Below are 71,325 nucleotides of genomic sequence, written 5' to 3'. Positions count from 1 at the left end.
CGGTTCACACCAAACAAATGGCATGACCTCAGAGCGAGAATCCACACCTGAAAAACATCCCCGGCCTTCCTCACAACCTTCCACGGAGACCACGTCCATATCCTCTACCACAATACAACTGGAAACAAACAACTCCCGTCAGCTCAAACTGATTTCATCCTTCATTGCCCCCAGCCTTCAGGTGACAGCAGAATGCTATTGCACACTCCAACCCATCAGATGGCTCGACCGGTTCCTTGCATATCTTTTGCGTTACGGTATCCGCTTTCTCCTTCATAGTGTAGTACTCCCTGCCGCCGTAACGCAATTCTTAAATAAATCCTTATCCTCACAAGATGAACCGAACAACATCGATCCTACCATATGTGAACCGTCCATAGAAGCAAAAAAGGACATCAATTCCAAAATAACATTCAATGCCCAACAAAAACAAAACATCATTACAACCATCAATCATCCCATTAAAGAATATCATCCCATGTCATACGAACAATTCATTCACACCGTTCCCATTCAAGATACCACAAATCTCATTCAACTGGCTGGCACTAGCATGCAATCTTATGTACGGTTACTCATCAAACAGAACAACACAAAACAAAAAATGAACTTGAGACAAAAACACGACGACATGATAATCGAACACTGGACCGAAAATATCAACACTGACAATTTGATTTGGGTGGAGATGTTCGTTAAGGAGAACAATGTGGATGCTGCGTTATTCTACTCAAATTTCATCAAAATACAAAGCTGTATGCTAAAAAAAGGTCAATGGCTTTGTAATAGAAAGACCAACCAACACAGGAAAGTCCATGATTACCAGGCTGTTGACCACCATTCTAGATCCTACTCTATTATGTCATTAACGTGACCGGACAGGCTTTAATTTTGATTAGTTTTATAGTTTCACTTTGGTATTATTCGAATAACCATTAATCGATAATACCAACGTAGGAATGTGGAAACTGTTGCTCGAAGGTATGGAAGTCACGACTGATATGAAACATTCAATAAGGAAATTATCAGGCGACTCCCCACCTTCGTAACCACTAACAGTCCACTACGGAATTGGTGCGAAAGTGCGGAACGGTCTCCATTACAGATGAGAATCCTACTTCACAAACTACAAAGGCAAATTTCGCATCAAATTTTAACTCCTACAGACACACAGCTTCCACAACCGCCTAATGTGCTGATGCAACAGAATGTTTTCCACCATATTGCTATGTTATTTGACGAAGTAAACGAACATTTAAAGAACACACCACAAAACACTGTTTCGATCGACTTTGAAATGCCTACTCCTCAAGCTATTCGTACCATAATCCAATATTGTCAAAAAGTGTGTGCCATATTTTCCCTAAAATATCCTATTTCCTTCCCACCGACATGTCCGACAGTGACTAGACTGACTTGGTTGCTGCAAAATGCCTGGGAGAGGGGCTCACAAATTCACTCCAAAAACTCCAAAAAAGCGAACCTAAGTCAGCAATGACAACGTCGAAGGAGTTACAGGAGGAGATGGTATGAGACAAACAAACCACGGAGTTCAAGATGGTTTCGGTCACCACATGGCAGTAACCACCGTCTCCAACTATTGGCCAAGAAAACAATTTGTCCTCCATGGCATCTTCCCAAATGACTTATTGGATGGACGCTACTTCAGATCCCATACCGCAACTTAGGTTTCTGGACTGTCAAAAAAAACTGGACAGGTAAAAACTGCCAAAATTATTGAAAGACTTCCTTCACCATCCTGAACAATTCACATGGATTCATCATTTGAGACATGAAAATGGCCATCACCCATCAGCAACCAAGCTACATTAAGACAACGCCTTCTAACACAAGGACAAACATCAACAACTAAATGGGATTTTGAATCCAGTCAAAACCTCGTTATTGGAATTGTGGATAGATTGCACTCTGAAGAAGGTATCCATAGACTTCATGCCAGATTACAGTGAACAAGATTTGCTAACATAAGAAGAACTAGGCATCCGCCACACAAAATACTTTCATTTTCATACACAAATTTCTAATACCTGGATGCATATTACCAAAATCTTTTGTCTGGAACTTTTTTTAACTGCAAATTTTAGCACGAAGAGTGGATAAATTTGTTTAAGGGAAATTAGACCCTACCATCATGGATTTTTCCACTTTTGCAATAATTATAATTTTGAACTATTTATCCCAATTTATTTGGCATTTTAAGACATTAATTATACCTCTCAGATCATATTTTCTAACAGGCTCTAATTATACACACATCAGTTCACAAGTGTTGGCTTTAACAAGTAGCCAAAACTAAGTCCTATGCCATGTTGAGTCAAAAAATATAGCACGGAAGCTTTATTGGAAGCGGTATTAAATATACATTGCAATGTGGCGTTGCCTATTCCCCCTTAAATTTATCCACCCTTCATGCTAAAATTTGCAGTTACAAAAAAAATTTCCAGACGTAAGATTTTGGTAATATTTATAGGTTTTATGATTACCTAGTTTGAATGAACTGAATATTGCCTATAGTATGGAAGTAATGCATTTTTTTTTCAGCTTCATTTTGTTCAGCCTTGTTGTAAGTGGTTGTATAAAAATTTGTTTCAAAAAGTATTTGCAGATGATAAAATGTTTTTTTCAATAACTAAATGGATTTGATATTGTGCCTACTAATTTTTTGTCCTTCAACCGCTTCTTTTTTTCCCCCACCATTTGAGCTAATGGTTGGTGTAATAAAAAAAACTTTGAAACAAAAATTTTTAGAACTCTTAGTAGGTGAAATAACATCAAGTGGATGCAATATTCTTCGTATTAATGATTTTTTTTTAGATTTTCAAAAAAACATTCCCCATTTATGCCTTCATGTTCTGATTTTTCCCTTTAAATATATTAACCAAAATTTTCCATCTCAATATTTTATAAGTCAGCCTGGAAGTAATTTGTGAGCAGTTATGTCAATAAAATAAGTAACACACATACAGAATATTCATAAATTTTTGGGCCTAAATTTAATGGGCAGCAGGGAAAACATGCAATTTGTTTTAAGGAACATGTACCTCTGGAAATGCAACCCTGGAAAGTTACAGGCATGGATAGTAGCACGCACGATACATCACTCTACTGGCTGAGAGGATGCGTGATCGCAGTTCCGTGATGTTCAAATGTTCCAGGAAGAAAACGACAAGCCAGGCGCAGACGTTGAGAGTTAGCGCAGTAGCAGAGCACACTTCGTGGTCTGAAACACCTCGTTTCAGGCAGACGCTGGTTAAACTATACAAGTCAATTGTGCCCTTGGTAAATGCTGCAATCCCTCTCGCATCCCTGTACACCACTAACATACCTGTCATCCCAGCAGAAGTCTGCCGTGCTATTGCTGTTTGTTAAATCTGTAATTGCAGCAATCGTACTCACTAAACTGTCCTAAGCCAAACGAGTAAATATACTACAACCATCCAAACAACCACTTAGCTGTACACCAGACTATTGGTACCTTGTAGAATAATTTTATGGATAAGATGTTCTTTATAATCCAAAAAATATTTCTGTGTCAAAACTTAGCATAACATAGCAGATAGAGATAACAGAAAATTTTTCAGCCATCACCATTCACAAGTACCTTTAAGAATAATGAAATGAGAAGTACAAAATCATTAAATTGGAACTCCAGTTAATATTAAAAGTCGACTATAGTCTGTTTATTTTTAAATGCTTAAAATGTACCTTACTACAAAATAGATACAAGCATGTTTATAAAAGCATAAGTTATATATATTAAAATCAATTGACCAAATGGCATGTATACACGACAGGCAAGACAATTTACATTGGTAAGTAAAAAAAATTTAACAATAAGTTGATAATGCCAATAATTCAAGTAATTATTTCATCTTAAAATTACATGATTGCATCACAAAAAGTATATCACAACCTGCTCCTAAGTTCATTTCAGCTAATGCTCCACATATTGCATGAACAGTCTGTTCAAATATGAAAATGTTCTTAATTTAACACCATTCATAATTGCATACAGAAAATGTTCTTATCGTTAAACAGTTAATGTACGTCTATTTAGTATACATATAAAAATTTGAAGCTAGTATGTACACATCAAATGTCAATAAATATTTGACAGTCGCACTCCAAAAACACATGTTCGATGTCACTATTATTTTCAGAGCTGCATCGTACATTTATTTCTTCAAAATTCATCAGCAAAAAAAAACTGACACAAATTTTACATGAATAATAGGGGAAAAAAATTTCAAAACATGTTGCTAAATTTGTACAGTAAAAACATATCTAGCAATTGGTAATATATGTGTAACAGTTGTGGTTGAAAGCCAAAGGTATGATAACTTTGATGCGAGAACCTTTGACTGTCAGTAGAGCATGGAGTCTAGGAAAGGGAGGTAATCAATTGAGATGGAACGTCACAACAGTGGCACGAAATCAAAGCCTGGACACAGCTTATTTCACCGCTATTTCTTCTCAGGCTGATACCGGATGAACGTGAGTGGTTTATGAACTATCAGCACCATAAATTAACACCCAGTTGCCAACAGCTAAGATGACTTTACTACATTTTGAACACATATACACTCCAAATAAATTGGCCTGAATAGTTAGTACACATGCAAACGTTCTACACCTAACTATAAACACAAGATGATAATTTTAAACTTAAGAACAGTACTACTATCTAAACATTGTTTCCAAGGCAGTCATCAGCAAATCAGGTACAACTGGACAACATGAAAACATTGTTCATTCATTTTTTTGTGAAAAAGTAATGGGTTACATTTGCGAATGAAATGTGTTAGGAATCTTTCGGTGAAATTCAAGGTCAAAGTATCAAATAACCAGTGTTTACCATTTACAAAATCCGAAGATAATTTTCAAATTGCTTCATTCTTATTATCTACTCATAAAAATGATTCAACAAGCATTGAGACAGTTACAAAAAAAAAACTAGCACTCTTTGAGCATAACTTTAAACTCTGAAACACCCTTGATGCTCACAGCTAGTGTCAGCAACTCTTATTAGCATCACTACAGTTTGTGCAAAATGACCAAGTCAGTAGCATACTAGCTATAACTTCATACACAAGACAGTACAAAGTAAACACTACGTTCATTAAACTGAACCACTCCGCAATTATCAAGAAATGCAAAAAAAAAACTTATTTAAGATTAAGTTGGATCTAACTTGATAATTTAAAAATCAGTGAATTAAAGTAGTTTCAGTATCATGTGAAAATGATCTAGGGCAGTCATGTCAGACTATGCATTTCCTTACAGGTCCTATCATGTTCTGGTCATAGTTACCTGACATTTTTTTTTATTACTGTCACGAGAACATTGTAACACGTTCAGAAAATTGTGTTAAGAGCTGAACTACCAAACATCAATCTATATTTTAATACCCAAAAGTTATATAAGGGTTGTCTGAAAAGTTTCAAACCTCAACATGAAGATGGTAGCACTCGTTAAGAAAAGATTAGGGAATGTGTGCGCGCATGCTTTGGAACGTGCTCTCTAAAATTTCAGCCATTTTGGATGCGCAGTTGTTTTTTTAACAATTGTTTGCGTGAGTCTCTGCCTCATTCAACACAAATCTGTCCTCAGAGTGAAACTTTAAGCCTAGGAAACAAAGAAAAGTCAATCAGGTTGATATCAGGGCAGTAAGGAGGGTGGTCAAGCAGTTGAAACCGCAATTTGTATATTATCGTCGTGGCAACCGCTGAGGTGTGCCTTGGTGAAACAAAAAATTTTTGTTTCTTTAAATGTGACCTTTATCTGCATAATGGTGGTATGTTGGTATTATGGTGGTTTGGTATTATAATTACGGTGGTAAGATGATGGTTTGATATGATGGTGGTAGAGTGATGCTATGGTAGTGGTATGTTGTTATAAATGTGTTATTGTGGTATGGTGGTGGAATAATGTTGGTCAATTAATGATGCATAGTATGCTCCTGACACTTTTTCCTTTTTCAAATCATCACCACGCCACTTTCCCGGCCAAACAGTAATTTTTGAAGCTGATTCCCCCTTTGCAGTGTTCAGTGCAGCAAACATTCCTCGGCACCCAAGCTGGTATGGCCATGTTTGGATTTAGCTGCCCAAAATATCCTTGTGATAAACGGTGGTGCAGCGTCCCAGTACAAAAAAACATGCGCACAGTCTTAAACAAACGATTCTTAAAAAACAAATGCACATCCAAAATGGCTGAAATTTCAGAGAATTCATTCCAAAGCATCCGCAAACACATACCCCAAGTTTTGTTGACAAGTGCTGCCAACTTCGTGCCGAGGTCGGAAACTTTTCAGACAATCCTCGTGGTAGCCGTGGGATAGCCAAATACAAATTTCCTAAACTTTACTCTGTTAAGTCTGGATGAACAGGTGAGCTACTGTGTATCTACGATTATTCAGCAATGCATCTCCTCTCATAATTTGGTTTTTTAATTATGTCAAATATTTGAACAGCAATTTGATAACTCATTTATTTTAATTGACCTTCCACTACTGCAGACCAGTAAACCAGATAGGGTAGCTGTTAAAATGATGAGGCAACTACAACCAATCAACAGAGAACACGAAGTCCCAAGTTACTCTTCACAGTGAAATATCCACAGCGCAGTGATGAAGCCCACAATATACAGCACACCGCTGCCTGGTTGCTGACCTCACAACTACAACTTTTGGAACTACTAACTTTCTGCATTAAGTCCAACACTTACATTCTGCATACTCCCTCCAAACCTCATTGCACAAAATAAATTTATCTTAAATACAATTCATATTTCTAAAAAACCTCAATATAATTTAATAAAAAAAATTATCTTAAACCCAATACAAATTTCAGCAAACCTCAATATAATTTGTGAAAATTGAAATAAAAGTAATTATTTTCCCTCTAGTAAATATTGTATTTGGGAAGTTTTGCTAACTAGGTAAATGCTATATTAACAATTTTGAACTCTGTGGTATGTTGTTTATTACATAATTCTCAGAAGATTTTAAATGTATCTAATAAGACCACTGACATTCTTTATGCCCAAGTCATTTAATGTGATAAATGATTCACTTGTTTAATATCTAATCACAAAGGAGATACGTACCCTACTTAAATTTGTGACATGCCTTCACATAAATTCTTAAGCAAACGTTCCTTACACAAGTAAGGTTAATGTCTGTACTACTTCCACGGAAGAAATGGCCGAGCAAGTTGAGTGACGGGGCCACCAAAATTATCGACAGTCTGCACCAGAATGCTAATTTATTAAATTATATAAAAGAACTAAACATTTTTTCAAGTAATTATTCTGACAAGAAAATTTAACTGTTCACAGAAATCAATAAACATCAAAATATGATTGAAAATGATCCATAGTGCCTATGTTTTTCTTTAATGATGTGGTTCTCAAAAAAAAATTGTTAACCGAAAATATGTACTGCCAGAGATCCATCGGCTTAAATGAATGATTTGTGATGATTTTTTACAACTACATATTTTGTTATATGAACTGAAACTTGAGCATAAGTTTAAATTTACATACTAAGGTATTATTAGATGTAAAGTGCTTAGTCAAATGACACAAGTGTATTGTAGGTACGGCCATGTAAATATATTAAATATCTCTGTACATAAGGCTCAAGATTATTGAATTATGTGTCAAACAATTCGAAAACCAAATTTTAAAACTCTATACTACTTGTTTTAGAATGGTATTCACAGATAAAAATGACCAACTTTGATGAAATACTGATTAAAAGCCTTTGAAAATGGTTATTCAATAATTGCTCAAACGTTAAGTATTGATTACATCCGATGATGGAAATTTTGTGTCTGAGATGTGCATTCCAAACATTGATAGCAACATTGGTATCCATTTTTTTCTCCCAACTAGGGTCATGTTTGATCCCAGCTGAAACAAAGTCAGTTTTTTGTGTGTCTGTAGGTTTATACGTATATATGTCTAAAACATGCTGAAAAAACCAAAATGACACAGGCCTATTGTTTTTTTTTTACTGGCATGGATTTCTAATCTTATTCATTCCATATCTGTTGTAAGTCCATCTGGCCTACCTGCTTTTCTAGTCCATTTTCATGTTCAATCTAGCCAATTTTATGATGGGTTGATTAGGTACGTAGTATATGTAATGTTACCGGTGCCACAAAATGACAAACAGTCTTACGTACTTACTGAAATAGCCTACGGGCTTGCTCGAGCCAAATCTGTTTTCTCTTAAATTGCGAGAACTGAAAATCATTTTAAATTTTCTTGAAATTAACTATGTAGCATTATCAGAAAGTTGTCAAAATGACATAAAGCAAACTCATTCAGCTTTTGTTGTAGGGTTCTCTCTTTAGCAAGCTTTCAAGTTCGGATGCTCCGAAAAGCAGAGGGTGAAAACTTCTCTCGAGACTCTATCTCACAAGCCAAGTTGGTTGTTTCAGTCTTGCCATGGCTATTCCTGTCTATTTATCACAATATCTCTCTTGTATTTGTTTTTTTGGTCACAAATTTTGTAATTACGAACACGGATGTCACTTTCAATCGCTATTTTAAATACATAAATGCCATTAAGTAATAGCAATGGCAAGAAAATTAAACCACGGGTGCAATGTTAATTATCACCGGTTCTTTACACAAATACATGAAAACAGCAAGCAGCCAGCAGAGAGTATAAGAATGTGATGTTTTAACTGCTAAACACAGTACCGCCAGTGATGTTCGGTTTACTAAACCTACATTCAGTCTTGAACACACACAGCCCCACAGCTCTTGGATCTACACTTCATATCATACACACACTTTGACTGAGCAATATTAGGCACTGCCATTGTGAACATCACAAACAGCCAATCTCAGATTAACTCAAAAGAAAGTTAACATTACAAAAATGTATGACTTATCTGAATAATTATAAATTTAATATATCTTGCTTGCAAACAACTTTTTTTTTGTGACTGCATATTTGAGGGTTTCACAAGTACTTGGACAATTTGATACGGAACACAAAATAACTTTATAGTATACAATGACCACATCCATACAATACTTGAAAAACAACTTAGTCCAATGTTGTAAAACCTAATAAACCCAAAGTCAAAACCAACATTTTTTAAACAAGAGGTTTAACCCTCAAAAGTATTGCAATCTTAATAAGACCAAAATTATTTTTAGCCATTTTTTTTTCTAATCAAACACATTAAGTAGGGACCTATTTACATTATCTTCACTTGCACATAGTGACATAGATACACAATGAGAAAACTTTGAAAAACCGGTGTAACAATTATTTTTATGTGCAATTCTACATTTTGTGGGACTGTGAAAATAATTTAATAATATTTTTGTGTGTGACATTTTGTAGTATTCTTAAACATTACTATCATACATTTTAAGGTCTAAGTGGTAACAAGGATAATTTCTGCGGTACAACTCAGAATTTGATCAGGTTGCAGCCTCACTGGTAAGAAGTCAATCACTACAACTAATAATTGTCATCACTTTCCGTGAAAACCAAGGGATTTAACACAACATCCCATGCAACTTCTTGTTTAGTCAACCTTTCAATGACTAAGAAGTCAATATTCAGATGAGGCTAACTGACTCCTGAACAAATAAAAATACTTGAAGATTTTCAAGAGTTTTACTACATCAACTACAAACAGCCAAAAGTGAGTCTGAACTAGAGCAACAAAGTTTCCATGCCATTTGCTCTAGGCTTGTGAACTATTTGAGATGAAAGTACTCTTAGTATTTTCTGTCCAAACAAACATCCAACACACTCATGGCAAGAATTTCGTAACAGCAGTTATCTTCGATTTTCAGTTATAGCCTTAGCTAAAACTGTACAAAAATTGACATCTTCAATGACCTTTAACATTTTTAAACTTCACCCAAAAAAAAATACAGTTGAGTTCAACTTAATGGATTCTACCTAAAAAAATATTTTCCAAAATATTTATATTGATTTTTTTTTTTAAGTTGGATGATTTGTGAAAAATTAAACTTTAAATTTTATTCCAAATTAGGTTCTGTATTGGACACCACACAGTTTATTTAAATTTGTGACATTACTTTGGTTTAAGGGTTATTCTTGTCAATATTATTATTATTTTAATTTGTTTGTTTATTTATATATTTATTTTTTTGATTATTTATTTACAATTTGTCTCATGTCCACCAACAGTCGAGGGATTTTTAAGGTGGGCACAACATATTGACAAACAAAAAAATTAAGGGGTTGTCTGTAAAGTCGGTTTACGGACAATAATTTTACGTAATGTCATAAGAAAACATTGATGAAAAATTTCATACTTTTTTCACTGAATACTAAATAAAAGCAGTTGACATTTTATACGATAGTTTATATAAGATAATAATTTTTTAGTCAACATTGTAACATAATCTATCATTACTGCACTCCCCGACCGGTGCTACTTTTTTTTTAATAATCAAAGAACAAATATATGAGATTATATCGCTAATCAAATTCTTAAAATGCAAGAATTAATTACCTTTTTTGCCGCAATTGTTGTTGTAATAAACAATGGAAACCACATTAACTTTTCACTTTACTTTATAAACAGTTGACAAAACAGTTCATGTGTAGGTTGTGTGCTGCCGCTGTCTCTCTTCTACTCGGACGCATCGGCCGGTGGAGTGGAAGAGAGATAGATGCGTCACAAGCCGAATGCTTATGCCGATCGTGCATCTCTATCGCTTGTTCCGCGCTCTCGCTTGCACGCTCGTTTCAGGCGGAACGTGACAATGAGTCATGCTTTTTCGTGCGTGCAGCCGGCGTTCATCGATTTATAAGACGTTATCACGTCAAAAAAAAAATACATAGGCAAAACAATATATAAAGGACAAACAGGCAGGCACTGCAAGTTATAGGCGCCCACTGGAGACTCACTGCGAGCGGGTATGCAGGCGGGAACCACAAACCTGCAGGCACTGCCAACAGAACAAATACCAAACAATAATAAACACAGTAAACACATATTATGCATTTGTTGTTTGGTTGAAAGTTGTGGCCCCAGATATTTACTTAACATTATTTGCAAGCTGCAAAATGTTACACAAGTATTCACAACAATGTTCATTTGCGTGACTCTTTTACTGCTATTAGAAACTACATACTTAGTAAACATCTGATGCAAAAAAAAAACATGAGATACCAAAGATCTGGTGTGATGAATTAACAAAAAATAGGCATTGAATAACATTAATTAATTAATGAAATTGTTAACATGGACCATGAGATACATACACAAGGGCTGTTAAGTCTGTGGCAGACGAAGGCGAACAGAAGTTTTCTATTAAATCCAGGGTACAGAGCTCTCCATAAGAGCTTCACACTTGCAACTGATTGTCTTCACGTCACTTGACATTCTCAATGACAACTGGATGGTTTCAGTGTATAACATTACTAGCACTTGGGAATAACTGCACAGTTACAAATAGTATTATATTTCATGTCACTGAAGAAAAGATACTAATTTTTTATATTTTTTTTACGTTTATATAATTAGCTTATAAAGTTAAGAGAGTAATTTTTTTTTTTTTACACCATTTGTCTTTTACATTTCTCATTAATGTAAAACACATGATACTACATGCACATCTAAAGATGCTTTACAAACTAAAAGAAGTTATGCAAATGATCATAAAAATGAAAACTTTTGTGACAATTTTTTATAGCTTTTAGATCATATTTCAAACATAACTGCTGAGAAAAATTTGAGCAGAACATAAAATGCTAATAATATATCACAACAAAATAACAGGGGAAAAAAAATCAAAAAATAGTAATGAAAATAAAATTAAATAAAAAAATGGTGAGAGAGACTGAGCCAAAAGTTTTGACTTTAACATTTAACTCATTTCACATGTTTAACAACACTACTCGAACTTCGTCACATTTTTTATCACGTTTCTCATCCAGACATCATTCATTGTCATTAATTCTTTATTTTGTAGTACATATTTCTTTACGAGACAAAATGATTCCTCACATTTTCATTTGACAAATGTACATTATGTAATTTTCAATTAACGACACTGTGAAGTGTTTAATGCCTGGCATTGGCGGCTAAGTTTCAAGGTGGCTCTTTTCACTACACATTGAACCACATGTACACGTAACAAATTACAAAGAGTCTTTAGTTACTCTTGCAGTTCCCTGTATCATCAGAGCCCTAATCAAAATTGCAAGCCTGGACTGCCTGTGACTGCCGCTAGTTCCAACACGCAGCATGGAACACCCTTGTTTGAGTCGACCCTCAATGCTACACGCAATGCTACTGTTCAGATGAGGTGGTTCGTAGGCCTGTGCGAATACTAGTTTTTTGATGGCAAGCCAATATCAAATTGAATGTTTAAAATGTTCGCAAAGTTGAATCTAACTGAGAATACTGTTCATTGGCAAAGCTGTACAACAATCCTTTTATAATTTACAATGTTTTAACCGTTAAGTGATTAACCATTTGGACCTTCTGTACAATATAATTCAATAAAATTTATAAAATAACCATGCATAATATTAATATTGATCATTCATTAAGCTAACTGAGTGCTACCTTTTGATTTTTTGAAGTAATCAACTTTATTTAAGTAAAACATATACCAACAAAAAAAATTTTATGATGAATCTTAGGTTTTCTGTTTTAAAGCTTTGCAACAAATGTGAAGCTTCACATCAGACATAAGCTTTGCATCAAAACCGACGCATCAAATAAAACGAATAGCATAATTCCTGGCAAAGTCAAATTGAATATAAAAAAGAGCTTTGATTGATTCGCTTAGTCGAAGCTTTGCACAATGCCTAGTGGTTTGTATAGGGGACTACTAAAGCCAGTTTGAGCTCAGCCGAACACTTCTGACTAAACCTTCGAAAATTATTAGAGCCTGACAGGGAATGAAACATGCTTACTAAGGCACAAGCACAACCAAACTAGCAGCGTTTCAAGAGACTTAACTTAAATTGTACTTATTACAAGAAATTAAGTCAAGAAACTTGTAACGTTGCAAGACCCCTGCCCTCCTAGCTAAATAATACTATTTTCATGAATGTAAATATTTCTAAAAAAAGGTCTTTTCAAGGATATTTTACCGTTTTTATGTATGTTAGAGTTGATATTTTTCACTTGCTGAATGTTTTAAGAATGTACCTTGTATTTTAAGAGACATTTACAATCAGTACTATTTTTTATGTAATTATTCACAAAGAAGTCGCTGTACTAGATTTTTGCTGGTTTAGGCCTACTTTTTCAGGTTATTTCTAAATGATTTTAATTTTGTAAAGTAATTTGTATTATAATTGCTGTTTGTAGTGTTCATTTAACGTGTGGAATGATTCTAGAACAAGGGACTGTGTCTGGTGTGATGGTTAGAAAGAGAGGCATGAGAGGCCTGTAAGTGAAAGTGAGAAAGAAACAGTGCTTCCCCGCCAACCGAGATAAAGACGGGAATTTCCCCACTGCGTGGGAACTGTCATAACTGCTGTCTCACGGTGTGGGAGAGAGAACGAGAATGGGAGTCCCTGATTTCGATGTAAAATTGAAAAGAGACAGATCAAGGGAAGCCCCTAGTTCTATATGTACAGGGTTTTTCATGTATTGAAATTTGTTCTCTGATTGGCTTGTATCGGTAAGCGTGAATGAAGCGTGCGTGTGATTGGTCGGTGAGGTCATGTGACGTCTACTCCCTGCGTGGAGGAGACCGTGGCAGGATTTCACCAGTCGTCCGTCGATAGCTGCACCAGTAGGTCGTGTTCGGTGGCTCTCGCCAAATTATGAAGTAATTTGCTAATAGATAATTTAACGTTGGTGGTCAGAGCCAGGCCGAGTATTAAGTCAACCTAATTTGTTTTATTTTCTTTCGAACAGTACTAAATTAGAAATTGCGGCCACTTTCGTCGGCGTTCGACTTGTAGCGAAATTCTTTTTCGCTGGGTGCGGTCATGTTTAAGGCCGCACTGACTTCGTGTACTTGCAGTAAAACATTACTGAAGGACGCTATTTTTTTTGTTAATTCTCATCACGCGAACTGCAGGCATTTTTTGACGGGCAGATGTATGTGGAATGAGTGAGCAACCTCTTTTGGAAGTGTTTGGAATCGTCTGTGCAACATTCTATTTGAAAAAAATTAAAACAACAAAATTACAATCGGCGTTGAACATCTGTTTATTTTTGTATATAACGAATCGTTATAAACTAATATTTATGTTTTTTTTAACTTGCGGCTGCTTAAGTTTATACATTTATTTTTATATCTACCTTTGTACAATAGAATAGTTTTAAGTGTGTTGGCAATAGTGTTCTTAAATCTCCCTCAACGCAACAGTTTCGCCTTGCATGGCCCATGCCTACAGTTCGCTAGGCTCGCACAAAGCAGTGGAATGCTGAATAGCAGCCATACATAGCTAAGCGCTATGAGACGCTGTTGGTCAATTTATTTGCAACACTTCCCTATGACCGGCTTAACTGATGATCGCACAACCCCCCACAAAAACTGGCGATGTCTGTCTGCTCCTTAGGAGTCCATTCAGAAAACAAGGCTTCACTCTGATTGGCTATTTGGATTTCCAGTTTGTTCGCTGTGGATACATTTGAAATAGATAATACTTTCAAAGCACAGTACAGTTGGAAACAGCTAAAGGCTGGAGCACAGAAGTAAACCTAAAACCAAAACAAGAAAGAGATTCATATCTGTCTACAAGTACACTTTATTAAACAAATATAGCCACAGAAAGATAACTTTAAGAGGAAGTTGGAATCGTGCACGAATACTGAGAAGGATGGCTGCAATTTCATGGAGTGCGCCAGCGAGAGCCAACCTTCCGCTTCACGCGACAGATCTTGGAATGTGTCCGCGACCATGAGATCGCAAGCACACTTTTCATTGCAACAATCTAAAGAGGAGTTGTGTCATTTCAGTTTTTAAAGTTTAAGACTTACTCTTTCCCCTACTGCACTTTTGACATGTTTAAGACAACCCACTTTTGGCATTTTTTAAAGACATAGTTTGAAACCGATCTTGAACTCTACATCACCCCAGCGGCCTACTTTCCCAGTGTTCCTAAGGAATCAGGGACGGCATGTCTCTACAGACATAGTTTCTTACAAAAAACCTGGTAGGCTGTCTCAAACATGTAATTTTTTTTTTCACTTTTTAACATTACTATTACTTAAGGGCTTTTTGAAAAATATTAACATCATTCCTCCCTTGTATTTAGTGTTTGACATTAATATTTTCAACAGATATTCACAAATTGCAATAATTTGGGTGTAAAATGTCGTGCAAGTTATCGTAATCACCACCACTTGTGCAACTTTTAAACGCCCATTATGTTACACTTAGTGAATACCTGTTGAAAATATCAGCAACACAGCAAATTCCAGGGAGGTATAGTGTTAAAATTTATGAATTAGCCCTTAAATAATAGGAATTATCCACGTGGCGTATGAGACTCAAGTCTTAAGGACTGCAGCGAGTGAATTTGTGAGCTTCCATTTACCCCCAACCCCATTTTCCCTCACCATCCCCGTTGAATTATTGCACTTTCGTGTCATTGCTTAGGTTTTAAGTTTTAACTGCAATTTTAGTACATGTACAACATGATTCACCATGTAAGCATTGGATGATATGTAAAATATGTATATTGTAACCGGTTGAATGATACACCTTATAAACTGTTTGAACATATTCAGGCAAGTATTCACAATAAACATACGATTATTTTGACTTATTGCATCAGTCGCACAATAGAAGCTTACTTTCTATTCTTACGCAGTTGGGAAATGCATAAAATCTTTAACTTCCCAAGTCACATTTTCAAGTATTTCACCATAAAATTCTGAAATGAGCCAAAAAAAAATAAAACTTAACATTGCAGGCAAGGAAGAGACTCACCGAGGCATGGCCAGTGTTCACGTTCTGGGAGCCCAGGAGCGCTGAACGCCTCGCATTCCCGCTCGCACGGTGATCAACTGCCTCCGTGTCACGTGTCCTTAATGCTGGAACAGCTGTGCAATTCCACCCACCACTCCCAATGTCGGGTACCAGGTTTTCTGTACCTTGTGAGTCTGAGAAAAAGCCAGGAGTTAAATTAAAAACATCTTAAAAAAACATTTTAAAAAAAAAGGGGGGGGGGGTTGTCTGTAAAGTCGGTTTACGGACGATAATTTTAAATGATTTCATATCAAATTTTTTAAATTGCTGCTTTTAAAAAGCCCGCCTTAACCTGTTTGATATTATAGAAGATTTTCTCGCACAGTGGTTGGCTGGTTCTTGCATGCTCGGCTCAGGCGGAACGTGACAATGAGTCATGCTTTTTTGTGCGTGCAGCCGGCGTTAATCGATTTATAAGATGTTATCACGTCAAAAACTTTCAAATTTTAGAAGTTTTTTTTTTAAATAACCTGTTTCATACCGAAGATCTGGATATGACGGAAGGCCAAACTGGCTTAAATGCAGATCTTATCAAAAGATGATTTACTCACAAAACTTTATTCAGTTCTAAATTGCAAGGCTCTATCTTGCTCAACATGTTGACTATTTAATTTTCTTAACATTACTAACAACTGAATGCTTTTCTTGAAAATTTATTCCGATAGCATCATTTTGCTGTTTGGTCACAAATTTTATCACAGCTTGTTTCTTTACTGAATATTATTTTTTAACTAAAAGTCATGCAATGATCATAAATATGAACACTCGCTTGACAGTTTTTTTACCGCTTTTAGATAATATTTCGAACATAACTGATGAGAAAATTTGAGCAAAACATAAAATGCAAAATAGCTATTGGAATAAATTTACAGGAAAACCATCCAAAAATAGTAATAACAAGAAAATGAAATAACACACCTGGTGAGTGAGACTGTTTGACATTCAACATTCAAATCATTTCACTTGTTTAACAACACTACTTGAACATCGTCAGATGCTTGGGCATGTATCGCATCTAGACATTGCTTATTGTCATTAATCCTTTATGAATAATAGTTTATGTTACTTTATTACATTATAAATAATAAAGGTTTACTACCTTGCAGTTCAAAGAGTCAACCCCTTTTTTGATTGAAATGTTTATAATATGAGTTTTTGAATTAGGGCTTATGCTTTAGATGCCATCAGTTACAGCCAAAATTAAATTTTGTACGCGTTACAAACTCAACAAAAATTATAAACTCAACTGCAACATCATGTGAATGGTGGGAATGTCTGTTTTAGATTTTTACTAGCCCTCTAAACAAATATCAAACAAGAAACAAACATTACTATGAGCTCATGTAGAATTAAAAATGACTTACATTATGCATAAAAAAACCTGAAGTATTTTTCTTTTAATTATTTTAGCACACATAGGCCTATCTTAACAGCAATCACAGACATAATTCATACTTTTTTATTCAAATTCTTTTTTTCATCTCTTAACCACACATATATTACACCTACCACAGAAGCTATTTCTGCATTATATAAAAATTAAAAAAATTATATTTAGAAGATAAACCTATTATAATAATAGTATTTAATTCAAATTCATAGCATTGAAGACATACAATACGCTATATTTTGATGTCAAGACTTTAGCTCAGTGATTCTACTTTCTTGTTTTCGTTTTTAGTGATCCTAGTAAACCAAGAACTTAAAGAAAAAACCGAAATGTTAGATCTATAATACCTAGCACTGTTTCATCAACTCAACAAAACTTTTGTTGCCCTAAGTTCATTCTCTTTATGAACTACTTCAACCTCCTAAATTTATACTACCAATGTAGAAGTAGATAAATCATTTTAAAAAGTTTATCTGTTAATAAATTTGAATCAAATAGTATAACCTCAACTTTATACCAATATGCACATTCAACTGATCTTATTAAGTTACAATTATATATTTCAACATTTTAATGACGGATCTACATCTGACCAAAAATTTCACCTTAACCATTAAGTACATGCTAAAAGCTGGGCTACATTCGCAACAGCACAGACGTACTGCAGTTGAATGAACTCAAACCGACAGCAGCTGCTGCATTGGAAAACCGCACATGCACAGCAAAACAGCAGACAGAAAGTTCTTGTACTTCTAACTTTACTCTGTGCTGAGCGACGGCCAATCAACGTACCCTAGGTTAGCGGCATTCAGTAAATAACTATTGGTTTGATACATGCATTTCAAAGATAGTGAAATCAATTTTAACATGTAACCCAATGCTTTCTAGTTAATAATCCTGGTCATTAAAAACAAAACGGTGAAATTAAATTCTTGGGTTGACGTAAAAACTGTTTCTATAAATATTTAGCTGACAATATTCAAACGTTTGAAACTAAAAATTTTGTCACACGTACATAAGGAGGAGGAAACAGTTGAATTGCTTCGAACCAGTATGTTGTGTACGACTGTAGCTTCATTCTGCGTTGTGCATATACAACTGTGCTATTTAAATGCTGTTTGCACGCTATTGCGAATGTATCCTAGGCATAAGTAAATGTAATTTAATATAATAATTCTAAATAACAAAAAATCTTTAATTGCATTCAAAAACAATAAGCAACCTGTTGCCGTACAAAGCATTCAAAATGGATGCAAATTATTTGAATATTACCTGATCAACATAAATTATCATGAACAATAACTAGAAATAATATACCCAACACTTGCATTTCATATCAACTTTTTAATAGGTAGTTAAAGACACAATATTTTGTGGCAAGTTAAAAGTTATGTAAGGAAGGGTCCAAATCAAAATGAAAATCAGTCATCGATGTCGACCAACTTTCGCTCAGCATTGCTTTGATCATTTCAAAACAAAAATATTACCTAAAACATCTCTGATCATCTCATAATAGCAACATTTGTTTTTATTTTCAACTAATAGAAGAAGAAAAAAACGATTTTCTAACTCATCTCTAGAATTCATTTACGAAGTTCCAGCATCAGTGTAAAAATAACATTTACAAAATTAAATATCAGTAGGCTGCTACATCACTCTTACACCACTGACACAGGCCTACTGCAGAGAGCATTATTCGGCATTGAAAAAATTACATCACACAGTAGCTTACAAATTTAGATAGTTGTTCTTAACTACATACATTATGCGTGTAAACTCAAACAATGTTGGAACCCTGAACATACAATAGTAAATTATTGTGAAATTTAAGACAACAAATTGCAAATTTATGCTAAGTATAAAAACCAAGCAATTACATGTTTGTATAGCAATTTGTTACAAATTGTAATCAAAGAAATATTTTTACGTATTACAATTTCCATTTGCCTTGCACGCTGAAAACTTATCTACACAAGACCTAGCTTACAAACTTAGCAAAACTGACATGAATGCTCAATGCTAGAGTACTGTACGACGTTATGAAATCATAACACAATTACGGGACAGCAGACATAGATTTTTGTGTTTTGGCTGACATTTCTGCTCGTTTCATTTTTGGTGAAAATTTTTAGAAATGTTTGAAAATGCAATCACCATGTGTAGAACCTACAAATGCTGTAATTTTTAGAGCTGTAGCAAACCGTATGTATTCGGTACTGAGTAACGGGTGCGCCATCTAGTAACGAGTAACGAAACGTTACACACGAATGCATTTCGTTACTCGCATTTTTCGTACATTTTACGCATGCGCGCGCTTATTTGATGAATTTAAAAACGTACGTGACAAAGAACGATGTTTGTTTATTAAGTAAAGTATAATTTGTAAATTGGTCGTCCAAGTTTTTTACTGTTTATTAAAGGTATTGTGTGTGTAGACAAAGTTTGAGATTGGAACAGAAACAACGTAAGAAGAAATATGTATGTTTTTGTTTTTTATTATCGCGTATTTCACGTTTTTTTTTTCTTATCTTAAAGAGATAATATAATAAAGCCGCTCTAATGAGATTTAATTGCTTCTTGGTTAACAAAAACTGATAATTATCAAATATTGTTAATTGTTTATATTCAATTTATTATTATTTATGCGACGTCATACTGTATGCGTACGTAATACGACTCAATTCATTGCTGTAACATAACATAGCATGTTATGTGGTATCAGAAGTAACGAGTAACGTAACGATACGATAGTAACGAGTACTAATTGTTATATAAACGAATACATACGGGTACGCCTTTTTTCGTTACTTTTACTCCTCTAGTAATTTTCTGGTTAACTTCATAGTGTTTATTCGCTGAACTGTATCACAATGCTGGCAAATAGAATACTTAAAAATCACAAATATAAATGCATCTTACTTTATACCAAACATGAATTTAAGTTTTACCATTTCAAGTCGTATATGTTGACAGCTTGTGATGAACACTTTTTTTTTGCATTAGCCTAATGTTACAAAAACTAAAAAACATTTGCATGCATTAATAGATAGCTAGTATGGAGTTGAACATTATCTTCACAATTATTGATTAGAATTTAGTTTTTAGACTCGTAAATCAGATAAATCCATTCACTGTTAACTTTGTGATGTAAATTTTCCAACCCCATTTCCCCAACCTGACACGTGGCTTGCAACTGTACACTAAGTGATGACTATCAATGTACAGTATAAACCGAGGTGTCACTCTGACTCGGAGGCACTGGACGACGAGGGCTCGCTGTCGCTCTCCGAGTCGCTGGAGTCATCGCTGTCCGAGCTGCTGGAGCTGGACCGCTCGCTGCTGCCCGACGAGGAAGCCCCCGAAGCGGCGTCCCGGGGACTCTGCCCCGCCTGCCTCGAGCTGTCCATCCTCGACTTGTGCAGCGAGTACTCCTTCAGCTCCTCCTGCGTCAGGCCCTTCAGGAACCTCTCGTACTCCTGCATGTAGCGGTTCTTGATGGCGCGGAACTGCTCCAGGTAGCGCTCCTTGTCGGCGGCGGGCAGCGCCTGCCAGCAGCGCTTCACCTCCTCCTCCGAGTACGTCACGTTCTTGCTGCGGGCCCTCTCCGCGAACTCCTTCACGAACAGCTTGAACATGTTGACCGGGGGAGGGGGCGGCTCCCCCTTGTACAGCAGCGGGGCCCCCTCCGCCCGCGCGGGCGTCGCCCCCGGGTCCAGCCTCGGCATCTTCTGCCTCGGCCTGGAGTCCGGCCTGGCGGGCGGCTTGCGCTTGGGGTTGTTGCTGAGCAGCTCCTCCTGCTGCTTGTCCTCGGGCAGGGACTCCAGGTACGAGGCGTACTCCAGCTTGTACTGGTCCAGCATGCTCACCGCCTGGTCCCGGTACTTCAGCTTCTCCTCCTCCTTCAGGCTCTTCCACAGGCGCGAGATCACGTTCATGCGCTCCTTCGCCTCGATCTGCTTCATCTCCGGGCTCATCAGCATGATTCGCGAGAACAAGCTGTAGCCCGAGTTCGGGGGCTTGCCGGGTTTCCCCGCCGCTTTCTCCGCCAGGTTCTTCTCCTCTTTCGTTACCACCGGCTTCATTTTTAATAAATCTATATCTGGGTCCAAAGACTTCAATTCTTCGAAATACTTGGCTTCTTTTTCCAGTGCTCGGTTTATCCACACTACTTTTTTTTGGTCTACCATATTTCGCCACTTTTCTTTGCAGTGCTCCGTCAATGCATTTCGATTAAATTCTGGGTCATTCTTGTGGCGATTCACTTCCTCACCGAGAAATAACTTGAATGGTGTGAGTGGTTTTTGCAAACCAAATGCTGACTTCTTTTTTTTCTCTTTAGATTTTAAAGAGGATGTAGCCAGTTCTGGGTGCTCCTGGTTGAATTGACACAATCTTTCCTCGTACTCTTTACGTAATGTTGCTGCAACTGACACATACTTATCTTTTTCATTTTTTGACAAGTTATTGAACATTTCAGCTATGCGTTTAGAAATTGAAGTCATATCCAAGCCAGGGTTTTGTCGAGCTACTTCGTCTTTTTTTTCCATGTAGAACATCATGTACGACGACAAAGGTCGTTTAGGAAAATCTGGATGACGATTAGTTTTCTCTGAACGGTAGAAATTTGTCCATGGTTTGCTAACCCAATCCTTGGCATCTTCCAAAACTTCTCGTAAAAGTCTAAACTTACGTATCCTTTTTTGAATTTTACCCCATGTTTCTTTACACTCATCTCCACTGTATCCACCAAAGGCAATCTCGTCCCAATTCAGCTTTTCTGCTCTACAACTATATGAAAGGGAATCTTTTTCAGGAATGTTAGCACTCATCCTATTTATCAGTTCCAAAAAGTCGTCATATGGCCAATCAGGGACTTCATCCGAGCAGGTATGGTTGTCTTCGTGCATAGAAGCTACAGACTTGGCATGTTTGGAGTTCTTGGAAGATTTCTTATGTCTTGTGGCCTTAACAGGACTCCGCACATATTCCCTACTATCGCCGTCATCAGACTCCTCCTCAAGCTTCATTACACTTCGTGAATGACATCGTAGTGGGTTAGACATCCTGATATACGTGTGTGTACAACAAAAAGTTTACACGAAGAATTAAGTTTTTTTCAGAACACGTCTATGAAGATACATATCCACATATTATAACACCTAACCGCCACACTCTGTTTATTTTTGCCTCAAAATAAAGAGATCCTCATTTATAACCTACACTAGCCTTTTCAAATATAAAAACCATATTTCATTATAAATGTTTTAATTGGTTATGCCGCTAATATATATTATACACCAAATTCCTCTTTCACGAAAACCATTTTTGCAACAATATTCAAAGATTATACTATAAAATACTAATTTACTAGTTAACATAAACACAACATTAAAAATTAAAATTTTTACTAAACATGTTTATCGGAAGAATTTATAACTAATTACACATTTTTATCACATTACATAACATTTGAAAATGAAAATATTAAAATTCACGGAATCAACTAATAAAATACTTTAAAATTATCAATCAAATATCATTTATCCATTTTATTTCTAGTATACAGCAAATGGGATGTAGAAATGTTATAAATATTGTAAAGAAATGAAGATTAATTCACAATATAAAAAATTACAAATACTGGGTATGCCACTATAGAGTAGTCCTTGGATGTTCCATGGCTACTAATTTAGATGTTTCTATACAAACATTAACAAAGCATTGAAAGATTTTATAAAAATTGATTATGGAAAATTTCGAACAAGTTTGAAACATTATTTAGCTATTTTAAACGACTCTACGACCGGAATTCCAAGACTCAAAATTAAGGGTTTGGGTATTGAATTTGTTGCACCTGTACCCTAACTATATTCCTAGGCTGTTATTAATAGTCTTGTCTTGAGCAATCTCTTGAGTGCATCTTGGCGAAGACCATCTTGTTTCTCAAGGCAGTGATTTCAATATCCATGTTTCATTGTCCGTGAACAAGATAAGCTTCATGATGTCACCAGGCTCAAGTAACAGCTAGCTTGATTAAGCGATCGCTTAAGACAGTAAAAGACATGAGCATATACAAACCTTGCCGACTTGACTCGTTCGTTAAATATTCTGCTACTTTTCACACAGAGCTGTGAAACCCCAAAATTTGAGATGTATTTGTATGTTGAGATGAGGAAGATTTTTTTTTTTATTGATACAATACTCTTGAATCACACCTGGAAAAACAGGTTTTTTACAACTACAAAGATTCACTCCTTTTATTAAGAAATTGCTATTATTTTGTCTTTCCTGTGCAAGTTGAACATTAAGACATAATGTATCTAACTATTTAAGAATAAACTATTTTCAAAATTATACGAAAAATAAGTGTCGTCGTCAGTGGCGTAGCCAGGATTTGCGTATGGGGGGTGTTAAGAAGCATGGCCCCCCTCCCCCCGTATTAAAGCGGGGGGTCCGGGGGTCCTCCCCCGGAAAAATTTGGATTTTAAGGTGTAAAATAGTGCTATTTTAGCAGTTTTCGGTGCTTAAATTTAAATATTGTAATGGTAAAAATTTTATTAATTTTAATATGAAATTTGTTTGAGTGATGAGTAAGAAATTAATTAAAGATTTGGTGCTAAGGGGGGGGTTAGAACCCCTAAAACCCCCCCCTGGCTACGCCCCTGGTCGTCGTCCCTCCGAAGGTCATAAAGCCCAGCCTCCACCCGCCAGTATTAAACCCCGCTAACGGAATGCACCCCTAGCACATTTCACGTGAGTCAAGCGAGCCGTCGACACCGGTGAGTGCCTGCACAGATTACGTCCATATGCCAACACTACCATACAGTTCTTATACATCATAAATTGCTATGAGTAATTAAGTGATTTTTAATTAACAGAACACCCCTTAATAGTGAAAGTGTGTCATAGGGGTGCAGCTGTTTTCCCCGTGGGAAACCACAATTAATAAACGTCCGGAAAGTCCCTTGCGGCCTTCCGCCAATAATTACCCACATTAACCACAGTGTTAATCAACCTAATTTACCTCCCTGTTTTTACTTGCAAATAGCCACTGGAGTAGTCAACAAAAACAGACAGTCTCCAGCTTGACTTTTTATTTTTAAATATAATTAATCTATTTACTGTTATGTATTACTATTATAGGCCTTCCGCCAACTAATTCAGACAGATGTCATTAAGATACGAGTGTCCTATAAACGATAATGAGTAATTATGATTATAAAATTGGAATAACGGCACATTAGAAAGTTTGGCGCGTCATAACACTTCCTACCCTCCCGAGCCAGCACAAAGAAGCAGTAGAGTTTTACTCACGGGCCGGGGCGGACGTGTGATTCCGTGGGGAGACTTCAACTTTTGTAATCCTAATTCTTCGTGCTGGTAACTATTATAATTCACTAAAACCTTTTTCCTCTCCCCGCGTGCCCCCATGCCCTTTTCCGATGCAGGACTCATCCCGGACGCTTTAATTTTTGCTCATCGTGGAACAACGGTTTGCGACGCAGTCACCTTACGGTCCGGGCCGACTCCCGCGAACAGAACTTTACGTGATTCGTCGAGCATAGACTGCCGACAGCAAGCTTAAACACTTTGCCCCTTAATATTATCTTTGTGGGCCCGCGACTCACACAGGTGAGCCCGGGCACGAAGCTATCTACAGTTCATCACGGGAGTGGCCATTAATCCACCCAAACTCTTCGGCGACCCTCAAACCAATGTAGGGATCTTGTTTGCAAGTGCCGCAATGTAACATCCATCTAATACGTAATTAATTATCAGTGCGAGTGTATGTAGTGCCAACGTATTTTTTGTCACATGCAACTGTCTAACTTGTGCCCCCATCCACACTATGTGAGATGCGAAATTAAAAAACTAGCACCTAAATACTGTTTCTTTATTTCGCAAATGCCTCCTGAACAATTAGGAAACAGTCCTCTATACTGTTTAGGGCCAGTGCATATTTGAAGTAGGGACTCCCTCCCACCATCAACAGCCTTCGATCCTAGTGGAACACGCAGGGGCAAAAACCCACGAACACCTCGGTTAATCCTCCAATTAACCTGGCACCTGCCGGAGATTTCCTTTAGAGCCAATGAAAACCACTAGGACCGCCCCGGGTCTCGATCTCGAGACCGCGGGTGACAGCATAGGTTAAACTGTTTTTAAAATAGCTCTGCTACATTTCTACATTTATTTTTGCTAATACGACATAAGAATATTTCGCCATATCATTTATGTTGCTAACCTAACTAATCAATCATTTTCACTATAGTTTTAATGTAGTTATCCTAACTTATTTAACCATTAACTTGGTATTACCGTTTTTTAAGTGTAACTACCCTAAACTAGCATCTCCATAACTGTTATTACTGAAGTCACGACTACCAACTTCCACAAAGCACAGACAACTCTGCTCCTTCCAAGCATCTGCATAACTCGCTGATTACACCCGACTACACTGACCCGCACACCACCTGTTCAAAAACCACCCTAGCTGGTGGCACGACACAGGACAGCCATTGCTAAGGATGAACAAAAAAGGGGGGTTGATCTGAAAGTATCATTACAGAATGCCGACCATGTCCAGCACACCAAAAAAACTAGTGTGCTAGACTGAGTCCCACATGGTTGGGACCATACCCAATCCTGAAGTGGCTGAGTAGGAAGACCTTCTTGTTTGGATTGAGTGGACAGCATTTACGAAAACTCCATCGTGACAATATCTTGAGAACCACAAGCCCAAAAAGAAACATGGTCCCTGAAGATGGAAACCCAGAAGAAATGGACAAAACACCAACAACAGAAGACTCGTTCATGTCCTGAGCATGTGAGGCCTGTTTCGTTGTAAACCCATCTAAGGGGCGATGACACCTGGACCAGCAGAAGGTTTTGGCACAACCCCAAGGCAATGCCACCAGGGATGCACGAAACAGACATAGATCCATGACATTACCTGGATGCCCGATGTGGGCACCTACACAGCGAATGAGCAGCCTCTGGTTACTGAGCCAGACTAGGTGGAGGCAGCAGAGTCAACCTTCCCCTCGCGAGGTGGATGAGGGCATGGTTTTTTTTTCCGTCGCCGATGCAGAATTCGGGGCCAGGGTGGATGAGGTAGCCAAGACGACCTCGAAATGCAACCGATGGCAGCACCGAGCTCCACATTACATGGCATGAAAATGCTAATAAATGGTAACCCAGCATGTCTGGAATGAGAGAGGTGGTCCTAACTCCTACAACTGCCATAGGAGAAGGCATCCCGATGCTGCTGCCTCAGTGAGCATTGGACAGATTAGGTATCAGGCTTATCCATGGTGGAACAGCTGATTTCGTACCTACTTGCCAGATAATTAAAGCCCAGGTCCCAGCCCTGTCTGCAGCATGCCTCAGTTGTGTTTGTGATGTCACTTTCGCTCTGTGCACACAGGAGGGTTGTCTCAGCTTCCATGTCTCCATTCCCACTCAGGTCACAGCTGAGACCAAATGCGATCGGGAGGCGAGCCACAATTTATTGTCTCTGGTTTTTTTTATACTATTACATATTAATTTCATAAGTGTTTTATGGCTTACATAATACTTTAGCAATGGAACTGACAGTAATGACATAGTTAATCGACTAATATTAGAGCAATGAAGCAGTTTGGTAGAGGTGTGTCCACGAGTCAGAACACTTAGACAAATAATTCAGGATTTCCTGCACAACACTGTTCTCGCTCACAGGTGATGTCTCTTGATAAGCTACACAGGGTAGACAGTCCACAACCTACCCCCTTGCAGGTAGCTGCTCATCCCAAGAGAAATGGCTCTGGGTAACGACACCAAGCAGCAGCGCTATCGAGAGATGTCTCTCACATCTCTACACTCCATGTGGAGATGGGCCGGTGACAGAGCTTATTTTTTTTTGTTAATGGAAACCTTTCACATGACTTATTATTCACCTTTTTTCTTATAGCTATTCCTTCCAGCATTTACGAAGCACTCGTTTACTTAAAGAAATACAAATACTGCAATTAAATTATTTCCATATTAATTTCTGCTCTTTACTTATTTTACAGTAAGATATGTTTCACTATTGACGTCGTCCGACCGAAGGCCACCCTAAAGCCCGATCTGCAACCGCCAGTATCCGACTCCGCTAACGGAACGCACCCCTAGCCATGGCCCACCCGAGTCAGGCGAGCACCGCGGAGCAAATGTAGAATTAAAGCCTATGTCCTAATCAACCAGACAACACGATTCCAGTACATTATAAATTAAACTTACATTAATGATCACATCACTTTTAATTAACAACCCCGTGCAAAGGAAGTGCGATGTAGGAGTGCCCGGGTCACTCACGTGTGGATTTTTATTAATACATTTGTTAGTACTCCACTTGCGGGCTTCAGCCTAATTTAAATAAAGTAGTGTGTGAATTAATTAAAACCGCCCCAAATTTTCACGTATCATTTGCCACTGGAGCAGTCATCAAGCGACGAACAGTCTCCAGTGTGACCCACATTATTCATTTAATTAATGTAAACTTGTTAGATCCAATTTCCAAAACTTATCTATGTATTTGGTTGATTGTTAATTTTTAATGTGTGAATTTAGAGCCACTTACAATCTTTTATTAATATAATATTATACGAATAACGGAACTTTAGAAACCTTGGCGCGAGAGGACGCTGAGCCCTCCCGTCGCGCCAGGGCCAGATGCCAGTACCGAGCGACTCGCGGACCGGGACGGACGTGTGTCACATGGGGAGCCTTCAACCATTGTCTACACTGATTTCATTCTGGTAATTATAGTCACGCTCCAAAACCATTTTTTAATTAACTTCCAGTGTGCGCCCGGTCCTTTTACGGTGTAGGGCCTATCCCACCCACTTAAACGTAAAACTCCCCTCACAACGCATTACGCGGGGCAGTGCAGCATACGGCACAGGCCGACTCCCGCCATAACAAACATTGGGTTAATTGCCGAAGTGCACAGGCACCGGCCACATCTAGTTAAAGACTTTTAACTAATTTCATAGTGAACCGCGATCCACACAGGTGGGCCAGAGCATCGCCATTCGCAATTTACAGAATTGGCCGACTCCAATCGAACTCTTCCCCTCAACCTCGACTGGCATGAGGGCTTAACCTTAGTGATGGCGCATCAGAGCGCCCAGTATAAACATAGTGTAATTTGTGTAGGGAAAATAGTGTAACTGTAACTGCAAGTGTAAATGCCAATGTTAATTAAACGTCCACTCCGCACACTCCTTGCGCGACGTGTATACGACAGTGCAAACCAGACTCGTGTATTTTATTTGTGAACTTCCCCAATCCAGTTACGGATCAGTGTGCTATGCTGTGTAGGGCCAGTAGTGCATCAGTAATCAGGGACCCCTAACATCACGACCACCGCCGCCGTTCCTAGTGGGCCCCGCAGGGGCATTCATACCCAACGACCCACCTCGTGGTTAACCACCGAGTTAGCCTGGCACCCTCCCGGACCCGTTTCACGTAAAAAACTAGCCTTCCCACTAGGAACTACGCTGGATCTCGAACACGAGAACCCGGGCGACGGCACTATAATGATTTATAGTTAATAGTTTTTAATGATTTTCACACTACAAATTTCCCAGGTAGTCTTAACATCCTGAAGTAAAAGTTTTTTTAAAATGTCATTCATGTGACCATTTTTCCACACGTATTGTGTAAGTATAAGAACCAATGAAGTACAGCGAGTATAATAGACCGGTCTCTGATATCTCAATAGCCACCTGCACGGCTATCGGATGAGGTCTTTGTGTTCATCCACCAGAGTTTAGTGTATCATTCCGCCATATGTAAATGTGATTATGAAATAAATGACTTTTTAGGCAATTTTATATTGCCATGTTGCTTTATTAATTAAATAACTTTTATTCATTGTGCACTTCAGTACATGAAAATAGCTTGAACCGTCTTTTCACTTTGTACACTCTTTGATGTGAACAGCAACACTGCGTGGCGCGGCACCTCGAGGGTCCAACTCAGTCGCCATTCACCCCGCGCCGAGGCATCTGTGCACCACAGAGTTTTTATCACCTTGCTGCAACTGACAATAGAGTAAGTTTACTATCAACCTTTTCTAAGCTCTCCACGGTCGGCCTTCCATTCGGCTCGAGTTAAAGACTCAGCTGCATAGCCTAATTTATCATAGTCTTTTGACATTCTCCAGGTTTGATCATCGGAATCTTGTAGTTAAAGGGTCACACTGCATGGACCCCTCCTCAGTCACCTTGGACTAATCACGGGACTTTGAAGTTTGCCCGCACAGGCTGCTTAAGGGCAGAACGTGCGAATCGCTCAAAATCTGTTCATTTCAACTTGGGACTTTGAGATGGGTCATGAAGTGACCATGCTGGACATGTAATACAGGGACCCTTTGCCAAAAATAATAGTATTCATTACTTACTTCTTGTATGGTGTATCCATCACTTCATGTGCATACTGTGTTAGTGTCAACTTGTGTGGCTATTTAGAACTATGAACACCGTGCAATCAAAGACTTGCGAGACAATGGGCTATCTTACATAGAGTACTTCCATTTTCGGAAATGAACTGTACTGGTTCCATTATTTTTACTATCATGTAATTCCGTTTAACTTCAGTGCCGCACAAACACCCATGCTGCACTCTGCCGTCGTTGAGTACGTCACCATAAGGCTGAGATCTGGAGCTAATCGGATCGCAGCTAGTCGGCGATAGTTAGCGTGTCAGAACATGCCTTGGGTCTCGTACATGGAGGGCCAGTTTCGTGTAAAGCACTTTAAAAAAGTAGTTCTGTATAAAATAATTGGTGGTCTGTAAAGTTGGTTTACGGACATTAGTTTAACGTGACGGCATAATAAAACATTGATGAAATGATTGCATACTTTTATGAATAAAATTGAATCATTTTTATTTTAATATTAAAAGAATAAATACTTTAAATTATACTAGTACCTAATCAGATTTTTTAAAATGCAAGAATAATTAACCTTTATTGCCAAAATTGTTGTTGTAATGAGCAATGAAAACCACATTAACTTTTCACTAAACTTTATATAAACAGTCGACGAACCAGTTCACGTGTAGATGACTTGTAATTAATTTTAAAAACTGGCATTTAGCATAAAGTTTAAATATAATTATGAACAAGTTTTCATATAAATAAACTGTAATCAAATATCTATCATCAATTATATGAATCACCATAATTTTTTTGTCAATTGTAACTTAACCTCTTATTACTGCACTCGCCGACAGCGTAATAGAACACAGCATAACGGCACAATGAACGTATCGGGACACAGCGTAACGGAACAATGAGCGCAATGGGACACTTTTTCGTGCATGCAGCCGGCGTTCATCGATTTATTAGACGCTGTCACATCAAAAAGTGTACCTGTATGTATTCGTTACTCTAACAATTAGTACTCGTTACTATCGTATCGTTACGTTACTCGTTACTTCTGATACCTCATAACATGCTATGTCATGTTAAAGCAACGAATCGAGTCGTATTTTCGTACGTGTACAGTATGACGTCGCGGCGTCGCAACATTCGTAATTTGTAGAAAACATACTTATACATTACATACCAAACTGCGTATTTTCTCTCCCTTTTCCCTATTTTGAACCAGACTTGTGTTTAAGTCATTCTAAATTTAATTTGATTTTAATAGGTAAAGTGTAGAATTAGAAGTGAAAAATGTGAGTAACGAAATGCATTCTTGTGTGACGATTCGTTACTCGGTACTGGATGGCGCACCCGTTACTCAGTACCGAATACACGCGGTTTGCTCTATTATTTCAAGTAGGCGACTACAACTGTCATGATAATCGCACCAGTTCACAAGCGTTGAATTCAACAAGCAGCCAAAGTTAAGACATATGCAATGTCAAACAAAAGAAATAGAATGGGAACTTTATTGCGCTCTGATTGCTAATGGTATCAAAATATTTGAAATCGTAAAATGGAGAGAGCTAACTCCCCTTAAAGAAAGGCTATGATGTACATTCTGTATTGCACAGACCCGAACAAGCCCGAATATCTACCTTCGGCCAACTACGGGATAATTTTTTACTACTTTACAAAATTGTGGATGGTTGGTTATGTTAGGTTAGTATAGCTACATTAAAAATACTGTCAAATCATTTCAATGGTTGTTTAGGAATTGGCCGCAGGTAGATATTAGGGATTGTTCGGGTCTGTGCAATACAGAATGTACATCATTGGCTTCCCCTCCTTATCATCAATTGGCAAAGAGATGGAAGTTGCTACCATGGAGGTAAGAAGTTAGGGAGTGGTTGTATGGCGTGGATGCTGAAGTCATTTTGCTTTTTGGGACACGCCCACTAATGCGACCAAAACAAACGGCGAATACAAGTTTTAAATGGTGTTTTTAATGAAATAAAACAATGTCGTGTTGTGCTTATGGTTGTACGAATAGGCTAGCGAAAAAGCAGACGGGAATTACATTTCACAAGTAAGTTTATATCAAACCAGGGCCCTATTTCATAAACACAGTAATAATATTAGTTCCTAAATAGTAGTGAAATAAAAAGTAGCTATTAGTGTAGAAATTTGTGTTTCATAAACAAAGTTGAAGGACTGCTAAAATAGTTCACTAATTTTATTAGTTTAATAGTCAGCTGATGTTGGTGGGTGATATTTGATGTTTACATTTTTGAACATTGTGTAAAAATGGCTAAAAGAGAACTTAAAAACAGGAAATATGAAAAAATTTTGAGAATAGAGATGTTCTGTTTGGTGCATTTTCTGGCACTTTAACGAAAGATGTGAAGAAGTTATGTTAGACAGAAATTCGTGATTATGTAGTAGCAATCGGTTTAGTCACAAACGACAAAGACTAAGCCAATTGACCTACAGACAGTAGCTTTTTAGAAACATTGTGCATGTCTGCTATGCAGTGGTATTGCACACCACTGCCAAGCCATTGTAGTGCTATTTGCAGTGGTTGCTTAGGTGAAAGTGCCTGGTTCCGTGCTGTTGGATGGAATAAAAAAGGTTCAATCCTTGTGAGCACATAATTAAAAACACCACGTGTTAACCTAAAACGTTCATTGTACTCATATGTTTCCTCTAACAACGTTTAGGTTTTCCTTTCTTGAAAATGTCTCGGACGTCTTACTATTACATCATCTTCACTTCCACTAGAATCTGAGGATTCCATTTTCATTGTTAAATTTTTGTACTTCACAAACAGATACCACTGCTGTTCTCTAAAAATTGATGACTCTTAAAATGATTTATTATAAAGCCAAGATTGATAAATTTCAGTGCTAATAATCAGTGCAATATATTTGTGTTTGAAGTTTATGAAACACTCTTGATTTTGAACTCATTTTATCACTGATTATTAGGAGTCCTACACTACTAGCTACTTTTTTACACTACTAGTTTTATGAAACCAAACTTATAATTAGCAGCTACTTCTATGACTCCTGACTCCTAATTATGAGACTAATAAGTTTTATGAAATAGGGCCCAGGAGCTTCTATTATTGAAGTGGTGAGATGAATAAGAGAATACAAGACATGTCTCAAGAAAGATGAAATAGTTATAGTAGCAGGTGGAAATTACGTGTTCAAGAAAGAATAAAAAAATTCGTGTTGTGCTTATGGTTGTACAAATAGGCTAGCGAAAAAGCAGACGGGAATTACATTTCACAAGTAAGTTTATATCAAACTAGGAGCTTCTATAATTGAAATGGTGAGAGGAATAAGAGAAGACAAGACATGTCTCAAGAAAGAAGATGAGATAGTTATAGTAGCAGGTGGAAATTACGTGTTAAAGAAACAATCAAAAACTGTGTATCTCAGTTTGAAATATGTATTACCTTCATTATGTAACACAAAGTGGCGGTATGTACAATCCCACACAGATTTGACTTGATGGATAACTCATGTGTAAATATAGGGATAAGGAAAACTAATGAAAAAATTCTGACTGTAGTAAGTACAATTTTGTACGAGTAGGTATCTTTTGCTGATGACACAAATCTTCTTATAACTCCAGAAAAATATTGGAATTAAAAAATAAAACTGAATTTGAAATAATTAACTTGAATAAGTGGTTTGATGCAAATAATTTTAAACTTAATATAAATAAAACAAAATTTATTAAATTTGGTAATAAAAGACTGCTCGATCAAATATTATCTGAATTTCAGAATCAAGCGATAAGTCAAACTGAATCAACTAAATTCTTGGGCTTACATATTGATGATAAACTAAAATGGAATGAACATATCAATCAAACTATTCATAAATTAAGTAAAGCTTGCTACGCCCTCAGAATTCTTAGCCAAATTATAGACAGAAATTCTCTACGAACTGCATACATTGCACTTTTTCACACACACATGGTATATGTAATTGAAATATGGGGTAAGTGTAGTAATAGTATTAAAATTCTTAGATAGCAAAAAAAAGCCATATGTATTATATGTTTAGCTGATACAAGAGCCTCATGTAAACCTTTATTTACTGAGTTGAATATATTCCCTTTTTTTTCGTAATATATTTATAGGTTGCTCTTATTTGTAAAATTGTAAATAATTTTGTAGAATCTGAACATACTGGACCATATATCACAAGATATAACTATAAACTGAAACCAAAATTCCACACTTAAGAGGTATAACACTATTTAATAAACTACCTAAAGAAATTATATTACTACAAAATTTTAATGAATTCAAAAAAGTTGTTAGAGAATACATCAAAGGAAAAAAATATTTATTTAGCTGGTGACAATATAAATAATATGTAATTTGCTGTATAATTAATAGGACACCCTACAAATGATTCAGAGTATATTAAATGAAAAATATGTACTGTTTGTTGTGTTGTGTAAATTGTGAAAATTATAAAATTTGTGATTATTTGTTGAAAGTGTAGATTAGCAAAATTCATTATAATTGTAAACTTGATTATTTTATTGCAATTTTAACTATGTTTAATTTTTGTTTATAATGTGACAAGGTCAATATCCCTTGAGCTGTTGGCTCATGTAGGGATCTGCAGGTGGATTAAAAAAAATAAAAAAAATGAAATAAAATTGATTGTGTTATCTGCATGAAACCATAATATATTTTCCATTGATTTTTGTTGTCCAAATTATATACATTTATGTAATGTCTTGTTATTTGTTAATAAATTATAGTTTTTACTTCAGTACGTCTTGTTTTGTAGTTGATTTCGCATAATTTCACACTATTTTAAATTTGCAACACTGTGCTACCAGCTTGCTTTTACCAAAGCCCAATAATGTACCAATTTTATCGTCGACGATTATAAGACTTAACTTAAAAAATATGGTGAGGAAATGGATGAGGAGAAGTGATTTAATCTGTAAAACATTTCACTTTTAGTTTTATGCAGTGTGGTTTAGTATCATTTTGTTCTAAAATTCCCTCGGCGTAACTTTTCCGTAATTAAAGTAATAAAAATCAATTTCGAAAATATTTCTTTCGAAGTAGTCAAATGTGGATAGTGTTTGATTAGGCTAGGTTAGTAACAACACTAGATTGTAGGTTAGGTTAGTATAGCTACATTAAAAATGCTGTAAAATATTTTTAGTGTTTTTCAGGAATTACCAATTTAAGATGTACCAGTTGCCAGAGGGAAATGCTGAAAATTCATTAATTGCACAGAAAGATAGAGGTGGAATAACATACCTGTCTAAGGACGTGCAAAGTATTTGTAAGACGAAAATACATTTTTTTCCTCTTTGAATCAGCATATGCATGACATGTCCCCATTGAATAATCATATTGTTTATTTGACAAAAGCAGTTTCTGATAAGTATGTTTGTATAAGGTTCAATTATTTTGCTAAGAATATAATTTAAACTAGTGATTCTGTTCAAAAGATGTTTACGAAGACAATTTTGTTTAAGGGTCAATGAGAATTTTTGCAGTCAAACTTCTAGTAGCTATGTATGCATTCTTCCTTTTGAGCTTCAAGTGATCTTGTTATTCCATTCAAGAATAACTGTTTTACCTATTACAAATCAGAAACATAAGTATTTTTTGTATTTATATGCAGTCTTAGTAAGTATTGATTGGTTATTGCTACATAGTATTTATGTGTGTCATCAAGTAAGGGAAACCAAGAAAAAATCTTGACAAAAATAATTAGGTTTCCTAGAAAAAATTTCTATGAACTAATTTTTGCAAATCTATAGTTGAATGGATATGAATATTAGGGAAATTGTGGGTAAATATTGCCCCCTATGAGAACAAAAAATACAAAAATATAATTTTCGATTTAAATATATCTTCACTAGCATTTTATAATCCTCACTGATCTCAAAGAAGCTTAAGGCACACATTCAAGGCTAAAATTGTGGGATGAAAAATAATTAAAACGTAGACAGTATAAATATATAACACTTGGAATCGCTATAGTAAAAAATAAAAGTTGCAAATGTAATCACTGCAACATTGCTGCAGGTAGGCATGTGTGCCCTCTGTTATTACTGTTACTTTACAGTACTGGCTCCTAAAGTGAAATATTCGTGCAAAGGACTAATTTAGCTCTGAAGAAACTACTGGTATGTTTACTATTGCGTGGCCACTGCAATAAATAAATAAATATATAAATAAAATGCAAAAGTTGTAGCATGTACAAGTTAATATAGACGTGTGGGCTCGTGACAGCTAATCCATCCATACACATAGGCCTAATAATTATGACGAGAATTTAAATATCAGTTAATTTGTTCATTTCGTTTACAGTAACATGTAGGTAATAAGCTAATATCTTTAACATTGTAATAGTCCGATAAATGAAATGACGAAAAAAAACCTTCTTTAAGCACAAATAATGTAAACAAGGGTACTATAATGTTATTGACATAACATACTGCCTTAATAACATCAATGCACCCTACCTGAATGCTGTTAAGTAAGCAATAAATTAATTTTATAACCCATTTCGTCATTACATATATCGGGATTTATTGCCTTATTTCTACTAAAAAATCACACGTTACAGTCTTGCAACATAACATTATATTTCATTTCATAATCTTAACAAGATAAACTTGCACATATACGCCGTTGGTAGCTAATATCGGATTAACAAAATACAGTATTCTGCATTTAAATGCATTGCAACCAGTGATGTTTTGCTCTCACAAGGGGGCGTGGTCGTTTTTTGTTTTTGTTTTGACTTCAACTGTTAACACAGCAGAGATTACACACACCTACTCCCTAACTTCTTAACTCCATGGTTGCCACATCTAACTACGTGACCATGTATCGTAGCATTTAAGTTGATATTCAGACACACTAAGCGCTACAATAGTGCCCGGGACCCTAGTATTTTGTTCCACGCAATAAGCAGTTTGTTTTCTATGGTGATCTAAAAAAAATATTTTTCTTTAAATTAATTGTCCCTGTGAAAGGTGTGATGGACATTGGGGATGTTTGAATAGTGTTATATCGGTAAACGATTACATTCATCTTTCAAAATGGCTAGCTGCTTACGCACTGTTTCAACAATGCGTCAACCTGTTTCTCAGCTTGTTTCAAGTCGGCAACATGTTGGACTGAGCGGTTCAATGAAAATTGAGCCGCATTCTTTTTCAAAATGCCATTTATTAAAAAAGGTATGAATCCAAACTTAATTGCATGTAGTTTATCATGTTTGTGTTTGAAGCCCATTGCTCAAGCGTGTTGTTGAAAAAGGAAAGGCGGTGCTGGTGGTGTTGGTAGAACATTGAACAACAGGGAAGACGGTTATAGCAGATACTAATGTGGCGGTTTGGGGCCCGTACCTGTTGACTGAGCTAGGAGAGTTACAGAAGGTGCAGCGCAGGGCAGCAAGATCGGTCATGGATGTGGTTGAAAGGAAAGCGAAAGGTTAAGATACATTAAAGAGAAGGAGGTTTATAGAAAGGCTGATAACACTTGATAAGGTGTTAAAGAGGGAGGGGGGGCTGTGGATATCTAGGAAATAATGTTACACAGAGGATGATAAAGGGGGAAAAGACCATGAGTGGATGATGAAGGGTTTGAAGGAGAACAAAGTGAGAAGCACAAATTTCTAGGGCAGTTTTAGAGGGCTTGAGAAGAAGGTGTTAGAAGTGAGAGGGGTAGGGACAACGGGGGAAAGTCTAAGGGTTTGGGAGGTAATACTCTTGACATCACAGATTTTTAGAACGTAAAGAAAAAATTCTGAAAACATGGTTTTTACACACAACACTTGTCCCTTAATTTACCCTGAAGGGATGGTTTTTAATTTATACTGGTTTATGAAAAATAACAGTTTAAAGCATACATTACAATACCTGGGTTTTCACACTGCCGCGACCATTCATTGTTTACCCGCGATCATGTATCTCTTTGTTTAGCACTATAGCCAACTAATAATAAAAATTACGCTAAGTCTTTCGCGTCATATTTTGAAGTTTATCCCTGGATCCTGAAGGCTTGATCCTGATGGAATTATATTGTTGGCTTGATCCTGTGATACATGATGTTGGCTTGATCCTGTGATACATGATGTTCGCTGTTTTAATTCAGTATGACAGAATATCCTGTACATAAAACAAATTGTCATATAATAAGGATTTCTTTTCAAACCTACAATCATAATTCTTTCTTATTTCACAAATTCTTTCATGTGCATGATCTTCCGATGTACTGAACTAAAGCAGCAAGCATCATGTACCTAAGGATCAAGCCTTCAGGATCCAGGTATAAACTGGGATACATGAAATACCAGCCATATCAAACACAGAATATACGACAACTGTAATCAAAGAATTCCGTGGAAAGACTGCAAAATTCAATGTCAGCTACTTTAGTGCGCAGCACGTATTCCTCACAAAAAATGAACGACAATAACAATTCTGTTCAAATTTTTGCCTTCCATTAGACTGGTCCGTCACAATGTCAGACCTGCCAACTCTCACGATTTTGGTGTGAGGCTCACAATTTTAAGGTCCATCTCACACCCTCACGCCAAAATAGTGTTTCCTCACGATTTTTCGGGGCCCCAAGATATTGTTTGTAAAAGTTACAAAACAAGTTTTATGAAAGCTTACAGTAACGAGTTTCCATCAATACTTGAGTCACGTAAAGGAAGCAATTTTGCGTTTTGTAGCGTGTGCCGTGCTGATTTTTCTATCTCGCATAGTGGAAGAGGAGACATTGTGAAACATGTCGCTACAAAAAAACATAACTAACACGTGAAGTGTATTTCTGCCAATAAAAAAATTAATTTTGTTGTGAACAGTGATAATAGTGTTACACGAGCAGAATGTTATTTTACATTTTTTTAGTTGCTGCCCTGCATGATCACTACACGACAGCGCTAAATTATGTTCAACTAAATTAAATCTGCAACCTATAATTTGTTGAAATAAATTTTGAAGCAGAGACCATGTAACATATGTACAGGTATGTCACTTAAATTTAAAGATTCTCATTTGTTGTTTTTTATATATCTAACCTGTATTTATGGGACTGAAAATTTTTATCGAGGACCTCATGATTTTTTAAATTTTAATGTTGGCAGGTCTGCAATGTGATTCAAAATAGTAGCCTACATACTTTAAATGTAATGTACAGTCTACAAAATAAACATTTTGTAATAATATTTCGTAATACAATTTCATATTTATTCGAATAAAACAACAAACATGAAATATAAGCATTGAAAATTCCTTGAAATTGTTATTTAAACAAATTACATTTTTACACCACCTACATTGACTAAAGTTCTCATTAGAAAAAAAAATTAAAAAAAACCCACATGGGTAAAATTTAATGTCAGCGATTGTGTGAATACATAGTTGTTGTTATGTAAGCTGTAAACTGCAATTTTTTCACAAACCAGTAGGAATTAAGAAACCTTCCTTTCAGAGTTAGTTCTGTAATGTTTCAAGTATATGGAAAACATATATTCCTATTTATTGCAGGTAAACAGTGAATGGTAGTGGCAGTGTAAAACCATGGGTACCTACATATTGTAATGTAAGTTACAAATTTTTTTTCTTCACAAACTAGTAGAAATTGCAAAACCATCCCTTTTGAGTAAATTTATGGACGTGTGTTGTGTGTGAAAATTTCCGATTTTTTTTCTCTCCGTTCTCATAATGGTGGTTTCAGGCATAACATATTCCTGGAACATGTGTAGGAGAGTTATGCTTGTAACTTAACAGCAACAAGATTAATTTATTGGCATTTCTCTTTGTTCTGCCAAAAAAATGACATTTCACCTTGATGACTCACTTTTTATTATGCTTCCTTTCACCATAAATGTCATTATTGTGTTTGATAATTTTCTAGTGTAAGGACTTTGTGAAAGAAAAAAATCTCCAATTAAAATTTTTTCCTAGTTGTACTGCCCTTTTTGGTGGTTATATTGACACAGGAGAGCAAGTTTGTTACAGGTCATTATTTGCATAATGTTTATAGGTGAAGTGGTGTGATCACTTTATTATATCATTACTGCCATGTTAACTGTGTGTGTGTGTGTGTATCTGTTTTGGTACTAATTGTTTATTGGGGTATTTTATTAATAATGAAAATAGTTTTGTCCGTAATATAATGGGTGTTTATTGTGATTTTAAGGTCATATTTGACTTCGTGACTTTTTCGGAAGATGATGATAAAATTCAGAAAATATTTTTTTACCTTGAAAACACCATCTTTATATTCCAACTGGTTTCTAAGAAGAAATCACTGTTTATAGCTTATATTATAGTACCTATGCATTGACGCAGCCGTTGCCATTTTTTTTAACATTGTTATACATGGAGAATCACAGGTTTGGCAAACCTAACATTCATAACAGTCCATTACAAGGCCGCGTTGGTGCATGTTGGGTATAAATAGTGGTCTTTTTTTGATTAGCTCCATTAAAAATACTTAAAAATATTGTGAACAGTTCGTAAGGTGTATAGCTACATTAAAAATACTGTAAACTATTTTTAATGGTTGCTTACGAATTGCAACATAGCATAGCAACCAGCTCAAACAAGTTCATTCCAGGCCCGAATAGTTCCGAAGTTCACCGCTCGCACGAACAACATAAGTAGCATTGAGCAAATATTAAAATCTTTCATCTGATTATGTGGCTGATAAATTAGAGAATAGTCGAGAAACATAAAAAGTGTGGATGGTTTGATTAGGCTAGCATAGCAACATTAAAAATATTGTGAAATTGTGTGATCAGTTGGTTAGGTCACATTGTTCCATTACGCTGTGTCCCATTACACTCATTGTATGCTTGCGCAGCATCTATCTCTCTTCCACTCGATTGGCCTGTTTGTCCGAGGAGAAGAAAGACAGCGGCAGCACACAACTTACATCCACACGTGAACTGTTTCGTCGACTGTTTATAAAGTGAAGTGAAAAGTTAATGTGGTTTTCATTGTTATTACAACAACAATTTCGGCAATAAAGGTTAATTATTCTTGCATTTTAAAAATCTGATTACTAGTATAATTTCAAGTATTTATTCTTTTATTATTAAAATAAAATGATTCAATTTTATTCATAAAAGTATGCAATCATTTCATCAATGTTTTGTTATGATGTCTCGTTAAACTATCGTCCGTAAATGACTTTACAGACATGCAATTTTTTTTTATAAATTTTAAAATATTAAAAAGACTTATAATAAGAATTAAATACCCCAGTAAGCTTAAGTTTGCTTTTTGGTAATTTATTATTAAGGTTTTTATTTGTCTCTATTTGAGTTGTGACTTATGCTTATAATGGTTTAAACAAATTTTATGCCAAAAATCTAAAGAAATATAATATACAAACAAAATAAAACAAAATTCAGAAGTTAATGGATGCAGGGACACATTAGTGGATGCGAGTATCACATCCCTGGAAACCTCGATTTTATTGGACGTATGTAAGGGTGCCAATGCATTCCTTGTGAGAATTCGGAAGCGATAAAAAGATGGCAGCGGCCAGTACGATATACTTCTAATGGCTCCCTTAGCTAAGGGATTCATTAGGCTAGAATTCAAATACATCTAATGTGTTGCATAAAATAACAGGAAAAGTTAACAATGTTTACAATAAAATCATTAAGAAATAGTAGAAATGAGATAATAAATATCTGAATTAAGTGCTATCACGATGGTAGCAGTCCTCTATGTATGCTTATACACCCTAAGGCATGAATTTGACTGACTGTGATGTCCATATATCTATACTAATATTATAAAGCTGAAGAGTTTGTTTGTTTGTTTGAACGCGCTAATCTCAGGAACCACTGGTCCGATTTGAAAAATTCTTTCAGTGTTGGATAGTACATTTATCGAGGTAGGCTATAGGCTATATTATATTAGGGTGATTGCCAAAATAAGGTACCTAAACTATATATGGTTTGAAAAAAAAAATTATTATATTTTATACACCTGAAAAGATTCTTAAATATTCCCCTGGTTGCACCAAATTCAGTACAATAAGTGGTCAAGATCGATACATTAAATTGAATTAATAAAATGTAAATAGAATTTTGGGGCTGTCCACGGAGTGGACTCTACTGTCCACTGAGTGGACAAATTTAACCTTACCATTGATTTTGGTAGTTTTTTTAGTGCGTGGTTATGTACACAGAGTCTGTACTTCTTGATAATTTTTCCAGTTAAAACTCGTAACATAGTTCTCTTTTTTTTTTTTTTAAAGATTTCTCAGTTTTAAAACTGTCTTTTATTTGGTCACGGATAACTTCAGCAAAAAAAACTTTCTTTTTAACTTCGTCTGAATTAGTGTTGTTATTACTAAATAACTTTTCCACTCTCTTCCTAGGGGTTAGAGTATCTGCATTAGGTTGTAATGAATCTCGTATTCTCTTTATTCTTTTTTTGTATCAAGTTTTCTTCGTAGTCTCTCATTGTTCTTTTCCAACTTCCGTTTTTCTTCTTACATTTTCTTCCTGTTTTTCCTTGAACACTTTTTTCCACATTCAACTCTGCAAGTTGAGGGTACTACAGCATCTGAAACTTCTGGTGGTGTTTCAGGAGAATTAATTTTTAATTCTTCTTCAGTTTCTTTCGCTTTTTCTTTTTTTCTTTTCGTTGATGTCATTTCCGGTCTCTCCAACCTTTCCTGACTGATCGTTCATCCCTTTCACTCATATTCAAAATTATTTTTTTCCTCATGTGGTATCTTTCCCTTTGTTTAGCTTTTTTTTCTTCATTCTTTCTTGGGTTGTTAGTTAACCTTTCTCTAGCCTTTCTCATGCTGACCTTTTTCTGTTCCCTTCATTTTTTGATCTTATCAACAAAATTTGAAGTTTTCTTTTTATGGGAGCCATTATTCTGCAAGATAAATACAAAATCTATCAGAACGTTTATTGGGCTCTGTTGTAATGATAAAACATCTGAAAGAGTAAAATTAATGCTTTTTTTTTTAATGAGGATAGACAGACCACAGCCGTGCTACATGAACATTTGTCAAAGCAGAAAATAATCAATTCAGCAGATTGCAAGGTAAATTATTATTAACATTTAAGGTATTACAAAATTATGTACCTGTGAGAATATTTAAATTGTCAAATATCTTTCTACACAGTATACTGGATCTAATGAATGTAACAAACACAGTACTTAGTGCAGCTGTATGGTAATTTTCATAATTAATGTATAAATTTCATCGATGATTAAGTACATAAATATGTTATGGTCTGTTAATGGGCCTATGCTGCAATGTCAGCAGTTCAGGTACTCGAAATAGCACTAACACTTCCATACAGTTCTCATTAATTCAACTCTGGAAATATTTCACTACGTGTACAATGATTAGAGGTGGGTCGAAAAGTATCAACCTGATATTTTGTAACTGATACATGCCTGTTTCGGGTACTGCAAACGAGTACACTTGAAACGTATCAAGTACTTTAGTATCAGTTTTTGAATTCGCCTGGAACAACACCACGGCCAATGTGCGCGTGCGCAGAACCCGATCGCAGATGACGGTCACATGAGCGGAGCTTGTGAAAGGGGAGGGAGCGGCACGACGAATAAGGGATAAAGAAGGGAAAGAATGTAGGGGAGGAAGCGCAGGGGAAGGCGTTGAAGGAGAGGCGCAGAGCGAAATTGTTACGAGTCGTTTTGTTTATTGTCCCACATGAAAGTACGCTCAGTGCGCAGTGCGTGCACCGTCTCGTTCAATAATAAAACTAATGAAATTTTAATATTAAAAAGTACATTAATACAAGATATAATATTTATATTTGTGCACCTAACAGCTATGAAAATGCAAGTAAATTCTCAGTTGACACTAATAACAGATGTAATCAACATATGGACTTTCTTTTTTTCGAAAACAATTAGTAACTAGTGTTTTCATACATTAAAAGATTACGATCTTATCAAAAATTAAAAATAAAAAAAAACAGATAAGTACATTAGTGAGCATACTATATCAATAGACATTTGAGTTAGGTACATCAGGCAGATAGCAGTGCCAATATCGATAAAAAAACAAGCACTTTGCAAGTTCAGTCACTATTTAACAAATAGTATTGCATTATAACTCAGTTTTTGTTTACACAAATTACACTTAGCAAACTCATTATTTTCCGTGAAAAAATTCACACAAATGAAGTCTTTTTCTTGCACTTATCCATTCCTTATTTCACTATAAAGATACTAACTACAAAGCATGACAGCCCGCAACAATGTACATGGTAATACACGGCCAGGACGAACTGCAGTGAATGTTATCAGGCGGGCATGAGAGTAACAGAGGTAGAGAATTGCCGGGCGTGATAAATAATGTATCAGATTCTCCTTCTGGTCGCACGGTCCTGGGACCGCTACTGCTAAAACTGATACAGAAGTATCAGATACTTGTAACTAGTACATTACTGTATCAGTATTAGGTTGGAACAGATACCGAAAATTGCTGTAACAACCCACCTCTAACAATGATGTCCCCTCCGTAGCCTGTGAATTCCACGGAGGGGACAGAAACTGTACTTTTGTTTTCTAGTCCTTTAATTTTTAAGGTTAGAATATCACTGCATTCGTAAAAGAAATTTATACGTAGTACTTTTTATCTATTCATCTATTAGAAGTGACAGATATCATTTCTCACCTTCAAAAAGTTGTCCACAGAGTGGACTAAGCGATCTTGACCAACCGTTAAATCACATGGATCAACTAATGTAAGTACCAATAAATCACCAATCATCCACTTATGACTTGATAGAAAACAAGATAGATTCTTTTCCCTCCTTTTTTGTAGGGTTCAGTGGCCAGTGCTGCACCCTGGAGGTTTATATTGAAACTATTTTGTATGTCCACACAAAGGACCCATTTCCTGGGGACAATTAATAAACATTAATCTTACTTGAAAATTCAAATCTTTGCAGTCCAGCAATTTTATGATTTCTTTTTTAATCTTTGGACATTACAATTTAAAGAATTAATATTAAATAACATAAAATTATATTGTTGTGGATAATTAAAATGTTATCAAACTGTACTTGGGGACAGTCCACGGAGGGGACATTTAGCACTTTCTTGGTCTCACATCTTAAATACAAAAACATTTATTTAAAAAATAATATAAATAATAGGCTTCTATTACATTCAAGCATATATCTTATTGTAAAAATTACTATTAATACAAATGTATAATATTTTTAAGGCCTAGGGACATGCTTTAGGTACCTTATTTTGGCAAACACCCATTATCAATAACATTAGGGATCCTTACTAAAAGTCCAATTTAGAATCAAATGTGTTGGAGGGGGTTAGATACAACTTGCAGTACACGTACGATGTGTGTGTTGACAATGCCGCAGGCGCTAGAAGTTTATTTCCTATTGCCTATTAACATTGCTGCCACGCACTAGATGCCTTATCATTCTTAATTTTCCCATACAAGTAAAAAACACCTGTGTGATATTAACAACGAAGCAATCAGTACCCTCATAAGAGTTCAATTAGTATTTAAATACTTTTTATCACTTTAAATCGCAAACCTAAACTATTGTTTTTTTTCCTCTCTCTGTTTAATTTGTTTTTTTATTGCCCTTTTTTTCAAGTATATATATTTTACAGACTTGAAACTTCACAGTAATGCTCCTTATGTTACGCCGGATGACATTTTCTGAAAATTAGATCCCATGGGTGGTTAAAACCAGGCAACAGTGGGTACTTTGTCTGCATGAGAACAGGATTTTGCATTGTTCATGCCTTCTGCGTCTTCATGGCAACGGGCATCGCGCGGCAGTGGTGTACCCACAAGGAGGGGAATGTATAATGAGCGGCGCAAGAGTGATCTGCCTGTAGACTGCAGTAGCAAATTACGGGTACATCAGTTGTACGTTGCGTAAACGAGTTGGGAAACCATCGGTGCTATTCATTTTCTCTCCGGTACATTATGCAGCATTGTAATAAATTTTCACTGAATTTTTTTTATTTACCATTAATGTAAATGGGAGATGTGGCTTAATTTTTTTCCATTAGTATAGCCGTGCAAAGCCGGGTCGGGCAGCTAGTGATATACAAATGTGGAGGATTACTATGTTACAAACAGGCATCCACGTCAGAAATAAAAGTTTATAACATGACAGTGTGCCACAGGAAATTAACATTGTAGATACAGCAAAAATTTATTTTGTTGGTTAATTCATCTTTCAATTGAGATGCTAAACTCAACAAGCTGTATTTGGTTGTTTACCCAGCCTAACTGCGTTTGTCTGTTCAGACGGCACACTTGTCTTCTGGTAGCTTTTTACCCTTAGTTTTAAATAAATCACAAACAATAAATGTTACAATATCCAAATTCCTTCTGCCCATCTGACGTAGTGTTAATCAGGTGGAGCTAAGGTTGCAACTAATCTGAACGAAACTGTCTCACGAGGCCGGAATCACAGGGCTGTTCTATTGCCACCTCTCAGTCCATCCAAATCCCTTCAGACTCTACCTTCCTGCACGGTCTCACAAGCCATGTTGGTTTTTTGTCATTACTTTTTCAAGGGATATTTCTAAAATTTAACTTGATACTTCCCATCCCTCGCATTCGTTGTTCTGCACAACAATATTCAACATGTATTCAGGGGTGTAAAACGTTGCGCAAGTGATAATCACTGAGATTACACCCATGATATCTCACTAAGTAAATATCTGTTGAAAATATTTGCGAAAGACAACAAATGCTAGGGAGATGTAAATTTTAAATTTTAGAAGAAACCTTAAAAAAATAGAATTGTGAAAAAAAGGGAAAAAAATCAGCATGGTGTGAGAGACCATGTTGCAGGATGTGGCATGGTCTTGTAACTGCATTCCTTTTGAAAGCATTGTCAGTGGCGAATATGAAAAGCCTGTCTAGGATTTTTATGTTTTTGTACAATGTTGACAGTCAGTAATGTTAATATATTTTGCGAAGGACTTAAAATATGGTCACTCACACAAACTCTCCCATTAGCAGAAGTTGTTGGTAGCAGTGTTCATTTGTAATAATTATCACACCATTCAGTCTGTAATCGGGTGGGTTTGTGGTAGAAATAGGCCATGTTTTGAATCAATATAAATTGCTTAGCAAAATGATGGTCTAGTTCGTAAGGATCACAGAGTTCAATCAAAGTTCAATCGACATACAAGAATCCATATTTTAACTAATTTTTTTTTTGTTTTTGACTGTTAAAACAGATATTTGTAGTGAATAATACCCATTCTTTGCTCACTCTCTCTCTGTTTGCTTCACATTCATTTCATTTTGTCTGTTCCCCATATACTTGTCGGTCATGTGACCTCTAGCCAATCATTGCACTGCAAGTCTCTAATTGAATAATTACGTTATACATATTTGATACAAACTGAAACAGTCTCAAAATAGGTACTTTGTGTTTGGGTTGATTTCCACTAGATCAGTATCCACAAGTTGTTGTATTCTCAGAGAAGAAACAGAGTTTGAAACTATGGTTTATTTCAGGGATTTTTGTTTGTAAGTTGCTTCGTTGTTTTAAAAAAAATGTTATTTTAAACTGGCAACTATCTAGTCACAGCTGAAGGACACAGACACAATAAATGGCGTTAGAACATATATAAAAAATTCTTGTTTTTCTAATAACAATTTTTTATATTCTTAAAAAGGTTTTTAGTTTTTGATAAATCGTGTAGGCTTTACGGCTTAACGGTTATCGTTAGCTTGGATTCACCTGCTGTCGGTGGCGCGTTAAAGGCTGTTTGGTTGATGAGCCCAATAGATGGAACTGGTAGCGATGTCCACGCCTACTCAGGTCTCGTCTGTTTGCAGTTCCTGATGACTCGGACCACGCCCAGTTCTCCGCTGTGCTGCAAGAGAAAGGTGCGTCCGGGCTGCACGTACACACTGCTCAAGAGGTACGCAGCGGTGAGCGCGGAAGCCAGCAGTTGCACGGAGTCCCTCGGATGGCACGAGGGCGGCGCCGGGAAGCTGTACCTCGTCCTGGATGGTCACTCGCTCTGCGGCGAGGCTCGGCGCGCCCCCGGGCCGGTCGTTCTGGCCGTGAAGCCGTTCGCGACGGCGTCGGACGACATCCTCCTGTGGGATGTGGCCGAGACTCGGGAGACACGCACGCTGCTGTTCGGTGGTGGAGACGCCGCCAACGCCCCGAGAGGAGCTCCCGAATCATCGGGGAAGCCATCGGAGGGGCAGCTGCTCAGAGTGAAAGAAGTTCTGGCAGATTCCGTAAGCGTCACATATCTCGATGTCGTAAGCGGAAATTGCATGAAAGAATACATTTGAATATGTCAAAAAAGAGAATCATTTGGGGAGTAATATTCTGTAATGCTACTCATGAGTAGGGTTAGGAGTTTTCCGCAATTCCACGATCGCGGAATATTTCGCAGAATTACAAGACTCTCGCATAATCGCAGAATCACCGATTTTGCTGTACCTTTTTTGTCCATTTTGAGTGCAGAAATAATGAGTGCAAGGGTTATTTTCTCCCAAATAATATTTTAATTATTATGGGCAGAGTGAATAATTTCCAAACATTGTATAAAACATACGTTTTCAAATAATTAATGCGGCAATGCCGTTAAAAAATACAAGTTTGAATTACCAAAATATCACGTATGGCAAAATAAATTTTGTTTGCAGAGAATCCAAAGATAAGATTATAAGAAGAGTAGGCACATTGACATTGAGCGAGCGATCCTACCGGCGTTTATGAAACGACTGTAGTCACAGTCGATGGAAATATGTGCGCATCAATTGACTAATCGATAGATACAAGGCTTCGAATACGAAAGAATGACCTTATGGCCGTTGGCGCAAGATGTAGGCCACACAGCATATTAAAAAATATAAATATATAGATGTATCGTGATCCACTAAAGTAAATGAAAATGTCTTTGAGTAAATACGTTTTTAAAGAAGCCAGTGGGGGTAAAACAGTTATTCAAAATTGTTTTTGTTAGCTCGTTGGAAAAACTGGCTTCTTTAGGTTGTATATACAGGTTTCAAACGTGATAAACTATTTTTAATAAATTTCAGAGCTTAACATTTCTTATCGCAGAATTTATTGTTTTCTATCGCAGAATTTGTGTTTCACTATCGCAGAATTTTGGCCTTTGGTGTGCAGAAATCTCCTAAACCTACTCATGAGAAGTATATTTTAGGCCTCTCATAGATTTTTTGAATGGTGTTTTAAGATTTTACTTTTATATTTACATTTAAATAGGTTGGGCTGATCACTATAGTCCCGATTATATGGTGAATCGCGTTAAAACGAAATAACATCGAAAAACACATTAACGTGTGACAAAACACCGAAAAACACGTCAACACACGACAAAACACAAAAATAGGCAACAGTCAGTAGCTATTATTATTTATTTAACATAAACTTCTGGTTTTCGTAGCATCATTTGGTTTCCGTAGCATCATTATGGCTGGAATCAACTCGGCATGTTTTGAATTCCATTCTAGACGACTAGAAAATGAAATACAGGTTATATGTACAATGTCCGTGCTTTGTTTTGATTCTTCACTTCATAGAGTCCATAGATACATACAATGCAAAGATGTGAAACCTGAATTAGGCGGAAAAGTTCTCGGAGCATGTTCCAATAAGGATGGTATACTAGTACTTTGCGACACTGAAACAGTACTCTAGCCATAGAGTTTTCACACATTTTGCAAACATGTTAATCTATGAAAAGGAAAAAAAAATATGTTATGTTATTTTAAATACAACGAAGGCAGTTTCGTGAAATAACTAAAGAATTCAGGGTATGTGTGATTCCGAAGTCAAAAGTATCACCTAGTGACAGAGCAGTAGAATTTAAAAGTGATGGGTTTTATTTGTGTGATGGTAATTTAATGTGTAGGTACTGTAACTGTAGACTAGAACATGAGCGCCGTGATACTCTTGTAAAACACGTGGCAAGCGAGAAACACAAGAAATCAAAAGTGAGTCTGAATTATAGTTCGAAATGACAGATATCAATAGCAGAATCAGTGGTGATTGGGAATAAATTTAAGAATGAAAAACAAGACTTTGTAGCGAAAACTACATATGCATTTCATTCAGCAAACATTCCAGTTGAGAAGCTGGACCATCCCAAACTTTGTGAATGGTTTGGTGAATATGTCAAAGGTGGTGGTGACTTACCTATAGCCGACTGGCTGCGCAGAAAGTATATACCCACAATTGCAGAACAGAAACTTCAAGATATTAAGGCAGCAATCACCAACACACCAGTTGCAGTTTTATGTGACGAAACTACTGACAGGGGTGGTCGCTGTGTTTTCAACGTTGTCTTCAAAACACTAGAACCATCCACAACATAGCTACCGTATTTACTCGCATATAGGTCGCCATAGCATATAGGTCGCACCCATAATTTGAGGTCTTGAATTTGGTATTTAATATTCCCCCCATATAGGTCACACCGGTAATTTAATGACGCAAACGGCCGGCGCGCCATGCACGAAAGAGTTAACAGGTACTGTAAAACTCCGCTACTACGAGAGCTGATAATGGCATGATAAATTGTTGTAACAAGTACTCGTAATAACCGAATATAGAAAATTGAAGTCAAGTTAGATTCCTAACTTCTTAAAAAGTCTTAATTGTAGACTATAACTCGAAAACAGTGCTTTGTAATGAAAAAATGCACAGAATAAAAGTTGTAGTAAATTTAATTTCGAATAAAAATGGCCTGTTATGATTTTTTATATCTACAGCGGTTTTCGTTTTAAATGTGCGATTGGTCTGATGCGTGAGGAAGTTCCCGACACAGATAAGATAGTGGCTGGGGAAACCATTGCTTCTCCCCTTCCCTTTTTCTACTTGTTTGCCATCCAGGTGCAACATCGCCCTTCGTTTACCATTTTTTTTTTGGCGCTAAGTGAATTCGCGTCATGCGAGTTCGGCTATGCTAGCCGGCTGGTTGTTATTTTGTTCAAAACGTGGCGAAGGAACTTGTGTGGATCAGGTAGAAAACATTCTGCTATACTTAAATGAAAGATATAAGAACGAAAAGTAACTATGCAGTAAAATAAATATATTTACGGCCCTGCTAAAGTTTTCTATTCAATAAAATTCGAGGTATTAGTGATTTTTCAGCAGAAACTGCTGTGTGACTAATAAACAAATTGTATCATAATAACTTAAACTTATAAAGTATTTATTAACGGCGAAGGACAGTCGTATAAGCCCATAAAAATATTTATTTGACAGAGAATGGACTATACAACCTGGCTTTTGTCACACGCGGTGTGGGAGGGGTGGAGGATGCTGGCCGGACGAGTTTCTTACGCTCTCGCAGAAGCTACCACAGCGGCTTTTCGTGCGGGCGGGTAAGATAACATGACAGCTGAGACGGCTTTTCGTGCAATAGTGGACGCGCCGAGCTCGGCTAGTCACTGCCCCCAGCTCTCGCCAAGATAAACGTGAACACATAGCACCCAACAAAGTGTAACAGACTTGTTTTTTAGCTGATTTTACTCAAATTTTCTACTTTCTCTGCTCAAATTTTTCACGGTTTCTCAAAAAAAAGGTCGTATAAACGGAATGGACGCATCAGAGTGGGGTCGCATTGGCGGGATTCTACTGTATTGCAAAAAAAATTCCTCAAAAATTTTAAAAATTTTTTCTTCACATATAGGTCGCTCTTCATTTTTCCCCCATCAAATCTGGTAAAATTGCCGCGATCTATAAGCGAGTAAATACGGTAGGCAGTTTTCCTTGCTGCATCTGTTGTATTAGACTGTGCTGATTCCTCTTCATGTGCTCGTGCTATTGTTGACACACTTCAAATGTATGAAGTGGATTATGCTCTTGTATCAGCATTTGTAACTGACTCTGCCAGGTACATGACCAAATGTGCCAAGACTCTTGAAGGATTGTTTGGTGACAATTTCAAACATGTGCAGTGCTGGGCTCACAAGATTCATTTGGTAGGGGTAATGTGATAAACACATCTTGAAGAGCTCAACACGACTGTAGTAATGGGGAAAAATGCTTTCTTAAATACCAGAAAGCGAAAGCATTAATATCTAGAATTTCTCAAAACAAAATACAGTGTTGATCCTACAAAACAAAAGTTGTTTCCACAACGTGTTGTAACCAGGTGGAATACATGGTTTGAAACAGCTGTGTATTTTAATGCACATTTAAAAGACATTGTCGAATTCTTTGAAAAGTTCAGTGAGTACAACAGTGGAATAAAATTTCTAAATAAAATGTCTGCAGAAGATTTAGCTATCGTTCAAGTTCAGGCAATGTTTGTGGCAGACAACTGTGCACATCTGACTGAACTGATTGTCTACCTTGTAGGCTCTTCCTACCCTACAGCTCATATGCTAGCTTCCAAAGTTAAGAACCTCAAAATAAGGTTGATCTCCTGAGCAAGGGTATTTTCTCATCTTCTGTAAATGAAAGGATAAGTCATTAGGTGACACTGCATCTAAAGCTGACAGCCCAGAAATGTGATAACAAACTGAACTTGTTCTAAATGACCCCTCAAGGAAAACATTTGAAGCAATTGATGGACTCTTCAATCCATGAAACGTAAGCAGGATGAGTATACACACTTCAGACTTTAGTCAGCACATCCAAAACTTGCCTAAGATGTCTCTACTTCCCACTGATGTGATTATGGAAGGGTATCAAGTGTTCAAGAAAATAATTGAAGAGGAGCTTTCAAACCCAGAAAACAAATGTGTTGATATTACCAAAATTTTGTGTGCCTTGAAAGGTGACTATAGTGACTTTTCCCATGCAGGACTGAAGGCAGTCTGGTTCCCTACATCTAATGTTGATTGCGAACGTTCATTTTCAAAGTATTCATTAGTTAGTGATCGTAGGCAGCATCTTAAACCAGAAAATGCTGAAAGTCTGACAATGCTTACATTTCAGTAAATGTAAATGGATAGTGATAAGCACAGAAAAAATACATCTTTTTGGGTTGCTGTTTTTGTATTGAGTATTGTTGTATATTGCTGTTTCTTGTAAGTTATAAAAGGCTGGTTTTATTTAGTTTTGTTAATAAACTATGGTTTTTAACTTTTACTAAAAATAAAACCGATAATACCGAAATCTCATATTTTTAAAACGAAATTGATCAAAAAATAACACCATAAAATCGGGACTCTACCGATCACTAACTTTGCCGATCATTCCGATACCGATCATTTGCACCGATGACCGGTGCCGATCATTGCCGATCAGACAAATTAAGAATTATATAGCTTGTTTGATGTTAATAATAAAAATCTAAAAATCAACACACAATAAATATTCTATGGCTGTGGTTTCGTAAGTGCAATAGATGTAAGTTAAAATTAGTATTATTTCATAAAAATCGAAGTTTTTATTGTTAATTATTAAAAACTCCGTAAAATAATGGTTTGGCATGTTTTAAAAATACCCATATGCAAATTAATACTGTAAATTCGTGTTTTTGTTGATACGTGATTGTAGGCCTACCTTATTTAGTTATTTTGTAAGTAAATTTGAAACGTACAACTTTGCATTTTTAAGCTTAATTCAGTATTATTAATTTTGATTTAGTATGTAATGATCGGCGTTTGGTGATCTGTAAATAATTTGCAGATCGGTACCGATGCCAATGTGTTAAAATCGGCCGATTATTGTGATCGGCATCGGCCCAGCCCTACATTTAAAGGTTTTTTACAGGTTAGTTTATAGTTATATACCTCTTGTTGAGAAAGATGTGCCATAAATTAGGGAAGTGATCTGTAGTTAGTTCTAAAGATATATTTTGTATAAATAATGATTTATAAGTGAATATTAATCACATTTTATATTTTCAGCTTCCAAAATTGTTCGTTAAGCCACTGGAGTATTCTATTTATCACCCAAACATCGTGTTTGAGAACAACATAACTGGCAAGAGGACAGTGTAAGTTTCTTCGAGATGTATTGGAGTGACTTACGTATTAAAACTGATAAACTATAAAATCAGTAGGATTAAGGAAGTAAATGTTTAGTTGTCTTGATTTGGCACTATGCATTGTTTCAATAATCTAATACATAATCTAACACTGTAACCAAAACTCTAAAACTATTAAATATAGTATTTTTTTTTGTTTGTACAGGCAATATTTTATTGTTTTCGTATGTACTTTGTACAGAAATCAAAATTTTTTGTCTTAATTTTTCAGGGGACTTGCAGAATACATGAAGCAGATGTCTTTTCTGAAGATAGTAGGACACTTCAAATTTGCATATGTGAACTTAGAAATCCTCAAAATATCAATGCATCCTGAAGATTCGAGTGTCAAAGTCAGGTGGAGAATCAAAGGCATTTCTGGGTTAAAGGTAGTAGTATGATTTTCATATCCAAAAGTTTTGTCTGAAACTATTGTATTGTAGAGAAAAATATTTGTGTCTCATTTTCTGGTGTAGGTTTTCATCACATTCTGGAAATTCAAGTTGTGGAAAATTAAAGAAATTTTTGAACAGCAAGAAGCGTAAGTTTTTGACTTCATTTATAACTGATCACTAAAGTAAATTAAAATGTCTTAGTTATGCATTTCAACTTAATATCTTTTGTAAAATTACTACTTGTTTATTTTGATCTTTATGTTGTCTCTTTATTTTTAGATGGTATGATGGTTTCTCGACATTTTACGTGGGACAAGATGGCCTAATTCACAAACATGTGGCAGACAAGGTATTGTATTTACATTTATTTTTAAATATTAAAAAAAAAATGAATGGGTATATGATTTGAATCAAATATTGTTTTGAATTTACCTGAATTTCTTACTGAATATAAGTATTGATTCACTAAACATTGAGAGATTTGGCGAAGCTTTTAATTTGGACTTGTGGAAAGGACTGCAGTAAATAATAATGTCCCTCCAAGTACTTCTGAGACCATTCAAGGAAAATGGAGCTTTCTTGAAAGAATAAGTTTATTTTATAAACGTACATACATGTCGATCAAAATTCAATTTCCAACCTTTGAAGTGTGTTGGTTGACGACTATTCAAAACAAGATACTTGTTCTGTTGAAATAAATTTACAGTATTAATTACTATTCTGAACACATTTTATGGACATTTATGTAAACTCTAGAAATACATTTTGAGATTAAACATCCTAAAATTAAAATTAGTTGTGGAAAATTCACAAGTTACCTACATTGTCATAATATGCCTTGGGCATAATATTTTCTTACCAAGAAGTAGGTCGTACCGTTGTCGCCTGGCCACAGATCGGGCCATGCTGAACTTCAGTCTAGCCAGTGGCAGGGAACTCGAAAAACACAAAGCAAAGTCTGCCGGTAACTGTACGTGTGCAAGCACCTGCAGTTCAGTTGGAATCATAGTGGAATTATGGCTTCCAAGTGAGAGCGTAATGCATCAGGTTCAAGTATTTGAGACAAAACTAGAAGTATTATGACGTGCAGAATGTCATGAAGGCCAAACTTATGTTGGTCGCACTTTAGTTTTAAGTAAGTCACCTGTGTGCGCAATAATATGAAGTAAGGACTATCAAACGTTTACGTAAGTCTGATGCTGTTGGTTTTACTAGTGGGAATATATTTGACATTAGATACCAAAACAGAAATGAACAGATGATTAACATGGAAAAAGTTTTCAAATGAATGGTGCGATAAAAAAAAATCACGGGCCTGATTGGTGTGACGATAAGTACATAACCTATCTCCAGTTACGTGGTGTCGTATTTCTCAAGCAAAGTATTTAATGGTAGGATTATAAAGGTAATGGTGTGACATGTTAATCTTAGAGCATTATTCTGCACAATTATTATTACGTAAAGACTTTTTCCCTACACATTTTGGAACACATTAAGTAAATTAGCTTTGCTATTTAAGGAGACTAATGCTTCAGAATACACTATTTCAAATAATGTGAACAATTTTAGGAATGCATTAGTCGTGCTATTGGTGTACATACACACACAAATTGATTTTCATATAAGTAAAAGGGTATTTTTGTAAAATTTTGGTTTCCTCCCCAACCACCCATTGCCTCCTACTCGCGGTTGTGGTGGTAGATGGCCCTTGATTTCCCAGTACGTAATTCTAAGAGGGATTGGTAGAGTGGCTGTGCATCTTAGATTTTATGTTTTGATTTTAATTTTAGACCATGTTTTCCCAATCTCCATGACAATGGCTATTGCATTGTTGTTGCATTCTAGCAAATTTTTGAATTTGTTTGTCAGGCAATTTTGCGGTGGAATCTGAATTAGCTGAAATCATGTAATAACTGCAGTTTTCATCTGCAGAATAACATCATCGAAGCATGCATGATTTCTGGCAGAGAAAAAGGGAAAACAACATTTTTTACCACAAGTGCCTTTATTTTCAACTGAAATGCCCTGCATTTTTAAACAATTGCCTATTCTTCCAGTAATGTTGGCTTGCAGTTTGACTGTCAACAAACCTTTAATCACCTACTATAAATCTAAGATCATAATATATTCTTAACTAGATATTGTTGGTTAAATAAATGTGAAATTGAAGGCCCTTAGAAAACTATTGAATCCGATATTTCTTAGGTTATCTTGTTTGTAAATGTTTAGTTTTTTGTTTTATGAGTTGATTCTCAAAATGTTATATATTAGTTTTCTTCTGAGATGTGGCAGTGACAGGTGTGAGCAGTTCTGGTGCATTCTGCCTGGAGACTTCTATAGCGGAGCATGGACGCATCAGCTAGTTATTAATGGAAACACACTGGTTCACTTGTTTTACACCTGTTGACTGTTAAAGTAATTCCAGTCTCTGTTGTTTACTAGATGCATGTATACCCACATGACTTGCCACTAGCCACTAGTGTGTCCTGGTAGGCTGATGGAAGCTTCTGGCCTTTTCCACCAGAGCTGCCGCCGACATGCGGGACATCATGGCGTTGGGGGAACAGACACGGGCGTTTGAGATGAAACACAAATAATTGTACCATTTTAATTGAGCAGTGAAGGTTGTAGGTAAAGAGAAGCTATTGATTTTTTGTTTATCCTGTTATTAATTTGTTGTATTGTGTGGAATGTCACACAAGTACCATTGACGTTTTACGTGCTTGAAAATGAGTGCTGTTTCAAATCTGTGACAGCACCACTTCAAATCGGGCACTTTCATTTCAGAACTGTGCAAATACACAGTTATTTAAAGAAATAGGTGCAGTTTGAAATAAAAAGGCACTGAAAATTAGTTTGTATGCTAGTAGTCGGGCAAAAAAGTAATAATTTTACACAAAAATGTGAAGTCAGCGGGTCCTTTCAAAAGTGATTACAACTGTCATTCGACTTTTATCCACCAATAACTAAACATGCATGAAGCTGGATATTTCATTTTGGATCAAAATTTTTTACTAGCACAGTAGAATCCCGCCGATGCGACCCCCCTCTGATGCATCCATTCCATTTATACAACCGTTTTTTGGGAGACCGTGAAAAATTTGAGCAGAGAAAATCAAAATTTTTTTAGTAAAATCGGCTGAAAAACAAGCCTGTTACACTTTGTTGGGCACTATGTGTTCACGTTTATCTTGGCGAGAGCTGTACTGTAAGCAGGCAGGCATACAAAAGACGGCTAAAAATAGATACCACCCCTCTAGACTGTCTACGCGGCAGTGTCTAGCTGAGCTCGGCGCATCCACTATCGCACGAAAAGCCGTCTCAGCTGTCATGTTATCTTACCCGCCCGCACGAAAAGCCACTGTGGTAGCTTCTACGAGAGCGTAAGAAACTCGTCCGGCCAAGCTGGCTGTAGCGGCGGCTTGACGTCATACGTGACGTGGCGCTTACCTCTCCATCCCCTGCTAATTCTTCAAGTCTCATCCCTCCCAGAACCACAAACCATGTGAAAACACCCCCCTCTCCTTTTCCAACTAACATTTCAACACATTCCCTCCCTTATTTCAACCTTCTGCGTGAGAAACTGTCAGTATCCTCCTCCCCTCCCTTCCCGCACCGCGTTCAACAAAAGCCAGGTTGTATAGTCCATTCTCGGTAAAATAAATATTTTTATGGGCTTATACGACTGTCGTTCGCCATTAATAAATACTTTATAAGTTTAAGAGTGCGAGGGAGATAATATTTTCTCGCGCGCGGTCAGTTGAAGTGGTTCATGTTTTCCTCGTAGGATAGCGTTGCATTCTGCCAGAAGAGCGTACGGCGCGGCATCATGTGGAAATCCCACGGACTAGTAGGAAAACGGAATGCCACCTGGCGAGGAGGGGGGGGGGGGACGGCTGATAGGATGGGATGAGTCAGCTGAAGCAGCCGAGGCAACAGCTTTGTGATGTGCTGAGAAGCACAAGACGACACTGGACTAGCACGCCCGTTTCATACAAACCAGACAGAGCGGATAGATCTTTTTTTTTTCGTTTAAAGGAACGCCGATTTTATGGTTAACTGTTTCGGCGTCCATTTTATAACCTTTACGCTTCGTGGATGTTACTGTGTGATACAACACCACTTCGTTTAAATAAAAACCGTTCAACAGTTCTGGTACATAAAATATTTCAAAGTAAAATTATCACTCATGTTTATTTTACATTTTACTGCAAGCGAAAAAAAAAAGAACTTTAGATACAAGTCTATACTACATACCTAATAGTTTAGTATTGTCATCTGTCTGACAACTGCAGAACGAAACTTCTTATTTATACCTTTTTTAATACACTTGACGTTTCTGACTCGTGTTTTGTAACAAATATACCGTTCATTTGTAGAGAATAAAACACAACATAATTTGTTAATAGTTTGAGAAGATAACAGTATATTCAATTCTGAAAAATCGGCGATCTCGGCACTTTCCGCATTACAAAATATCGGCTTGAGCTGAACTTTTTCTGCTCTTATCGCGCGAGGTGGCGTTAATACCAATGGCGCGTCCTGATAGGCTGGAACAGTTTTCCGCTCTGTCTGGCCGGCGTCCCAGCACCCGAATTACTAGGTACTGGCTCAGGCAACTGAAGCTGAATTACTCCAGGAAATATTATCCTAATCAGTTTGCTAGTTTACTATTTTCTAAATGAAAATTTGTTAATTGTTTCTCCAAATTTCGTTTCTAAGTTAAAAAAAAAAAGTGAATTCCGTGTAGTCCACGTTTTTGATTTTAAGAAAAGTCAAACAAGAATTTGTCTTTTTTTCCCCGCAATGGACCTAGATAATAGTTCATATATTTTCTGTAAATCCAAATGTCCATACTTTAATTTTAACTTTAAGTTAACTTTTATAAATGTATGTTGTGTATAATTAAGTATACCTGTTTTTATCGATCAACATAATATTTGCTCCGTAACCAATTAAGTGAACTTAAAGTCAATGTTACTGGCATTACAGTATATTACACATAAATTATTATTATTATTATTGCAATCACAACTGGTAATCATAAATTAAACAGAACTACTATAATCTATTTCATTGTACGAATTTTGACGTTTAGCTTGTGAGAAAGGTCTCTGTGAAAAGGATTGCAAAGATCTTATTTTACCAGAAAACTATTGAACTGCCAGAAACTTTTAAAAAAGTGAACGTCAAAGTTCGGACAACATGGACTTTATCTCAATGGAAGTTATTTCTGAATACAAAATATTACCATATCGGTTTTTCGAAATTGAATAATAGTTCACTACATTATCATTGTGTTAGGTATGTTGAAATTGAGCCAACTTCTCGCTACAGAAAGGAAACGTATGTCTCTTCTCAAATAACGTAGAACATGGTCGTGGTAACTACCCACCTATATACTACCTCTGAAGGTACAATTACTAAACTCGCATTCGCGGTGGCCTGGGTTTCAATCCTTTTTCAGAGAGTCTTGTTATATTTTAAGTAGTGTATCTATATTGCGGCAAATATTAGAATAAATTATATGTGTCGTTAAGAGCCATGACCGTCTATGGTGGAAGGCCGCGGCCTAAGGTGTGGGAGGGCTTGCTGCCTGTCGCTCAGTGGCTGTTGTGTAATTGAAGCTACCGTATATCTAAATATGATACAGAGACTATAACAGCTAATGAGCGACAGCCATTAACCCTAGCACACCGCGGCCTTCCAATAAAGATGCCCACGAAAGAGCCCATCGAAAATTAATATTGAAAGTTGTAATTAATTTGAGTGAAAAATTATGTTTTACTTAATATTTTTTTCGTTCATGTTACGTAGCGTTTTCTTTCCATAGGCTAGTCATAGGTTCACTAACGTAACCAAAGTAAGTTTACTCTTGGTTATTGAGCACAATATATATATATACATAATACATATAAAGTTTACATATATACACAACGTGTATCTAAAACATGTACAAACTTCGGCAGGCTGTTTCTGGAAAGAATACAAGACGAAAGCCTAATAACCACTTTACTCATAAATCGAGTTACGAACCTCCGAAAATGGAATTTTCCATATCTTGAAATTAACATCATCAGTAAGTAAACTGTGGCATATGATTTTTTTTAGAAAGGAAACTTTACACCTTGCAAACGTGCTTTGTAATGCCTGCCCCGTTTTTTTATATTTATTATTAGCTTTTCAGGTGGTAAAATGTGCTAAAACAGAAATGCAGTTATATTCATTGAAGGATGTTCATTACAACCTACGTATCTAGTGGTGAAAAATTTGCGTTTTACAAAATCATCAGACGCAGTGCAAGTTATTCAAGAATAAGAAAATTTGAATTTTGGGGGTTCAAAACTCCGAATCCATTGACGAGAAAAGTATGGTACACAGGTTTACGTCTTGTATTTTCGCCAGGAATATTCTGCCAGAATTTGTCAGTATGTTTTAGATACACGTTGTATATAGAATACATTAGAAAGTTTACACACACACACACACACACACACACACACACACACACACACACACACATACACATATATATATATATATATATATATATATATATATATATATATATATATATATATATATATATATATGGAATACAGTAGAAAGTTTACACATATAATATATATAATACATTACTAACTTTAAAAATGTATATAGAATACTTTAGAAAGTTGACATTCCGTGTTCGGCCCTTGCAAGAATCGAATAATAAGTAATGTGTGTAGAAAATATAAAAGATTATGGAGTACCTATACTTTAAGAAAATTATATGAAATGAATTTACAGTAGGATAGGTCCATGGGCGTATATAAAGGGGAGGGGGGGCGGATTTTTGGCTCATTTGGGTATGTAGTAAAGTTCAAGGTCACATAGTCGTGTATGTATTAATAAAAAGTCACGTAAATGAAATATTGTCAGTAACATTAAATTTGGGGGAAATATAATATTTCAAAAATATTACGTGTTATGGGGTCAAAGGGTCAGGGTCTCTTGGCGTAGTGCAGGATGTCTGTAATGGTGTAGGTGAAGCACCTTTATTGACTCAGTTTTCATGAGTCATTTTAGGCAGTCTCGGTTTTTCGCCAAAAGAGCCCAAAATCCTCCATGTTGGTTAGCTAAGTATTAGTAACGGTTCTTAAATTTCATTAAGATTTTCGGGGTATCAAATTGCTTCGAAGCTGTAGGTTCCAACAAGTCTTTGAGCGATAAAATACATAAACTTTCAAGTTATTTTGCACCAATAAGTTTTTTTTTTAATTTACTATATAAAGTACGTCAAAATTTATTTTGAAATAAAGCATAGTCTTAGTAGAAAACCACATATGATACCACAAATTAACGATTAATTGTTAAAGATGGAATAGTACCTTAGTAGCCATTGCAATTTATTTTCTATTCATCTGCTCATGCGTATTTATGAAATTTTTAGACACGTCAGATTTTTTACAATGTTTTCCAGTCGCGGTGAAAATTACGATTATTGTAATGTACTTGCACAAAACAGAACAAGAGCACATAAAAGCTTCACCACCAAAAGTAGTAAACATTAAATAATTGAAGCTATAGCAGCTCGTAAGATTCGTTTACCGTACCCAAAAGATTGAAATACTCCTCACTTACAAATAAGTGTAACTATGTTACACCGCGTACTGATACAAACATTTCGGGACCAATAACATTTTACGATGTAATTATAATATTCTATTAAACTGTACTCCTCCCCCGTGTATCCGGCATCCAGTTATCCGGAACTACAGTTGAGGAAAACATCTGCTGGCCCGTACAACCTCACAACACGATACCCTCCTCCCTTTCCTTTTTCCCCTCCGTCAAACCCATAACACCCATTCATTTGCCTTTTATGGTAGACGCAGTAGTTGCTTACAGCGTTACAACTTATCTTTCAGGTCGCACGTCGACCTCGGCCGGCCGCTAGTGCTAGATAGTGAATTGGCAATGCAGTTGTGCCGTATATATTTTGGACGTTTAGTATTTGTTTATACTGTGTTATGTGATGTCAGCAACAATTAACATTAATGTGTGTCCAGATGCAGCAATAGAAAATATGTAATGACCAAAAAGAGTCCTGGATAGCCGTTTTTAAATCCTCTGAAATCATATTTTTAATAGACGCGATATATAATTGCTATGCTACGCTTATTTGATAAGTTTCCATTCACGTGTGACATTTCAAGAGTAGTACAGTTAGAGCACCCCTCAACAATAAGTCCCACAAGCGGAACTCCCGATATCCGGAACTAATTTTCCAAAAAAATTAAAACATTACAAAACACCTCCAAAACATTTCCGCACTGGAACGAGGCGTTTTGGCTTTTGCCTGACTGTACATGTAGGCGCGCGCGCGCACATCTGTCAGAGAGCTAATTATAGCCTGTCTTTCCCGCCCATTGCGTAAATACACCGCTGGTTTTCGCGTAGGACGTGAATTACTATAAAGATATTTATCCTATAAGTAGTTTTATTGATTCACTATGTCAAGTAAACGGAAAATTCCGGCCGGCCCGAGAGTATGTACACAGACTCCCACTATACACGCTGACACACGTGATAGCGAGTAACATTTACTTCCAATGTGTGATGCTTTCAGTTTGTAGACAATTTAGTGTGCAAATATATATTATGTAAATATTTATATTTTAATATATGGTTAAACAGTCTACTTTTATCTGTATTTTCTATCTCTGTGTTTTTAAACGAGATGCTTGAAGTGTTATTCTTGTGTATGTGAAATGTAAACTGTGCGTGGCAGTAACTATACACTCTCCAGGAAGTGCGAATCACTAACACGTCAACACAGAAGTATCACAACACTGCAGCTGTAGTCCTACTACCTCCCCCGAACCCTCTTCTTCATCCTCTTCGCTCCCGCACGCCCCCACCCACCTACAGAGATAAGAAACACCCGCTTGCCAGCTTGCTAGAATAAAGGTTATTCAACCAGCCGGTACGTTTTGAAAACAGTACTTGTAGATCTACATATTTTTTATTGTATGGTTTTATAACTGGAAAATATTTACAGTAGAACTTTGGCTATACATATAAGTTAATATGTGCAGCATGTAAAGGCCTTTTTATTTGCTTCCCTACTGCAACTCCCCTTACCCGGAATTTTCCCATAACCGGAATAGACCTCCCCCCAATGATTCCGGTTGAGGAGTGCTCTACTGTATTGCATAAGGCTGTGCGAACGTTCGAAATTTCGAACTCGAACCGAACTTTGGTTCGGTTCAAGTTCGTGTCAATAAATTTGGGTTCGAGTTCGTTTTTTGTGACAACACTAGAACTTGTTAGTTTCCACATTTTAATAATACTAGAACCACGATTTTACGTATGCTCACGGCAACGGCGCCCATATGGAAGTTTGTAGGGGGGGGGGGGGGCAGACTATATGATAGATTGTAAGGGGGGGGGGGGCAGACCTTCAAAAATTGACAAAAAGTGTCAAAAATTACAATTTGCCAAAAATCCTCAAAAACCCATACATTTTTTCCTCTTCCTGAAAGCTGGGGGAGGGGGCCACGGCCCTACCCTGCCCATGGGTATGGGCGCCCTTGGCTCACGGTTTCAAGGATGGCATTCGTAAAATCGCTGCCTTTGTAAAATCGGGGCTGGCCCATTTGCCCCCCCCCCCCCCCCTTTTTTTTCTCCCCATTTTATTTCTTTAACTTTTTGAACTAAATATATTTGGTATTACTTGGGTGTATTTTGTCGTTATAAACAACATATCATTCAATATTAACGACTATTACTGCAACGATGGGGGAAAAAAACCTCCGGCCGCAGCACATAGAGTAAGTAAAGGGAGAGGCGCCACTCCCATAGTAATGATCGTTTGCTTAAATTTGTAAACAAAACCCTTGCGATCATACCATTTCTTTGCAACTTGACAACAAAATAATTACAGCCAGATACAACCTGAGAAAGGTTTAGTGTATGATAGTTGGCACCTTTGTAGTTACCATATTTTATATTGTTTCGATAAAGGCTACTGACAGTAGCGGATCCAGAGGGTGGCTAAGGGGCTCAAGCCCCCCCCAAAAGCATCTGGGTCCACTATTGTTTTAGTGTTTGCCTTGATAAAGCCTAGCCTCAGCTGGGTCAAGCCCCTCTTAAACCAAAATCCTGGATCCGCCACTGGCTACTGATATTGTAAAATTGCTTTATGTTAGTCCTTATAATGGGACGTTAAACTATTTCCGCAATAGAAAAAAAAAGGTTCAAAGTGGATTCGAACCCTCACACATTAGTTTAATACTATGATGCCTTTACCCATATGACCACCAATTTATCTAAAGAAAATTTAACAAGTGTATGTACTTATATAATATTTTTCTGCACTAGTAAAGTCCAAATTAATTATACAGCCAGATTGAAACTGATGATCGTTTAGAAATGAATTTTATTTCTGTTTATTATATTTATTTTCCATTCCATTATTAATTTTTTTTTTATTCTCAACTTCAAAAACTACAGTAGCAGCCCTAGCAGGTAATATGGAGAACGACAGGCCAACGTGCTCTAATTTTCGTTTTCGGCAAAATGCCACGCAGCATCTAGTTTTCAGTGACATTTTAAATTATATACTTTTACCGTACTTTCAAATCCCATTATTACCACGAGACAATACAAAGATGGCCGTATGTAATTATAATAACTGGATATGTAATAAACTAAAGAGATCAAAACTTGTAATTTTTTTTCCGATGTTGGTGAAACATGGTATGATCTCATTTTTAAAGATTCAGTTGGTCCTATCTACTGTCACCAGCGTGTGAACGTGGAATGCGCACTGGCTTCGCCAGCCCGGCGCCGCCCGCCCTTTCCCGCGCTATCTTCCCACGCTGCGGCCGGTCTCGGATGCTACAGTCTCTGCGCTGCTGTTATTTGAAATATTCAGATACATGGAAAGTGTTATACACTCGTTTTAAATATTTTGGAATCAAAAACAAACTAATATCATCAATTTAAAAATAAGTTACCTAACTTTAATTTTTCCGCCTTGCAGAAAGAAGCAGGTTTCCTTTGTCACTATTCTTTTTAAAACGCGTCTTATTGCCACCAATTGCAGCGTTTCCCACCTATTTCAATTTTAAAATGTGGCTTCGTGGTAGCGCGATACAACAAAACAAGTAGTGACGATCTCCGACATGTGCGACATCTGTTATGTGTTACTGCAATGAACCTCTGCGTGCAGAGTGCCCGACATCTGTGTGTGGACGCGTGAACTACGATGTGTAAAATTCGTTCTTCGTATACCGATTACAAAGGTTACGGCGGAACAGATTTTTCAGCTGGTATTGCTTCTAAATGGATCCTGCTGTTTCTAACTCATGCACACATATGTGTTGTATAATATTATTATTTTGTTCCCCATTTCCAATCATATTATACTAGCATTCGTCTACTAAACTTCGCCGTTTTTAGAAATAATTAGTTAATAAAATAAGACGCATACCGAAATTTCGATTAATAACATTTTAAGATCCATCCTTACTCTGTAAATAATACTTTACCAAAATCCAATTTATGTCATGGTATTTACAGAATCTGCTCCACCGCAAACGTCGATTTTGCTGCTCGGAACCACATGTATCGCGCACTCTTAAGTTATTATGATACAATTTGTTTATTAGTAACACAGCAGTTTCTGCTGAAAAAACACTAATACATCAAATTTTATTGAATAAAAAATTTAGCAGGGCCGTAAATATATTTATTTTACTGCATAGTTACTTTTCCATCTGCATTCTGTGTTTTTTTTTCTTTTTTTTTTACGCTGCGAAGGGACGTGGAAAACATAATTGCTTGAGCTGTCAAAATAAACATAGCTGACGGCAATGGCGGGAGCGCATCCTGTCGGTCTGTCGCTGTGATTATCTACTCCAAAAACATGTCACAGCAATTCAGGATAGCATTGTTCTTATATCTTTCGTTTAAAGTTGAATGTTTTCTACCTGATCCACACAAGTTCCTTCGCCACGTTTTGAACGAAAATAACCACCAGCCGGCTAGCGTAGCCGAACTCGCGTGACGCGAATTCACTTAGCGCGAGTATTTATCGGAACCCATTGTTTGGGGTATGCGAGTCCGGGATGTAATATGAATTTAAAAAGTTGTCTTTTTTACACCATAGACTATTTGAATATGAAATATATGCGAACAAAGGCAATTTTTTTATTTTTTTTTTGGGTGGGGGGGGGGGGGGGGCTATAAATTAGCCTGAATTCTCTATTGCTACCATTCCGTTTATAAGTCCGTTTTTTCCGGAAACCGTGAGGGGTCGCATCAGCGAGATTCTACTGTATGTATTTTATACTGAAATGAGGAAAAAATAAATATTACTATGGGCTACTCTAAAATTAATTTTTCTTACTTGTTACACACAAAACTGGATTTTTTTTATTACTTCAGCAGAAACATCATAAATACGACACAGAAATAATTTGTACTTATTCAAAATTATTTTTCATCTGTTATTCTCACATCAGGGAAGTTTACCGTAGTTTCTCAACAAAAAAAAATCTTTTGAAGCCATAGGCAAAAATTTACCTTAACGCTGAAGTTGAACTTTGTATTATTGCAGCTTCACTCACCCTAAATCAAAGATCAAATAAGATTGTCATATTTATTTTTTTAACCTGTTTCTTCATATTATGTATTTTTGGACGTTCACGATTAGAATTTTGCACTGTGACTGTTTAAAATAGTGAACAGATAGTTAAGATTGCAGTTATCAACAAAGAACAACTCATTAATGTACACTAAGACTAACGTAATGGTGAAAACTAAAATGACACGTCTATATGCATGCCATGTTACTAGGGAGGACGGGGAGGGAGGGGTCAGCTGGGGTCGTTTTCCAAATACCAGAGTTTGGAAGGAACCAAATTTGGAGAAGCGTGAACACATGCTATAAAATAATTTAAGTAGAATGCTCCTCATCTCAGGTAAAATGTGCTAAAGATAATCTGGTGCCGTCTGTACATGCGAAGCATGGAGCTGGTGAGCTGTCTCCGTATGATGTTGCTAGATTCGTCAGATGAATTTGCAAGTTTAAAATCAACAGTGTAATTGTTGATTTGAGTCATTTTCAAACAAGGGGCCAAAATTAACCATGTAAGCGTTAACAGATATACTGTGTTTTCTCGCATAATCGTAGCACTTTTTATGAACGTTAAACATTTAAAAACGTTTTTAAAAGAAAATTTACACATCAGACAACTATGTATTTTCATTAATTAAATATAGTGGAACCTCGCCACTACGAGAGCTGACAATGCCGGGAAAAATCCTTGTAACGAGTACTCGTAATAACCGAATATAAAAAAAATTAATGTTAAGTTAGATTCTGGACCGTCCAAATAGTCTTAATTTCACACTGTAACTTGAAAACGGTGCACTGTATTGAAAAAAGGTGTTGAATAAAAGTTTTATCAAATTAAATTACGAATAGAAAGTGTGTCTATGGAATTTTTTGTATCTACAATGGTTTTTGATTTAATCACGAATAAAATGGCCTGATACAAAGACCGGCACCGTTCACAGTCATGGAGGGAAGGTATGTGAAGCGGTGGAAAAAAAAAGAGCGAAGAAGGAAGGGTGTTGGCTGGTCTATTTTTAGATTTACCCCTCCGCCGACTTAGGAGGGGAAGCGACTGGTGCCGTCAACAGACAGAGAGAGGGAGGGAAAGAGAGAGAGTGCATTTTGTTTGTCACCAGTTCTTCCTCCCCTGATTGTTGCTTATACCTGCTAAGGACCCAGTCCGTCTGGCGCCCGCGTAGCCACGCAGCTGTCTTGTGTTTACTGCGTGAACGGTATTTTTTCAACTGACGGTGTTTTTCCTTTTTTGAAGATGCCATTCAAATCACTCGTACTTACGAAAGGGCCACAAGGAAGCACTCGTAATTACCGGTTTAATTTAGTATGATTTACGTAGTCAAACTGACGGTGCATTACAAAACTGTCGTAACAACGAAGGTCTCATAGTATCCCGTACTCGTAATAACGAAGTTTCACTGTAAGTAAGAGGTAATGTCCGAATAAATATTAGATTTCTATTTTAAAATACCTACATCGTTTTATACGGAAAAAATAACCACACAGAGCACTCAGAATCTAATAGCGGAACCTAAAACATAATGCGACGTTTACGCGAGTTTTTTTAATCCAAATTTTGACGCCCAAAAATATGGGTGCGACAATTACGCGAGTGCAACGATTGTGCAATAAAAGAGGGTATGCTGCTCTTTTATCTTTTATATGTGAAAATTCAGTTAGGTAATCATAACTAAAACTATTTATTTGAACAGTTTCAGGAGAAGTTCATTTTCACACAGTTTCCATTGTGAATTATTCTCTTCACAAATAGTTGGTATTAATTAAAATGTGAAGATGGAACATGGCTAGTGAGTGCGGTGTGTGGTTCCAGATGATGCCGGACAGCGACCGAGCGGTGGACGAGCAGAAGACTGATGTGACGGCCAAGCTGGCGTTGTTCACGGGCCTGGTGCCCTCGCTCGGTAACAGCTTCCCGCTCGCGTTCCTCTCCGCTGTCGGACGTCATCTTCCCAGTGCACAGGCTAGAGTAAAATAGGTCTTGTTCTTTGTTGCTGTTGGAGGTTGTAGGTTCGCTGCCCAGTGTGTGCAGTAGAATTGAGGTTATGGCTGTGTCGAGTTGGCAAGCGTTGTTTCAATAGTGCCCTGCTTCCCCTCCTTACAGAAGAAATCACCCCAAGATGTTTTCTCACAGTTTAGATGTATACGTCCGTGTGTACATTTTACATATTTTTGGAGAACATAACTTTGTCTTTGGTCTCGCACACTGTGTTTATTTTTTTAGTTTGTCATTACTTTTTAAGGGCCATTTTTAAAATTATAATGCAATATGATCCTAGCATGTGGTGTTTGAGATCAAGCTGTAAGTAAAAATGGTTCATTTCAAATTAGTAAATAAAATAATGTAATGCTACTTAAGTTTACAAAGGTAGATTAAAAACAAATGCTTTGATGTCCATAAAATTCTTATTTGTTACCTAATTTCACAATTATTGTTGTACCTAAAAGATACATGTCTTCTATGTAACGAATGCATTATTGACTTTTCGACATATCCCCATCCCTTTCCATGCTCTGGGAAACTAGGGAAATCAGGAAACAAAAAAAAAAGTGATGGTCATGGAGGCATTAGTTTTTAATCAAGTTTTGTTAATGTAATTATGTAAAGAAATCACATACTTTAATTCACACAGCCAATGATAAGCTAGTACCAAATCAGAAGAGACAACTCTGGAAATTTAATTGCTAAATGCTTCAAAACTGTAAATTTTTAATCACTTTCGAGTCCATCCTGAAAAAATTAATTCATTCCCTGGAATTAAATACATTCTTTTGTAAACATTTCCTGCTTTCAATCCTCATGTTTCCTTTTTCTCCTGTGAGCACACCAGTAGTCAATTTGACACAGGGTCTGTGAACATAGTTACAGTTAGGTAGCCATTGCTTTGCTGACGATAGCCCATTGGCAGTGTAGTGTTTTCTGCCATCAGTTTTATATGTGATTGATAAGCACACAGTTTTAAAGGTTGTTAACTTGAAATTCAAGCTTAAGTCCTTTGTGATTGCACTGTAGTCTGGCTATGCATATACATATATATGTGTTAAGTTTCTCAAAAGATTTTTTTTTTTTACATCAGCAGTATTACTGTCCAAAGCCATGATGAAATGTTTAACTAACTTTTGAAATTTGACTGCTGAGCTGGCCTCAGATCAGATTCCTTTAATTTTTGTCATAATTGCATTGATGTATTAAGTGATGCTGTGAAGGGTTGGTAAGAAAACTAATTTGCATAATAATTGATTGTAATGTGTACAACTTTTTTTCTAATTTATTTCTGTTATATATACTAAGTGGTCTGAGTTGAAACAGTACCATTTGCTCTCTATATAACAACATTGTACCATAGTTGTTTAATAAATGTTATGTTTTCACATCAAGCTTGCATTTCTTAATGGCTTCAATCAAATTAAATTTTATAGATTATGGTAATAGAAAATGTTCATCATCCTGGCAGTGTCAAACTGAGATTTTTCACGAGTGGGAAAAGCGGCAAAATTTGCAGTAGAAAGGGTACTCCAGTTTGCTGCTTTGAGCATCTTCACTGCCCATGATGTTGAGACAACTTAATGCAGATTCTATTAATAATTCCTTCATCATAAAATAAATGATTAAATTTAGTTTTGGAATACAGTAGTTTCGTACTAATCTGGACTTGTTGGGACTTTGATCCTGTCCACATCACCGAAAGTTCAACTTAAGATCATAGAAAGTTTGTTTGAACAGAATTTGCGTTAAAATGCATGTAAAAAAAAGTGCATAAAATAAAAAAATGATTTTTTTCCTTTCATAAATACAACTTGTCCTACAACTTAATTTTATTTTTTATGTGTAAAATTTATAGCTTTTGGTATACGGCATTTGGTAGGAGTAAAGTCGATGAATGGAAGTGACGGACCCACGTGTAGCAACATGAACCCGTATAGTTACTAATGTAAACGTTCCATGCACCACCTCCGAGAAACAACAGCGTATATGCAAGTGCACAAATGCTTCAATGTGTGAGTGCACAAGATAGCAAGTGGGCAAGTGTGGTAGTGAACAAGTGTGCTAGATAGCAAGAGCACAAGTGTGCAAGTGTCATTTTTACCTTTCCCTGCTGTCTCCTCACCCGGTTCCTCCATCACATAATTACGTATTTATTCTCAAGCAATAATATTTTTGTAATGCTTGAAAATTGTTGCCCCCTTCAGCAAAGAAGTTTCACTTCAATAATTTTTTTTAATTTTTTGTGAAATGGATTAGATTTAATGATATGTTGCAGTTCACAAAAATTTGATCAAATAATACAGAGAGAGGCAAGTTCTGGAAAATACGGCCAATAGGAACTTAAAATGAAAGGATGGTTGGTTTGGTAGGTTAAGTTTTGTTATCAGAAGAAAAAAAAAAACAATTTTCTTTTTCTTTTGAGCATGCGGCAGAGCCTCAATTCATAGAGGCTGAGAGATGCTTCCTCCCCTAGCAGAGATTCCTCCTTGGCTTAGCCTTGGTATCCCTCCCACAGCGGTGCACTTGCTCAGGCCT

At 36.5% G+C, this 71,325-nt stretch overlaps 2 protein-coding genes across 4 annotated transcripts; one reads left to right on the top strand and one right to left on the bottom strand.

The window, feature by feature from the left end:
• Positions 1-3,676: 3,676 nt before the first annotated feature.
• Positions 3,677-22,909, bottom strand: LOC134537916 (upstream-binding factor 1-like protein 1). Its single transcript, XM_063378872.1, has 2 exons — positions 15,937-22,909; positions 3,677-10,977 (listed from the first exon to the last, which is right to left on the bottom strand). Exon 1 carries the CDS (start codon positions 22,426-22,428, stop codon positions 20,605-20,607), a length of 1,824 nt encoding a protein of 607 aa, XP_063234942.1. The 5' UTR covers positions 22,429-22,909; the 3' UTR covers positions 3,677-10,977; positions 15,937-20,604.
• Positions 22,910-31,655: 8,746 nt separating this feature from the next.
• Positions 31,656-70,181, top strand: LOC134537915 (uncharacterized protein C6orf136). 3 transcript variants are annotated; one of them, XM_063378869.1, is made up of 7 exons: positions 31,656-37,004; positions 47,638-48,051; positions 53,650-53,738; positions 54,001-54,157; positions 54,245-54,309; positions 54,443-54,512; positions 68,617-70,181. In XM_063378869.1, the coding sequence occupies exons 1-7, from the start codon at positions 36,867-36,869 to the stop codon at positions 68,779-68,781; spliced, it is 1,098 nt and encodes a 365-aa protein (XP_063234939.1). In that variant the 5' UTR covers positions 31,656-36,866; the 3' UTR covers positions 68,782-70,181. The 3 variants fall into 3 exon arrangements, with proteins under 3 accessions (XP_063234939.1, XP_063234941.1, XP_063234940.1); XM_063378871.1 differs by having other exon boundaries at positions 31,657-33,058; XM_063378870.1 differs by lacking the exon at positions 31,656-37,004 and adding an exon at positions 37,113-37,257.
• Positions 70,182-71,325: the final 1,144 nt, after the last annotated feature.

Source organism: Bacillus rossius, chromosome 12, assembly GCF_032445375.1.
Source record: "Bacillus rossius redtenbacheri isolate Brsri chromosome 12, Brsri_v3, whole genome shotgun sequence".
Taxonomy (NCBI): domain Eukaryota; kingdom Metazoa; phylum Arthropoda; class Insecta; order Phasmatodea; family Bacillidae; genus Bacillus; species Bacillus rossius.
The sequence above is the reverse complement of the archived record's forward strand: the minus strand, read 5'-3'. Positions and strand labels throughout refer to the sequence as shown.

Coding starts and splice junctions, on each gene's coding strand:
- LOC134537915 (XM_063378869.1), top strand. CDS start 36,867: ATGGCTAGCTGCTTACGCACTGTTTCAACAATGCGTCAACCTGTTTCT. Junction 48,052..53,649: donor AAGAAGTTCTGGCAGATTCC/GTAAGCGTCACA, acceptor TTATATTTTCAG/CTTCCAAAATTGTTCGTTAA. Junction 54,158..54,244: donor AAGGCATTTCTGGGTTAAAG/GTAGTAGTATGA, acceptor TTTCTGGTGTAG/GTTTTCATCACATTCTGGAA.
- LOC134537916 (XM_063378872.1), bottom strand. CDS start 22,428: ATGTCTAACCCACTACGATGTCATTCACGAAGTGTAATGAAGCTTGAG.